The 72,089-nt window shown below is 37.2% G+C and overlaps 2 protein-coding genes across 3 annotated transcripts; one reads left to right on the forward strand and one right to left on the reverse strand.

The window, feature by feature from the left end:
• Positions 1–24,439: 24,439 nt before the first annotated feature.
• LOC143551099 (putative microtubule-binding protein TANGLED) lies at positions 24,440–26,310 on the forward strand. Its single transcript, XM_077041611.1, has 4 exons — positions 24,440–24,783; positions 24,852–24,958; positions 25,036–25,085; positions 25,362–26,310. The coding sequence occupies exons 1-4, from the start codon at positions 24,700–24,702 to the stop codon at positions 26,207–26,209; spliced, it is 1,089 nt and encodes a 362-aa protein (XP_076897726.1). The 5' UTR covers positions 24,440–24,699; the 3' UTR covers positions 26,210–26,310.
• A 2,013-nt stretch (positions 26,311–28,323) lies between these two features.
• LOC143551100 (cullin-1-like) lies at positions 28,324–32,155 on the reverse strand. 2 transcript variants are annotated; one of them, XM_077041613.1, is made up of 7 exons: positions 31,920–32,153; positions 30,510–30,609; positions 30,075–30,266; positions 29,932–29,979; positions 28,922–29,122; positions 28,765–28,842; positions 28,324–28,659 (listed from the first exon to the last, which is right to left on the reverse strand). In XM_077041613.1, the coding sequence occupies exons 1-7, from the start codon at positions 32,048–32,050 to the stop codon at positions 28,534–28,536; spliced, it is 876 nt and encodes a 291-aa protein (XP_076897728.1). In that variant the 5' UTR covers positions 32,051–32,153; the 3' UTR covers positions 28,324–28,533. The 2 variants fall into 2 exon arrangements, with proteins under 2 accessions (XP_076897728.1, XP_076897727.1); XM_077041612.1 differs by having other exon boundaries at positions 28,324–28,842; positions 31,920–32,155.
• Positions 32,156–72,089: the final 39,934 nt, after the last annotated feature.

Raw genomic sequence — 72,089 nt, forward strand, 5'->3', positions numbered from 1 at the left:
CAGGTCCGAAAGGTTCGACTGGACTATCATCCCTAGCGCTTTCACTCGCAATGGCTTAACCCGATCTTTCCTACTCAAGGCATCGGCTACGACTTTAGCCTTGCCGGGATGATAACGGATGTCACAGTCATAATCGTTTAACAACTCGACCCATCTTCATTGCCTCATATTCAGTTCTTTCTGATCGAATATGTGCTGCAAACTTTTATGATCGGCGAAGATGGTGCTCTTCGTACCGTAGAGATAATGTCTCCAGATTTTAAGTGCGAAGATAACCGCTCCCAGTTCTAAGTCATGAGTAGTGTAATTTTTCTCGTGTACTTTTAACTGTCGGGAAGCATAGGCTATAACCTTATTATTCTGCATCAACACGCATCCTAACCCTCTACGCAATGCGTCACAATACGCGACAAAACCATCGTCTCCGTCGGGGAGACTTAAAATCGACGCTTGGCACAATTTTAATGGTTTCCATCTTATTTGGATCTATGTGAAATCCTTGTTGCTTTACAACATGAACAAGGGATTATGCCTTCTTTATTCAAAATCACATTTCGAAAACTTCGCATACAACTCCTCTTGCTTTAACACTTCCACAATTTTCCTTACACGTCGTTCGTGCTCTTCTTTACGTTGCAAATATATCAAAATATCATCAATGAATGCTATGACAAATTTGTCAAAATAAAGTTTACAGACTCGGTTCATGAGTTCCATGAATGCTGCCGGCGCATTTGTTAGCCCGAAAGGCATAACTAAGAATTCATAATGGCCGTAGCGAGTCCGAAACGCTGTTGTTGCAACGTCCTCTTCTTGGATTTTTCATTTGGTGATAACTATATCTAAGATCAATTTTCTAAAAATAAATCGCCCTTTGCAGTTGGTTAAACAGATCATTTACTTCGAAGAAGTGAATACCTATTCTTGATCGTCACTTTATTCAATTCTCCCTAATCAATACATATCCTAACACTTCCGTCCTTCATTTCCCAAATAACACTGGTGCACCCCATGGTGACTAACTAGGTCGTATAAGACCTTCTCCAATAACTCTTGCATTTCAGTTGGTGCAAGTCGGCAAGATGCTTTAGCAACAGGACCAACTTGAGGCATTAAATCGATTCTGAATTCGACCTGTCCGGTTGGCGGTAATCCAGGAAGTTCTTCTGGGAAAACTTGTGGAAATTCGCGTACCATCGGGATATCTTCTATATGTTTTCTTTCGAATACTTTGGCAATCGCGTTTGTTAAATACACCACGTCTTCTTGTCGTAAATATTATAACATCTCAAGATGAGATTAGAGTGGTAACATAACACCGTACACTTTTCTCTGTATCTAATCGCTTCATCGTCCGAAGGAGAGCTTCTAATCATCTTCTTTTCATATTTGATTTCAGCTTCATGTTGAGTTAGCCAATCCATGTTAACTATTACGTCAAAACTTCTTAACTTTACTGGTCGTAGGTCAATAAGGAAAGGTTAATCGTTCAGAATAATAGGACAATTCCGAACAATTTAGTTAACCATTAGGGGTTTACCGTTAGTGATTCTACAGTATAGGGTTCTATAGTTTCACTAATCGGTATCTTTCCAAATGATAGGAGGTTAACAGGAACTAACTTCTATCGACGACCGTAAAAATATCACTGAAGTCTATTGATTTAAAACTACAACGTACTTAATACCGCCTTTGGATCATGACGTGCTTTATTCGAATTACTCACAGAAGCACGGCTCCTTGCTTAATCAGAGGTTGGTGCTTGTCTTGAGGTTCGTCTTCTAACGACACCTTGGTTCAACTTTGGGCAATTTCTCTTGAAACGTTCTGTATTGCCACATTCGTAGCAAGTACAACTGTTTGGCGTAATTTGATTTCTTTGGATGGATTGTTATTGGAGCTGTTGGGTTCAGAGTGGTTGTACACGAATGGGTTGGGGTTGCCGGTTCACATGGCTATAATTGGTTCTACAATTAGGGCATTACGTCCAGCTTTACCACACCTGTGGCCTACTATCACTCGACATTCTTCTTCCTGCCGATAACCATATTTTCCACATTTAGGGAAGGACCCTTCATGCAATTCATGTTTCACACCAGAATAGTCTCAGTATAATTCTGGGTTGTAAGACATACCTACTTATTCAAAAGCCTATCTTGCACTATTCCTTTATCATTTCTCTTCTTTAACACTTGACGTCTCACCTAACGTCCTTCCATTCCGCTTCCCATAGAGTCAAATATATCAATGCTGGCTTGCGACACAACCCTTCCAAAGGTTGTATATTTTACAGGATTGACTATACTCCTTATCGATGGAGTTAGTCCCCAATATAGCGCTCACTTCGCTTAGTTTCAGGAGTAATTAGCCATGTTACCAGACATGACCATTCCTTCAAACGATTAGCGTGTTCTAAGTGATCAGCACACAACATTTCTATCTTCCTTAGCTCAGTTTCCAATCTCTGAACTTAATTACTCGAATAAAAGTGCTCTAGCACAAGAATTTTAAATTCCAACCATATCGTCTGAGTAAAAATTTTCTAACTATAATTTTGTAGCATCGTGTTCCATCACGATACAACATAATCTACCAACATATCTGTAGCATATTTCACTACAAAATGTTCTAGACTCTTACCAACATCCTTAACCATTTCGATCTTTTCTATCCACTTGCCAATCTATTCCTCCCTTTACCATCAGTAAACTATTAATAGTTTCCTTAACATAACCAACAAACATATCCTTATACCGGATCTAATTCATTACGACTACTATTCATGTTTAGTTTATAACTAATACTTGTAGTCATAATAGTATTTGGTGGGACATTATCACTCTTAGTAATAACACTAAGAATTAAAATATTCATAATCATGTGATTGCTCGATCTATAATTCTGTGATCACATTTGCATCAACACTAGCAGTGATCTGTGATACGACACTCGGTATCATCATCTGCTATCTTTGAGCAATCAACTGAATCATATCAATCTCCATCATTGGAGTTACTCTTTTTATGTCATTCTGCCGTACTCATCCCGTACGCAGTAATCAATACTAATCTCACCGTATAACTCGTTACCAGCTCAATCATAACAGCAGGTACACATACACACCAAATATTATCATACATATTACACATACCAGTATCTAGTATATATGTCCCACAAATATAATATCATAAGGACTTAACCTGACGTCGGTTAACGTTTAAATATGTTTCATAACCCTTGTCACCAACTGACATATAGATCTTTCTCAACACAGATTAATGTTTACTATGCTTGATTTCAATATCCTTCTGCATGTCAGCATAACCGATACATGCTCACCGTGAGCACCAAACGATTACGTACCACGGAGTTATAATATCCGTGTCTATTTGTACATCTGGCATACACAGTATACCACCTACGAACGAACAGCCAACTATGCTATAATGATTCCAACACCTCTTTGTGTATGGGTAATCATTCTATTCGAGTATACATGGGTATGGGCATCTAACGGATGTAAGGATAACATAGGGAGTTGCAAGGTTCAAGGTGATCTCGCAACATGGGTTGCCTTCAAATATTATCAATTACTATTATGGGAAACTCTATCACTTGCTCAGTCAATGTCTTCAGGCGTTCTAGGTTCGCTAAAATCGGTAATTCTCGATCTGGAGTTGGTCTGTCTCATATGTTTGTGAGTGAGAAATCCACATATATACTTCTATATATTATTTTTATCTGCTCATTTATTATCAAATTTATTGTTATCACTATTATTTTATTTTATTCTATTTATTTATTTATTTATTTATTTATTTACCTTAATGGAATAGGAATGGGTTCAGGTACAGATCCGTCCGTACGTGAGGGTCGACGGTTCGGGTGAACATAGGGGGTTATTAGGATATACAGTACCGGTGTTGGTAGGGTAAGGGATTTATCAATTTTGGTTGGGAGTGACGGTTACTCGATATTTCTGGTTAACGTCAAACGGGAGATCTAACTTGGTACTATCATAACTATTGCCCGATAAGTCTGGCTTATCATCAACCGATGCTCTAGGAATCTCAGCATCCTCGGTACTTTTATTATTTCATCCCCCGGTTCCTTATCCGGGTCCTATTTCTCAATACATGTACCCACAAGATATGTACATATATATATACACATTAGCACGCATAAATAATATTATATACTTTACACATATGTTGCCCTTTTTACCTATTAATGTACCCCGTGACTTCCCCTGAATTCCCTCGTGCGGACAAGTCTGTTATTATGTTCCGGACCATAATAACTCACTTGTCCATCCAAGTTCATCCAGATCTCGTCACTATAAATTATTAGTTGATATTCAAATCCTATAATACTTGAGCTACTGGTTATATTTTAGGTATCTTTTAAAGACATCCTAATTCTTTTATAACCAATGGCTCTGATACCAAGTTCTGTAACACCCCGAAACCGCAGCGGAAACGTAAACGGGATGCAACAGACACATTTGATATCAACCACATTGTTTATAAAGAAAACTGAATACATTAATATACTTCAAATTACATTAACTCGTATTTCATTACCATCTAGGTGATACACACATCATCGATACGATACATAATTCTATTTATTATAATGTATCCTAACATCCCGGATCATTAGTACTATCCACACTCTACCGGCTTTCAGTTAATCACTCGTGTTCCGGGGCCTTAGAATGTTAGCAACTCAGACAATTACCATCTTAGTACATTTCCGTACGATTCCCGTACAATAAAATATATATAAATCCACGCAAATCCATGCGTTCAGTATGTACTTAAACATTTCAGTAGTAACATGCTTCCGCCCCGAGAAAATATTCGAAAACAGTTCAGAAAAAGGGGCTCGTGAAACTCACCTTAGCACATGCAAGCAGGTAACAACAATCATTATCAGTTAACACGTCCAATCTGTAATATGATCCTTACGATTGTTACTATACACTCATTATTAATATAACTTTAACCAAGTTAACCGGTACATCTGGGGACACTGTTAACCCAGCACTGTACCCGTTCTGGGGGCAAGGTTAACCCAGAAACACTTCTCCGGACTCAGATTGTGATATCGTTTAGAGTTCCATGGTCACAATTACTATTAGTCGATTTTCTCGTTTTGCGTGCCTAGCACGGTTATCCGTTTTTACGTTTCAAAAAGGAGTTTGGTCACACACGACCCGAAAGTAGTGGTTGACTGATAATTTAATTAAAGATGTGAAATTATAGCTCGGTTTAGACGCCCCGATTGGCCGCGGGACTCGTTTCCGTCTTTAGCGTACCGGAAACTGTTAAATCAGACAAAAATTACTCAAATCATCCGAATTATTTTCGGATGATTTATTTTTACTTGTTTAACTCATTTATATGAAAATAGTCCATTTTTAGGGTTTTTATACACCAGTCAGCTCGCTTAGGCGAAGTTTACCGGTTTACGCATTTTAAGCTTTAAAAGTTTGTTTTTACACAAATAATTATCCGTTTAATCTCGGATCTTGAAATTTTGCACAAATCACTTTTTGACAGTGGGGAATTTTATAAAAATATTTCCAGAATTAATTTCTATATTTAAAATTTATTTATCTATTTTTAAACACCATTCAAACACTAAATATGTCGTAAATACCAAACGATCTTAGAAAAATCCCAAATTTTTCCTGGATGTCCCCTGCCATCCACATAGTTCCCCTGTAATTTTTCCAGAACCAAAATCTTCTTTTACATGCCATTTTAACTAAAACCGAGCTAGAAAACCCTAGAACTCGTTTAACCGAAAAGCCTACTTAGACTTCTCCAACTGACCTAAAATATTTTTTGTGACTTATACATGTTATAAAAAGCTTATCTAAAATTTTCCAGAATTTTTCATGATATTTAACTATTTTTCACCATTTTTAGCCAAAACCGAGCATTAAATTCACCAAATATTCATCCTTTATCCAAAAATTACCAAACATTCACAGAACTCATATTTTCATATATTTAACACCTCTGTAAAATTTCATAACCTAACTCTAAACACATCACAATCTGTCCAAATCTCCAAAACCGAACATAAACCGAATATACCTTTCGTTTTCCGCCACTACAAGCTACAAACTCGTCTTTCCGCCTTATCTACCACTAAATACAGAACCTACAACCAACATACCACAATACCAAGCAATTTACACTCACGATCAAGCCTCTTACACTATAGTTTCGGTTATTGCTTTAAAAACAAAGATTTAACCGTAAAAATTCGTTCTCGGTTCGTTTAACTCCTTTCTTGGACCAAGATCCCTTGTATAACCCGTATACATCACTTGATCATGCAAGAATCTGTTTTCATCTTTGAAACCTCATTTTCTTGCAAACAACCTCAAGAAACATTGATGAACACGTAAATAACTCGGTTTTTACCTCGGTTTTCTTGCTAAAAACTCGGGTTTTTAGATGATCTTGTGGAGAGTATTGTGTGATCTTGAATTTGTTGTTTAAAAAAAAGAAATGAAAGGGGTTATACCCCCCTTGAAGTCCGATCGGTCCATGTGGGGGGGTGGGGTGGGACCCACCTCTCCATTCCCATCCACACATTTGGATTCTCGTAATCCGGATAATGTTTTGGATAATCTGGTTCAGTTCGTTTTTCTGTTAAATGTTTAATTCGGCTTAAAACGAGGCTAAAACGGTCGTTTTTTCGGCTTAAAAATGAAATTTATATAAAACCGATTTAAAAACTTTAAAAACTTAACCCATGACTTTTATTACTTAAAACATCATATTATTAATTATCGCGCATCTTTTTCGGCTTGATCGATCATCTCTTGCTCGGTTTGGTATTGAAGGTTTCGTTTAATGTACCGACGTATCATTAAATCGAAATTCTTTTTATGTGCCGTACTTTACTTATCCCGAAGCATTAATGCTTCGTAAAATCACTAACTATCATAGATATCGTCTATAATTGAACCCTCGATTCGTTCAATAACTATCGATCGATTAATCGCATATTCAATACGATGAATTATATATTCACGTACAATCAATACAGTGAACCATGTATTCTCGTATAATTACTATGGTAATTCATGTCCCCGACATTAAATATGACGTAACTATTGACTACCGGTTAGGGTATACCGGGTTTCGCCGGAATCGTTACATCGAGTCTAGTTTCTAAAGAATCTGAGTTTGTAATTTTTGAACGTGTGGAAGTTAGGTTTTATTAATTTACAAATCTGTTGCGCAAGTCTGATTCGGGAAGCCTTCTTGTAGGCTGTTTTGTAATTAGTATATCTCACAAACGACAAAACAATTGAGTTGATTCCACTTCTGGAAGTTAATAATTAGAGTGTAGAATTTAACCTAGTTGTTCTTCATTAATTAGATTAACCATGATAATGACTGTTTTGGATAATCTGGTTCAGTTCGTTTTTCGGTTAAATGTTTAATTCGGCTTAAAACGAGGCTAAAACGGTCGTTTTTCGGCTTAAAAATGAAATTTATATAAAACCGATTTAAAAACTTTAAAAACTTAACCCATGACTTTTATTACTTAAAACATCATATTATTAATTATCGCGCATCTTTTTCGGCTTGATCGATCATCTCTTGCTCGGTTTGGTATTGAAGGTTTCGTTTAATGTACCGACGTATCATTAAATCGAAATTCTTTTTATGTGCCGTACTTTACTTATCCCGAAGCATTAATGCTTCGTAAAATCACTAACTATCATAGATATCGTCTATAATTGAACCCTCGATTCGTTCAATAACTATCGATCGATTAATCGCATATTCAATACGATGAATTATATATTCACGTACAATCAATACAGTGAACCATGTATTCTCGTATAATTACTATGGTAATTCATGTCCCCGACATTAAATATGACGTAACTATTGACTATCGGTTAGGGTATACCGGGTTTCGTCGGAATCGTTACATCGAGTCTAGTTTCTAAAGAGTCTGAGTTTGTAATTTTTGAACGTGTGGAAGTTAGGTTTTATTAATTTACAAATCTGTTGCGCAAGTCTGATTCGGGAAGCCTTCTTGTAGGCTGTTTTGTAATTAGTATATCTCACAAACGACAAAACAATTGAGTTGATTCCACTTCTGGAAGTTAATAATTAGAGTGTAGAATTTAACCTAGTTGTTCTTCATTAATTAGATTAACCATGTAACGGTAATAATAAATAACGTTTTGTTGCGCATGATAATGACTGTTGTGTGATTACTGTGTTGTTTTGATCCTTGTGAGAAAACCGTATGTAATAAAAATATAATAAAAATACTTTTAGAAACCTAACTTAGTTGTGCTTCTGCATTTAATTTTTGCTGATTTATCTACATTTATGGTTAGTGAAATAGAGTAATCCTGACGTGTTAAAATCTGTCTCGGTAACTTAGCTGTTGAATTCTTTGATTTAACATGAAAAGTGATTATTTGACCGATTTTTGCTATGTGTTTGACATGTTTGCCCTTGTGGTAGATATATTACTGATGATGTACCATAGTAACACTTAACACTATACTTGTTCACACATGTAACTTATCACCAACGTGTTTGTCGAGTCGCACTTGTTTCACAAATGAACAATCTCATGCATAACTTTTATGTTTCGAGTCTAGAGACTCACTCGCAGTTCAAACACTTAGAAATCTCATTTTTTGTTTTTAGAGAACTAGTGAGGATTTCTGTGACGCACGCTTTTCTCGGATTTTTGATAACTTCGCAAACAGTGAGTTACACGGCCCCTTTTACTCTTTAACGCTTTTATTAGGGGGAGATAACATACTCTAACGCTTTAGATTTTGTTACTCTTTATATATCACTTTTAAGGCTAAGTGGCAACAAACCAACTAAGTCCTTCTGAACAATCAAACCGGTTAATATTGGATAATAGCGAGTCAGTGTTGAGTAGTACTACTGGGTTTGACAAACCCCACCCAACTCTAAACTCGACTGTAGGTCGAGTGGGTGTAATTTTGGCTAACAGATTACCATGGTCGTGGTTGACATGGTGGCAAGGCAATCGTATAAACAATCAGCTTCGGTGTTGAACACTTAGTAATACATTCTTGATAGGTTAGCTACCTACTGATATATAATTGACATAACACTATCTGGTAACGCTAAAACAAAACGCTAAGTTTACTTAAACCTGTGAACTAATCAACCCTGTGTTGGCATTTTTAGTATGTTTATCTCAGGTAGCCGAGGTGGGCGAGCGGTATAGGATATGCATTCACTGAACTCTATTGTTTTAAACTTTCTTTAAATTTTGTCATGATAACCGTTGCTTTAAGTCGTCCTGTGTGGCGCAACTATTTGCTTTACAGTTTACGCTTCCGCATTTTTACTTAAGACTTGATGTCTTGGTTGTTTTTAAAACTTTAACTGTGGTGTTTGATATAACTAATGATTCCGATCATGTTAGTTCACACCTTCTGACGGAAAAACTCCGTTAGTGGATTTTGAGGGTGTGACACTTCTACCATTGCTCAAATTCATTTCTATGTTGGGAAACATATACCAAATAAGGATACCATTAATGAAATGGTTAAATCTTTTGAAATTAAGTAAACAAGGCAACTTTATATACAAAAAAAAATTGAAACTTGTAGGTATAAAGTTGTGTGTTTGGGTAAGAGCCCGAATTCAGTATTAGGATGTGGTTCCCATGGAAAACAAATGAAGAGGGAAAATTGCAATGGAACAAATGGTAAGGGTCCAAATAATGCAGGTAAAGGAAAGTCTTAAGGCCCAAAGCAAAACCTAACAAATCCATTAAACCCACTTTCCCTTTTGCAATTCAGATCTCAAGACAATGTTACCATCATGAATGGTGTGTGAAGACCATAAATAAAACTCATGACTGTGTACAAACAAGAGACTTTGTATGATGACTATGAGTACTCTAGTCAGGGAGATTGAGCCGATTTTTCAAGGCCATCCAAATATAGACATGCTTTATCTACAAACCTTAATTAAAAAAAACTCCAGGAACATGATTCAATCCACAAAATCCGTAGAAAGGAAGGTGGCTACAAAGAAGAAGGAATGAGATTTTATAGATCAGTATGATAGGTTGAGAGACTATTGTTATGAACTATTGAGAACTAATCCTGGTAGCACTATAAAAATAGATGTGGAGCATGGTCCCCTTGAAAGTAGTACGAGGCAATTCAGAAGAATATACATTTTATTTGCCTTAATGAAAAAAGGGTTTAAGATGTATGGAAGAGAAACAGTCGGGTTAGATGGTTGTTTTATGAAATGGCATTTCCTGATCAGATCTTGATGGCTGTTGATGTGGATGGTAACAATGGTACATTTCCATTTACATATGCAATTGTGGAATCTGAATGTTACAAATCCTGGTCATGATTTTTAGATATCCTTAGAGATGATCTCGAGTTAATAAAGGAATCTACTTTTACTTTAATCAGTGATAGACAAAAGGTACATTGACATTAATTCATTCATTTATTAGTTTTATCAGCAAGGTTTTTATTGTACTAATTTGTTGATTTTGTTTGGTCCGTTTATGTAGGGACTTATACCAGCTTTAACCAAGTTGTTCCCTAGAGCTGAACAAGGGATGACATGGATGGCAGCTCGTGTTATTAGCATGCCATATTTCAACAGTGTTATAAAAGACATAAAGAAAAAAGATCATGCTTTAGCATTAGGCTTCTAGAAATTCCACCAACCAACTAGTCAAAAGCTCATTTTAGTGGTAGGGCCAAGTGTGACATACTATTGAACAACATATGTGAAGTGTTTAACAAACAGATAATGGGTGCTAAAGAAAAACCTATGATCATTTGTTTGAAATACATAAGACAATACATGATCAAAAGGATGGTTAATGTGAGGAGAATTCAGGCAAAGGTTGATGATCCATTAACACCAGTAGTTCAGTCACTTTTTGAACACATTAAGACAAAAGAAACCCAAATGAATGTTTTAGTTGTGGATTCTACAAAATATCAAGTACCAATGTAGCTAATACACTTTTTGCAATCTTTACAACGTATACATATTTGCATTTTTGAATTGTTAAGTAAGTGGCCCAAGATCCCAATGTGTGGTCAATGTCCAACAGAGAACTTGTGCTTGCAGGAAATAGGATTTAATATGCATGCCTTGTAAACATGTTGCGGCAACAATCTTAAACATGACAAACAATGATATTGCAGCCAGTGAACCTGAAAAATGGGTAGATCCATGTTACTATCTAAGCACAAAAATGTAATTATAACCAATCAATGGGCCATGTTTCAGGCTCGCAATAGTGCTCCATTTAAACTTACTCCTCCTAAGCATCATAAGCAGGTAACAAACCCATATTTTGTTTTGTATACACTTTTGATGCTTATTCAAAATTTATTGCAAATTGTTCATTAATTGAATAGATTGGAAGGCCGGAAAAAAAGAGGCGGATGTTATTATATCAGTTAGAATATGAATTTCATAAGGGAGGTAAAATGACAAGGAAGGGGAGCAAAATCACTTGTGGGAAATATGGGAATAAGGGACACAACTCTACAGCAAGCAAAGGTCAAGGTGGGGAAGGATCATCTAATGCAGCCACAATGCAACAAGAAACACAACCATCAACACAAGGTGCACCAATGGAAAGTCAAGATGTGTGGTTTGAGAAAACGTTCTTGTCATGTTTGGCATTTTTATTTTAAGACAATGTTTGTTTGTTGAATGTGTGAGTGTAGACAATGTTTTATTTCTTATGATGGAGACAATAGTTGTCTCTAGTTCCTTTATGTTGAAGACAATGTTTGACTTGTTATGTTTATCTCAAGACATTGTATGTTTGTGTCAATTTCCTACATAACTTATAATACATATCAAATCATTGTTGAATACGTCAAAAGCTGGAAATACATAATTGTTAAGGCCAAATACTAAACCCAACCATTACAATTATAAACACTTCTACTGCAATCTTATTTCCAAGGGCAGTCATCATTTGACCATTCTGAGTCAGCTTCATTCTCACATTCATACGGATCATAGTACCAGTCCAATTGGTCTATTTCAAGAGAATCATAATCCCAAGCCCTTTTCAGCACCTCGGGGTCGTAATCTTTGCATGGATCACCGTACAAATCTTTTAGATCCATAGTTGCATCCTCTTGGGTTTCCTGTGCTTGTTGTGTATCTTCCACAATTTGTTGTATTTCTTCAATGATTTCTTATGTTACATCCAAATCTTCTTTATCTTCCTTTTTATCAACATTAATTTGTTTATGAACCTCATAAGATTCAGTGTACTTACAAGATGTCTATCAAAATGACAATATTTGCATACACAAGAGAATTAATAAATTCAAACCATATTTTTAACATTAGGTTCATACAAGAAACATAATACGGACAACACTATTGCTTAGAAGTTGATGACATAAACAACAAACAACAACCAACTAATTCCTATATATCTTCCATTTACCGGCTTCATTAGCTTTTTTTGGGCAAATTCTTCTTTCTTGTTGATTGTCCAAGTCTAAGCATGAATTACCTTTTTCACATTGTGGGCAATTTGAGATATCAGCACACCTAATCTAACCATAACTCCCATTTGTAATCAAATATGAAGTATGAATAACTGAATCGGTTTACAGAACATACTAACCACATTAAACAAAGACTAAAACAAATCAACCTAATTGACCACAATAACTATATCGAGCTAACATAATCGTACAAAATTGCAACCTTAATAGTCATTATTCCCCAATTTTTGTTTCTTGTAACACTTACACAACACAAGAACTGACGAGCTGGGTTAGCTTCAGTCTTTGAAAATCGATAGCATGTACTAGCACCACATGAGCATATTACATCTGACATGTCATACCTGGAGTTCGATTTGGACGACGAAGAAGACGACTGATACATCTGTAACATCCTACTTTTGGTTATAATAATAAAATAAATTTCGTCTATTTTATAGTGGGTCGTTATCGGTTTAGATAAATAGAATATGAGTTGGGCTAGTGTTGGGTGAATGGATATGGGATATGGACTTGGGTCATAAGGGAAAGAAGGAAAGACCATGGGCTTAAGACCATGATTTATAATTATATAAGCCTTAATTACCCATTTAATCATTCATTTTTCACATATTCCATACACCACCAAAACACACACTTAAGATCTCTCTCTAGTCTCTTCTTGCCTAAGCCGAAATCAAGAAGGAAACCGAACACCGATCCGAGGTAATAATAGTATGATGTTTATAAACTAAAAACCGTTAGATTTAGTCACGAAACGACGAGCCGACACCGTTAAACCGTTAAGTTATGAGATCCGGGTATTGTCGGGTATAAACCGAACCTAAGGTGAGTTTAGGGGTCACCCTAGCTCAAATCTGAATCAAACGAGACGAAAAACGGTGAAAACGGTGCTAAAACACATTTCCGGCCACCGACCGGTTTTCCGGCACAGCGGTGCCGGAAAGACGGCGCCGGGAAAGGCGGCTGGGTATTTAAGGATGTCAGAGAATGTTTCTGACATTCTCTGACAAACCCTAACCTAATTCGTTAACGAAGTAAGGGTGATTCGCCAAGTAATTCGTTAAAGAAAGCGTAGCGAACTAGTTCCAGTTCATGTTCAATTCGTTAAGGGAAAAGATAATGAATCACCCTTGATTCGTTATAGTCATTCGTTAAAGGAGATGACGAATTGGAAGGTCCAATTCGTTACATGGACTGATTCGCTACATGAACTGATTCGTCAAATGACCAGTTCGTTATAAGGTCCGGTTCGCTTAATAACCAGTTCGTTAAAGGGTTCAATTCGCTACATGGATCCGTTCGTTATGATAACCCGATTCGTTAAGACCAAAGTAACGAATTAGAAGTTTAATGAAATGACATAGCAGTCCATGGACTTAAAAGAATAATTTAATTACAAAGAAGCCCTTGAAATGACATAGCTCGACCCCAGCCAGGGCTCTGCCCCTTGGACCCTGCTAGGGGTTGCCGCCCCTAGACCCCGCTGCCAGGGGCGCTGCCCCCGGACCCCCGTTCGTTGTGGGTTATGAACAAACTAGAAACGTGATATAGATAGTGATAGTTAATTGATATGTGTAATTGTTATACAGTTAGTCGTGCACAACTCAAGAGAGGAATAACTATAAACGGTGAACGTAACCGCATTCAGGTGAGTTTCTAGCCCCATTCCTTGTTATGTTTTCGGGGCTGTGTGCATACTCGATGTGATTAGTTAATACACTTATCCTAAGTGATAAGTGTATGTCATATATGTATTATGTGAAATGTATGAATGGTTTCTTGTTGGTACATGAACGATCTTCGGAATTGCATGTACTGCCAGGAAATGGTTGATGTTATATGTATGTTGTAAGATGAAGAATGAATGATGTATGTATGTGCGAAACTTATGATTATGTATATACAAAGTATGTTAAGGAGGTATAGAAGAAGGGGTACCGGACCCTAATAATATCCGAGGATGGAGGGTACCGGACCCCTACTAATATCCGAGGATGAAGGGTGACCGGACCCTAATAATATCCGAAGATGAAGGGTGACCGGACCCTAATAATATCCGAGGATGGAGGGCACCGGACCCTAATAGTATCCGAGGTATGTAGGGCGAATGCTCTTTATAACGTAAGGTTAGTTATGTACGTGTATGAAAGATTGATGGACAGGTTAAGTATGTGATGCGTACCTTTGAGCACGCGTATATGTATGTAAAGTAAGTTATGTGATTAACTAGAACTCACTCAGCGTAGCTGACTTTTAGTATGCACGTAGGCAAATAGGTTGAGGCAGCTCGCGTGATTAAAGACACATGGCATGGAATCGAAGATACTAACATCTCGAAGAAGTGTTGTGATGTTTTAAAGACTATGTTTTGTTTTAAATGACTATGAATGTTTTATAAGACAAGATTTGGAGGTTATGTAAGATATTATGGTCGAAGTTTTATATTTCGCGTAAAGTTTTTAATTAACTCTGATTTGTAGAACTGTGTTTATGAGTAAATCCAACACCAAAGTAGGGCTACCGATAACGGGGCCTTACAACATCGCTGGTGATGAAGATCGCAACCTCAACGACTAACGAATGACGGGGGTTACCTTTTAAGACTTTAATTTCATCGACCCAGGGGTAAAAGAGTAATTGCATAGTTTTTTAAACGTCTTCACTTGGCGAGGGATTTATTGCAAAAAAAGTACCACCACGAGGATCTAATATGCGAAGAAACTACCACGGTGTTGCATCCTGCGTTTTGGGTCTCACCAGAGGGACCAAAACTGTAATTAAGTCTTTGAAAAATAAAAGGATATTTTCAAGTAAATGTATTATTTGAAAGAAAACATGTGGACCCATAAAGCCACCACGGACCTGCATCTCGAGAACCCTAAAATTCATGAGCCGCTAAACTTTCAGAAATCAGTCATGAACCCGAGAGAACCGCCAGGGACCCAAATCGCCCAAACGTTAGGCCCAGGGCCATACCTGAGTTGGCTTGGTTAACGAGTGGTATACCACTCCCTTCATGGGTTAAATGACGTTAAATGCAATGTGGGTTAAAATGTTAAACGGGTTTTAAAATCCTCTACACACACAATAATTTAAGAAATCAATTTTACATTAAATAAAGAGAGATAAATGAGGGTTTAACAATTTCCTTAGAGTGAGATAGAGTGAAATAGGGTGAAATAGGGGATGTGATCAGCATGAATGTATACCCTATAGGTTATGACCTGACCCTTATTAAGTGTTTTCACCCAATAAAATCAATAAATCCCAAAACCAGCCCACTCCCTAATTTTAAGACAATTTTTTTTATGGTACAACCGATTGGAGTGTGTGCATGATGGAATTTTGATGGTCGGTAGTCGCATATACACAAGTGGAATGAAATTGCGAGCAGGTCTTCATATTACAAACAGTGGCCTACTAAGGGGAAAACAAAAAATCTCTAATAATTTTCTAACAAAATTTAAGCCCATAATCTGGGGGCCATGGCCCACCCTATTCCCAATGATGTTTCGCTGATGCTTATTAATTAATTAACATTCGGTTTTACCAATTTCACTTTCGAGTCGTTTAATGGGTTGGAACTAGGAGTGTTTAAAGTCGGATATTCGGACTTTTGCATATCCGAAGTTCGAATATCTGGACCTTTGGGGTTGTGGATTTCACTATTCGAATCCGAAATTTTGAATATCCGATCAAATAGTGAACCTGATATCTGAAATATTTGAAAAAAATAAGAATTATAAACCATTTAAAAAATTAATTTTAAATTTATTTCAAAATTATCCAAAAATTGTCCGAAATATCCAAAAATTATCCAAAGTACCCGAAATATCCAAAAATTATCATAAATATGCGATATATCCGAAAATTAGCCAAAATATCCGAAATAACAAAAAACTATCTGAAATTTATAAATAATATTTATTATTTAATAATTAAAAAAATATTTTGGATACTTCGGATATCCGAACTATACGAAAATTTTCAAAATCACTATCAGAATCTGAAAATACGGATATTCGAGTTTTCTAATTTGGATTCAAATTTTTTGATATTTTGAATACGGATTCAAATTTTTTTGAACACCCCTAGTTGAAATCGATACTCACTGTCTAACTCTAATTATAAACTAGGTAGCCTCCCGGCGCGTTGCGCCGGGCTAGTGGGATTAGCATTCATATAACTTGTGACAAAAAAAATCATTTAAAATGAAATACACTCGGTTGCTAAAATACGCACACTACGGCTAAAAGTCGACATTAATTAGATTGGTATCGGATCAAGGCTGCGTAGCAAAAATACTAAAACTAAATTTGTCTACCGTCAAATGCAAAAATTTAACTTGTTAAAATACAACAAACTAACGTGTTTAATTTGTTATGTTTTAGATATTATTTTTTTGTTATTTGTTTTTGTATTAAAACATTTTTTAGTCAGGGTATTTTGGTTTTTTAGTGCCGACAACGTCGATTCAGATTTTTTCCCGTCCATTTTAAACATGTTACTTTGTTGTATTTATGTGTTGAACAAAATTATTATTTGGCTTACTATCGGTATTGTAAGGTGATAACAAAAGAATTCGCGTCGGTTGACCATCGCAACACGCATAGTTTTTCATTAAGTGCTGACACTATCGACCCCAACAAAATTTGCGCCAGTTCGCAACTACAACATGCATATATATATATATATATATATACAACAAAATTTGAACAAAATTATATATAAGAAAAGGAGTGAAATTAGGGATTAATGGAGTTACACCTTCATTTTTCGCACTTCTCGCTGTAAAAAAACTTCTGAAATGATTCAAGACCTATTATATATATATAGGATGAGTAAACAGAACTCTTAAATTATTTAAGAACTTAAAGGAACTCTTAATAACTAACGTTTTTATAAATGTTTTTGTATGTTAATGTTATTTGAGTTTAATTTTATCACTTTTTATATTTATATTGACGATTATAATTATAAAAATCAGTTTTTACAAATATCTAAATTTTTTTGCATATATGTAAATTTGTTTTCACATAAATTTTACACATATGTAAACTTGTGATTTATATTTGTAATAAAAAATTAATATATAAACTATGGTAAAGTTAGTCTTAAACAATGTTAATACATGCTAAAAGTTAAAAAAAAATGTTTTGTTGTTATGAGTTCCTAGAAGTTCTTAACTTTTTTGGAGTTCTGAAATGATACCAACCTTATATATATATATATATATAGGGGAAGTATAATCCGATAACCTTTTGAGTAGTAAGAACTTTAAGAACCAAATATAGAGCACGTGTTTAATTAAATATTTAAGGACTTGTGGTTGTTAGTTAAACCATAATAAAAAATTGAGTAAAAATAGAGAAACAACAATATTAAATGGTAAATGGGTATCTAAGTAAAAATATAAACAAAAAAGACAAAATATCAGTCATTTCAATAAAATGATATTTCAATAAAATTTGATTTTTTTTCTATAAGAGTATTCTCATCTCATTCCCCATCCTTATCTCTATAATTACACGAAAAAATACTACATTTCTCCCTCCTGTTCAATTAAATAATATTTTTTATACTTTTATCATTACAGTTTTCTCTCTTCTTTACTCACAACCAATCCAACAAATATTAAAAAATAAATAGGGACAAACAATGTTCCTCAAATGTTTCCCCAAATTTACAAAAAATCACTACATTTTTCTCTCCACCCTATAATTTACACTCACAACCACTCAAAACATTACCCTATAATTTACATACTCTCCTCACATAAATTTAGGGGATGGGATGTGAATGCTCTAACAAACTAATTTTATAAAAACTGAACCTTTAAAATAAGCCAAAAGTATCCACGTGTAAATTCTAATATAACATCTTGCTTAAATCACCACTTTTTCAATATTTTGATAAATCAAGTCTATAAAAATTAACAATTCATTTTAATAGAAAATTACATAGACAAACACATAACTTACCAAAGCTACTCAAATTAACCAAGTGCACAAATTAAAAAAAAATACAAATTACATAAATTACCTCAAATACACAAACTAGGCGATACAAAAGATAAGATAAGTTACAGAAATTACATCTACACTAATTACACAAATTACCCAAAATTACATTAATTACTCAACCATGAAATACACAAAATTACATAAATTACCAATTACATATATTACACAAGGTATGTAAATTACACGACGTGAAATACACATATTACATAAAATACAAAAATTACACACATTACATAAAAGTTACTTACTGAATAAGTTTAATGTTATTTATGTGAAACTAACAACCATACAAAAATCTAAAAATAATATGCCAAAAGTGCGATGGCCATATTAAACACGTTCTACTTACCAACTCTTTCTTTTTTTGTTTTTTTAACCATGCGAGTATGAGAGTCTAGTTAACACTATGAGAAATTCAAAATTTTCAACTTTAACCATGTTAAGTCTGTTTAACTTTCTTTTATAATTATGACTAAATTAAAAAATATTAATGAAAAAAAATTATAATAGAATAATAGAAAGAAATATATGAACTTTTATTTATAAATATAGGAATGTTAAGAATAATAATGAAGAAAGAGAGTGTGTTTGATTTAATTAAGAGAGAGAGAGTATGATATGTAAATGACTTTAGTGCCTTTTTATTATTTTAATGAAAGTATGATGTGTCTAATTCTAGTCTGCAAGATTGGTTCTCAAGTTATTAAAACTAAAATGGTTCGCAAATGAAAATCATCCATATATATATATATATATGTATATATATGGGTGAGTTATTATACAATAATGACTTATCATACATTACGTGTGCGACCTTTCAGAGCTTTGGATTACGAAACACGCGTTGGAAATTTCGTAAATAACCCAAACTAGTTCATGATCAAATTCATCGATTACAAATTCATTCTAATCCAAATTCTGAACTCCCCGCACTATCTCATTCAAATTCTAAACCCTAATCAGAGCTTAAAGTATGAAATCTCTAAAGTAAAAAACCAAAATCAAAACAGAACGTCGTTGAACATCAAGAATCTTCAAAATTGATCAAAAATGATGATTTAATCAATCGAATTGATGTGTAGAAGAATTTAAATTCATCAATCGGTTATAAAATTACATAAATAATACACTTAATTGAGCTCTGATTAGGGTTCAAAATATTACGTTTAAACTTTCTAAACAAAACTAAAGACATTGTGTATATTTAAACGTTCTACCCGAAATGAACACCCTTAAAGAAGTTCAGGCTTAAAACTTATACATTCAAGGTTAAACTAAAAAGTACACGCTTAGAACCTAAAACGTTCAAGCTTAATCTTAATACATTCAAGGTTAAAGCCCACCACTCAACTCAAAACTGAACGATTGAAGCTTCAAACTGATGATTAATTGGAACGTGTTGACCAAAACGTACACCTTTAAATGTTTAAGTTTAGAAGTTCAAAATAAAAATTTAGAAGTTCATAACAAAAAGTTTATAAGTTCAGGCTTAAATATTATACATTCAAGGTTAAACTAAAAGGTACAAGCTTAGAACCTAAAACGTTCAAGCTTAATCTTAATACATTCAAGGTTAAAACCTACCACTCAAAACTCAAAATTGAACGATTGAAACTTCAAATTGATGATTAATTGGAACGTTCTGACCAAAATGAACACCTTTAAATGTTCAAGTTAGAAGTTCAGAATAAAAAGTTTAGAAGTTCATACCAAAAAGTTTAGAAGTTCAGAGCAAAAAGTTTAGAAGTTCAGCCTTAAATCTTTTACATTCAAGGTTAAACTATAACGTAAAGGCTTAGAACCTAAAACATTCAAGCTTAATCTTTATACATTCAAGGTTAAAACCCACCACTCATAACTTAAAATTGAACGATTGAAGCTTCAAATTGATGATTAATTGAAACGTTCTGACCAAAACGAACACCTTTAAATATTCAAGTTTAGATGTTCAGAATAAAAAGTTTAGAAGTTTAGAACTAAAAGCTTAGAAGTTTAGAACAAAAAATTTAGAAGTTCAAGCTTAAATTGTATACATTCAAGGTTAAACAATTATATACAGGCTTAGAACCTAAAGCATTCAAGCTTAATCTTAATATATTCAAGGTTAAAACTTACCACTCAAAACTAAAAACTGAACGATTGAAGCTTCAAATTGATGATTAATTGAACGTTCTAACCAAAATGAACACCTTTAAACGAACAGTTTAGAAGTTTAGAATAAAAAGTTTAGAAGTTCAGAACAAAAAGTTTGTAAGCTTAGACTTAAATTGTATACATTCAAGATTAAAGTATAACGTATAGGCTTAGAACCTAAAACGTTCAAGATTAATCTTAATATATTCAAGGTTAAAGCCCACCACTAAACACTCAAAATTGAACGATTGAAGCTTCAAATTGATGATTAATTGGAACGTTCTAAGCAAAACGAACACCTTTAAACGTTCAAGTTTAGAAGTTCAAAATAAAAATATTTAAAAGTTCAGAAAAAAAAAGCTTAGAAGTTCAGGCTGAAATTTTATAAATTTAAGGTTAAACTAAAACGTACAGGCTTAGAACCTAAAACTTTCAAGCTCAGAACAAAAAGTTTAGAAGTTCATGCTTAAATTATATACATTCAAGATTAAACTATAACGTACAGGATTTGAACATAAAACGTTCAAGTTTAATATTAATACATTCAATGTTAAACCCCACCACTCAAAACTCAAAATTGAACGATTGAAGCTTCAAATTGATGATTAATTGGAACGTTTTGACCAAAACGAACACCTTTAAACGTTCAAGTTTATAAGTTCAAAATAAAAAGTGAAGAAGTTCAGAACAAAATGTTTAGAAGTTTAGGCTTAAATTATATACATGCAAGGTTAAATTATAACGTACAGGCTTAGAACCTAAAACGTTCAAGCTTAATCTTAATGCATTCAATGTTAAAACCCACCACCCAAAACTCAAAATTGAACGATTGAAGCTTCAAATTGATTATTAATTAATTTCAAGGTTAATTGATCAATAAGGTTCATCTATTTCAATTTCAATTTTAATTTTATCAAAAGATAAACAAACCTGTGAACAACAATAGACGACGATGTATGATGATTGTGGATGGTGGTTTCGACGGTGGATGAAATCATTGTATGATCATGGATTGCTGAATGGTGAGGGTGAAGGTGGACGGAATCGATGGGAGCAGTGGATCTGAGTTGATGACATTAACAGTATTGTCACCGCGTGTTTTTTGAAATCGACTGTATAGGAACTTGCGTACGTAATGTACGATTATTGGATTATTGTATTAGATCTTTTATCTATATCTATATATATATGTATAATATAACTAACTATTAGAAAAACTATTTTAAGTTCTATGTTAAATCAAATGCTAAACTTTATTAATTACTTTATCTTATAATTATTTTTGACAAAATGGCAAAAGACGTCCTTTATGTTTAATCTGTTTTTCAGTGGACGTCCATTATTGAAACAAATAGCAGAAAACATCATTTACGTTTCAAAACCATATCACGTTATGTCATTTGGCCCCAACTCTGTTAAATTTTCTCGTTAACTATGGTTATGTGCAAGGCACATGAAGGTATTTTGGTCATTCTACTATTAAAAATAAAATAATATCAAGCGTGGGGGGGGGGGGGGTATATACATATAGGGAGAGGATCATAAGAGAACTCCATTTTATAGAGAGAACTAAAAAACTAATAATGAAGTATTTTTAATTTAATTAAAAAAAATATTTTGAAAATTTTTTTCTTTCATCATTCTTATATGTTGTTATATTATCTACAAAAATTAAAAAAAATCGATATAGTTCATATGTGCATTAGTGTTGTATTACATATATGCGATAATGTGTTTTGCATACAATTATTAGTGTCGTATTTGCATATATATTCAATAGTGTGTATTTAGATAATGTATTTGTGTTGTATTATATGCAATAAAACACTATTTTATATATAGAATACACATTAATGCATATACGCATTATATCGACGGTTTTTTTTTTTGAACAATATCATCTTATTAGAATGAGGAATGAAACAAAAATCACAAAATAATTTTTTTTAAATAGTTAAAAATAATTCTTTACTAGTTCTATAGTTCTCTCTATAAGAGGAGTTCTCTCTAGATCCCATATATATATATATATACACACTCTCCCCCCTCTCTCTTTCTCATCATCTTCTTCTTCATCATCACTCTCTCCTCTCTCTCTTTCTCTCTCTCTCTCCCTCTCTCCAATCACCCAACTTTATTATCCATCCCCAATTCGATTACTCAACGCAATTGATCGAATTGAATCAATCAGCAATGACCAGACGATGATCTCATTGCAGCAACAATGGTCACAATTCAAGAACTTGTCCTAATCGAGGGTTAAAGATATTTGAGGTCCGGATTACTGATGGGTCGATCCGAAAGAGTAAGAGTATGGGTAACTTGATCCACTACACCGGATCCGGAAGCAGCAGTAATAACTTATTCAATGGCGGTGGTGAGTCGCCGGGAGATACGTCGGATCTTAACGCCGCCGCTGACGGGTACGGGTCGGAAGATTTTGGTGACGGGCCGTCTTCAACCCGTGACAGGAAAAAAGATAATTTTTTATTAATTTAATTTATTTTGTTTTAGTAATCAATTTTGCAAATTTAATGTTAATTAGTACTATCGGTGTTTGAGGACCTATGGTAGTGGTGGTTCGATGGTGCGATGGTGGTCATTTGACGATGCGGTGATGATGGTGCGATGGTTAATTTGTTAGTTCGTTGTTAATCAAAGGTTGTGGTGGTGAATGGTTTGAGTTAATATTATTTAATTTGCAAGAGTAAAATGACCAAAATACCCTCATGTGTCTTCCATATGACTGTTATGAACCGTTTGGACAACTATAGGCCCAACCTTGTGGCCCATCCAAGAAGCCCAACAACATTATGGATCACTTTGAAAGTTAAACGAAACCTAGTCTGATATAACATGGTAGCTTGGAGAGTGAAAGGAATTAGGAAAAATGTTAAGAAATTGGTTTTCTGTTCTTCTCATCTCTCTTTCTTAGAATCTGTTTCCCATCTCCTTCTTCTATGTTATTGTTTTGATTTCTCTTTTTAATCTTTCTATTGAATCAATCGAATCACTCGGTGTTAGTCCATATGACCCATATTTAACGAGATAAATTAACGAGGTTAGGGCCAAAGGACATAACGTGATAGGGTTTTGGATGGTAAAGGATGTTTTTCGCTATTTGTTTCGATAAAGAACGTCCAGTGAAAAACCGATTAAACATAAAGGACATCTTTTGTCATTTTGTATTATTTTTCTAGATAAAGTAATTAAAAGCTCTTTTAGAATTACAAATTTTATCATGTGTATAGGTTGATCATGTTTATAACTGTGTCTTGAGAGGGTTTTTTTTAAATCAAATCATTTAAAACTCAGTCAGTCAGGCTTTTAGATTAGTAACAAAGAGTAGTGGTTAAGACTTAGAATCTTAATGTCTTGTGTTTGAAACCTAACTCAAGAGGGTTCTACAGTAATGTGTTTCATCTTTGATGTTGTTTTTGGATGAGTCATGCATGCAACGTCAAAATCAGTATAAACGTTTGACATTTTATCTTAGAAAGACTCACCCGAATATTGAGAATAGTTTCAAAAGATGTGCAAATAAAATTTAAAACTCAGAAAGTCGCATTCGAAAACAGATTCTGAATACAAGCCGGTCTTTAATTCACACCCTAAAACCAAACCAAATTTAAATTCGATCCAGTTTAAACTTCAATTTAAAATTTGATTTTTCAACCCCCTAATGGAAGGCATTATTATTTAATTAGCCATTAATTTATTACCTGTAAAAACGGAAAAGTCAATCAATGACTAAACATATAAAATAAAATAGTAATATTTAAATTGTTAATAGAATGAAAAAGTAGCCGTTTTATTCTTCGTATCCGTTTTCACTTTACTGAAAACAAATCAGACCGTTGGGGCCTCCCTCACACAATACTTGAAGTCAACATCTTCCTTCTTCCTTAACCTTCAAACACAAACACCTGTTTCAAACACACACATATTATTATTATTATTATATTAACAATAACAATGGTCGCAAGATCACCACCGAAGCCCAGGAAGAAGATGGTGGCACCACTCGACCCGAATCAGCTCCGAGAAACCCTCAATAAGGTAGTACCCATTTATTTCTAAACCCATCTGTTTATTATTTATTTGAATTTGAAACTGTGGGTTTGTAGGTAGAGAAGTGTTTGAATCGGTTGCAAGAACTCGAGTATGTTACGAAGGTGAGATCGGGTGTGAATGCCAGCCCGCGCGGTGGTAGAGGGTATTTAAGAACTATCAGGTGAATTTTATGTGAAATTATTTTGAGTTAATTTAATCAAATGGGTGCTAATTTTCTATCTCTAATTTTGGAAACAGAAATGGGAATAATCAGAAATCACCACCTGGAAAATTGCCTACACAAATTGGTAAGTTTCGGTTAGGGTGTGAATGCTCGGTTTTGGGTAACTTCAAACTTGGTATTTATGAATAAGTTTGGTATTGTTCGGTTTGGTTTTGGTACGATGAACCAGGCACAACCAAGTTCGAACAGTAATTTTCGGTTTAAATAAAAAAATAAAAAAAAACAACGATAGTTAATAGTTTGGGACGGTTATTTTGGTTTCGGTTTGGTTATTTTCTAGCCCCCTACAAGTTTTGGGTTCTTTGATTTTGATTGTTCTTATATTTGTGGTATTATTTAGGAGAGTGGAAGAAAATGTCATTGCCAGCAATGATTTTAGGAGAAACAATGGGGGAAATCCTCCAAGCAACCCGATTCGCACGAGAAATCGTGTCGGCCACGACCACCACCGCTACCGACCCGAAAACTCCCGTAACCGCTTCACGTCAAAAGTCAAGAATAAATCCGGAAGCCACCAACCTTCGGGCCCGCCGAAAGAGAGAGAAACAAATAATCCGACCCGAACCACATTCCCCTTTACTTCAAAGAACCAAATCCCGCATTAATTTCAAAGTATCGGGGTCTCCCCCTAAACCAGAGGCCGAAAAAGAAAACCGCAGGCTTTCTTTTTCAGCCAACCGGGTGTCCCCAAAGAACCGCCCTTGGGCCCGGAAAACAGTTATTTTCCCGAACCCAATGTTCCAATCAACATCTAACTCACATACCCAAAAATTTAGCAAAAACGAGTCCCCAGTGAGAGCAACAAACCGCCCGGTAACACCACATAAATTCTTGATCAAGACACCACCTGGAAAGGCTGCAAAGGGTGCTGCAGCGTCCTCTACGGCCTCGGTTGTAAAGTTTCAAGTGAAAATTAGTAGTCCAACAGTTTCGGTATCTCCTACCCGAATTGCTGCCAAGAAGAAGGCGGTGTCGCCACCTAAGAAAGTGTCAACGGCTGCCAAGTTAAGGAGGTCGTTTTCGCCTTCGAGGCTGGCGAGTAGGCTGGTTTCGCCTTTGAAGAACAGAAGGTTATCTGTGCAAGGGTGTGTGGATGGAAGTGATGGGATGAATATGATGAATATGAATATGAACATGATGAGTGGATTGAAACAAAGGCCAACGTCAACAACAACTAGGAGGGTTTAAGGTTTCATTCTTTCAAATGATATTTCCTTAATGTCATATGTTTGTTGTCCTTAAGGTGAATAACATTTGTGTGTATTCATAAAACATGAATGACAGTTGAGCTGTGTTCATCACTTGATATTTGTTTTGAAAATTTAGAAACAAAATAAAAAAAAAACTCTTTGATATTATATAAAAGTGTCATATTCACTGAAATTTAGGAGTTAAGATTCATCATTTATTCTGATTATTATTCATAGAACCTGTGATAAGTTTTACCTTATGGTACAAAAGTTTTGAAGTTTATTTTTTTTACAACGAAAGCATGTTAGATACTAGTATCATAAGAATTAATCGTGCAGGATTTTTTTGATTTGTTCGGTTTAACCAAATTAATTGTTTTATTAAATATTTTATGTATGAGCTCAATCTTTACCAAAATAGCACATGTTTGTCTAGTCCAGTTTGGATGTTTAAGACTATTATCCGGTTTGGATGTTTTATCACGGTGTACTATGTTTAAGCGTTTAAGACTATTCTCCTGTTAGGATGTTTTATTATGGTTGTAAACTTTTGGTTTTAGGATACTTTGTGTTTGTTTGAATATTTATTGTACACGGAACCAAATCGGTTGTCTGGAAAAAAGTAATCTTGGCAAAATTGTTGTTTGGTTGAATTCGATTAATACAGTTTATTTTGGTTTGTTGGATTTCAAAATGGAAACCGATCATTGAAATTGGATGAGTTCGGATCGATTAGCCCATTTCAGAATTCGGTTTTCAACTAGGGGATAACAAAAACTCAAATCATTAACCAATCTGATGAAGCCCCTACCCGCTTGCAGGGCTCATGAATGCAATTAAAACTCTGGTATTTTACTTAGGGGTGAGAAAAAAACAGACCAATCAAACCGAATCCGGATTACATGAAAAAACCTAACTGGAATAACCGACCCGAACTGAACTAAAATTCGGCTATTAAGATCTTGTTTTTATTTTATTCTTTTTTTCAAACCGGAAATTAATGTTCAGTTTCGGTTATAACTTGTTCTAGATCCAAACCGCACCAAAACCAAACCAGACATGGAAACTGAATTGCACCAAACCTGTTTGAGCTTTTGTTGTTGAATTTATGGCCTAAATTCAATAACTTACGCCAAATATTTCAAGCCAAAATTCATTAGAATAGTAAGTGGTTTAAAAAAAACTGATACACTCATAATCGAACTGAACCCATGCATAAAACCAAACATCAAAAAACTGAAACCCACCATTTTCTTGAAACAAAAGACCGTTAAATTTCGGTTTCTGTTTGGTATGAGTACAAAACCGGGCCATATACATCTGCATCTATTTTTAGTGAATTTAAAGATGACAAGACAAAGTTAAAATGGTCAGTATATCCGCTGCATCTATACTCATTTAATGAAAGTTACCAAAATAACCTTGTATCATGACTAAATCACACATGTGAACTCCCTTCACCGAGATTCAACCCCGCACATCCTGACAGCATCTCCTGCATTACATCCCAAATTCAAACATTAAACTGCAGCCAACGAAAAAAATAATTGCAAGTTCAAATTAACATATGGCAACAAGATTACAAATAATTAACAATTTTACTTACTGGCTCGACGAAAAGTCAACGTTTGACTTCTAGTGTCAAATGAGTTGTGTCTATATCGCTTCGAGAAAACGAATACTACATTTGGGTATGATCATAAAACTTTCCTAATTTAAGTTGTGTGACATCTAAGTTTATGATCAATGTTCATGGCTCATGTTTGAACTAGCAGTCTTAGGGGTGTAAACATACCCAGCTACCCATGAGCTACCCAAGAATGGCTCACTAAAATCTCGAACCAAGCCGATCTTAAACGAGCTTGAGCCTAAAATATAAGCTTGCTTAATAAACAAGCCTGATCCCAAGCCTCATAAACCAAGCTACCTATTATTTATGCAAATATAATAATTTTTCTTTAATATGATAAATATATAATACATGACAAATATAATTATAAATTATATAAAGTTGCAATTCTATATATATAAAACAATTATACATATATATAAATTATAAACAAACTGAGCTTGAAAATTTTCTCATGAGCCAAGCTCGGCTAGCTTACAGCCCTAGCTAGCAGATTGATGTTAACTCCGGTATTCCATATTCAAAAACAAAAACCGCAGTGTTTTCCTTTTATGGGAATTTTGAATTTTTTTTTACTCATTTCTGCATTATCGTTACAAATAAATTGATGTTATGCGTTGGGTCTATGTTTCTATCAATTTAAGATATTACACCCTAACAATAAAACCTGAATAGACCAGCAAGAGTGGTTCTCAAGTTAACTGAATAACAAAGCATGCCTGGTATTGAATTGAGCAATCGCCATACTCATTCTTCTGTCTTTCGTACAGTTTAGCTTGATCCAGTGCGGTTTGACCCAATAACTGCTCATGCACAACCTGAAGAATATCAACACGTGTTACAAAAATATTTAGAGAGAAGGGTAAAATGTAGATTCTGTTAACTCTAAAGCAAAACATATAAACTGCCAAGTGATGACGTACTTGTAGTAACTTCTCAACGGAGGTTTCATGCAAGAATTGACTCGCTCTTTCTTTTTCTTGGTTCAAACAATTTTGAGCCTACAAAAGATAACCATGAATACATTGTAAGCAGATAGATATAATGACCTGAATAAACCTTCATAAAAAAGGAAATAACCATCATAAAAATGTCAATAGGTGAGTAGTGCAGAAGCCACTGTGGAAGTAAGTGATTATAGTAATTTGCAGTACTCGTTAGGATTGCAGTCTCAAAATTTTCATAACAATGCATCTTTCCACTTCCAGTTTCAACAAACAAGGTGGAAACATCCTTCAGCATATCCCGGTCAACAGAGTTACCCTCACGGTCCTGATTGACCTGTATGCAAAAAGAAAATCAACCAAATTACTTATTCATGGGTTGTATTTTATCTCTAATGGGTCAAATAAAAATGTGGCTAAAATGGGAAGTTATCTAATAAAATAAAGGGGTCAACTGGTCAAACAGGTTGAAAGTCCCACAAAGTCTAATGTGCAGCACCTCTTAAATAGCTGTATTTAAATATTCAAATTATTATTGTAATAATATTGTTTATGTCATCATGAATAACACTTAAATATATATAGAAATTCTTTTAAAGAATGGATTGTGTGTCAACCCGTAGTAAAGAAAGACCTGCTTTGAACATCCACCCATACTACCACTAAGAGTGTAAACAAGCCACAAACCGCTCGTGAACTACTCGAGTTCGGCTCACTAAAAGCTCGAATAGAGCCGAGCTTAAACGAGCACAAGCCCAAGCCTAAAAATAAGCTTATTTAATAAACGAGCGTGTGCTTCACTTATAAAGCTCTAGCCAGCTCACGCCTCACAAGCCTATTATTAATCTAACTTTTATTTTATGGTAAATATATATTTATATATATTGATTAATATACATAAAATTACGATAAAATAACTACATAATATATATTATCTTATGCATAAAAATTGTAATTAAAATATGTATAAAAAATTAATTATAAATGTAAAAAAACTGATTAATAAATAACAAACGAGCCAAGCTCTTTAGAAATAGAGCTCGAACCAACCCGAGCTCTCGTAAGTTAAATGAGCTCGAGCTCAGATCAGCTCGATTACACCCCTACTTACCACCTTTACTATTTGTCATGGTTTTGAGAACATACTAGAGAAATTGCAGCTTCCATAATCTTGGGATACAATTCACTAGCCACCTGACACAGTTCAATGAAAGGAAATTTATTATTAAAAGAAACATAAGATTGTATGGTAAAAAAAAACACAAATCTACAATTAAAGCATTGTTTACCATGTCCCGGAAACAACAAACCGAGAGTTCATTAAGAGAAGCAGTATTCTTATTCTTATCCTCAGTAACTTGTCGATCAAGATACAAAAAGAAACCTACAAGAAATTTAGCCATAACCTTGTATTTTGTCCACATGTTCCAAACTTCATATAACAGAAAGTTTTGTGTTTTATCCTTAATAACTGGTATGACCTGACATCATTGTGTTTGAGAAATATTAATAAAAATTGAGTAAAAAGATGACATAATTTAGGGCGAAATAAGGGCATTAACGAATACAAAATGCCTTTAGAAGCGTGTTTCCACTTTTAATATGGAGTCTTATTGCAAAGCATTAAATGTGAAATAAATACTTCGTGACGTTTGATGCGTCGTTATGCATAATAATACAGAGATTAATCAGCTATATAAGATAAATAAACATTTATGACTCACCCTTGAAGTAATGCTCTCTTCCAAAGCTTTCTTGAATATTTCATAGAGTTCTGCAGAATACTCGAAAGGAGGTTGTTGAACACACATTTGATACACACAGCTCCCAAGAGTAAAGGACATATATATGGCCAAAATTGCATACGGTAATAATGTTTATAATATATTCTTTTAAACTTAAAAGTAACCTTTCTAGTATCTCCAAATAATCTTTTTTTATCTGTGGAATGACAGAATTACTCATGAAATACTAACTGCATTAAAATAACACAGTATTAAACTACTATTGATTATAATTCTATATGATCTAACCCAGATTATGTTTACATATATAAGCCAATCGCTTATGTTTTTGCTTAATCCTTGGTTGATTAGTTTAAGTCAGGGCGCAATAAGCATGATATCAAAGAAGAGCAACATGGCATTAACTACTTATCACCAATACAAATAGCTATAGCTATATAATAATACAAAAAAAGGTAATGTTATACATACACCAACCTCAAAATCTACACACCAGCATGCGTGTCATATCATATGCGACTAGGGATGGCAATGGGTCGGGTTTAGGTATTCCCAAACCCATACCTGGTTATGAAAGTCCATCCCAAATCCATCCCAAACCCGTCTGGTTTTAATCGGGTAATTACCCGTTGGGTTTCGGGTTTTCCCATCGGGTTTCGGGTTTCTTATCGGGTTTTGATAAAAAAAATCGTCGGATATACACGACTCAAAACCCCTTAGGTTTTTACCGGGGTTTGACAAAATATAACTAATCGATTACAAAGATGGTTACCATAAAGATAAAATGTCACAAATAATTGACATAAACAAGTTTCAACATATAATATATTTGAAATATAGTATATAATAATATAATACGCTATATCGGGTATATCGGGTATATAATTGGGTAAATGGGTTTATGTTATCGGGTAATCGGGTCGGGTAATCGGGTATATTAGAAATCCCAAACCCTAACGGGTCGGGTATTACCCGTCCCATTTATGTCGGGTTTCGGGTTTTCGCATCGGGTTCGGGTTTCATTGTCATCCCTATATGCGACGTATCATGTTATACGACCCTTATGACTTTTGCAAATCACAGACCTGTCACATCATGCGTGTCGTATGAAGCAAACTTTTACATCATACGGCACAAATGACTTCTGAGACAAGACACCACTGTCACATCATTCGGTTTCAGACTTTTAGTAAAGTTATACAAGACCATATAACACGTTATACAAGCCCATACAAACATTTCTTCATATTATACGGCCCTAAACTTAACTAGCGTATGTATAGTAAGTTAGTGATGTGTGTATAGCTCTACCCTAAAAAGAATATTATCAGCTTGCTAGTTGCTACGCTTAAGAAATGAGTGAACAACCGTACCATATCAAAAGGATACTCATACATTTTCATGTACTCTTCGCAAGTAAACAAAGAACTTGTTGGATATCCATCCAGTATCATCATCGCCTTGGAAATGCCTCCTCTCAATATATCCATCCCTTCCTCCAGAGTCATCTTTCTAGTCATCTTGTTTCCAGTTCCACCAACACCTCCTCAAACTTTTAAACCGTATAACAAATAAGCTCATTCACATACAGATCAACAAAAAATACAATCCACAAAAACACCTTCACTAAATTCAGTATTCCAAATCAAAATCCTGTTATAATGGCATACAGCAGGGGTGCAAACGAGCTGTATCAGCTCGTGAACAAGCTCAATTGAGCAGAGCTTAAACGAGCTTCACTTATTGAGCTCGAGCCGGCTTGCAAGAGTCTATCATTTATATTATATAATTTATATGCTCCCGTAAACTAAACCTACCAGACTATGAGTTGGCTAAAATGAAGTAATTTATTTATAGGGTTTTAGGGTAAGTCTACATCAACATTCACATTCGGAAAGAAACTTTGTATTGCGGATGATGATTAGCAACTTAATATAGCGAATCAGTGATGATAGAATAGAAGAGAAGAGTATTTAGGGTTCGAAGTGCTTACGATTCGATTGATGAGAAGATCGACGAGAGTGTAGACAGTGTGGGAGCGAAATGAGGATGTCGACCACCACTACTTATGCCTTTTTATTATGCTTCCAAATATCAATCCAAACACTTCCTTTTCTTTTCTTCTCTTTTGTTTCATGCTCCCTCCAAAACATATATTATTATATAATAATAATTTATAATATTCCGTGGAGCTTTGTTTACATCTGAATGTAACCATTCATATGTAAATATCTGATTCATTCAAACTAACTAAAAACTGTTTGGTTTCAAACAGAAAAATATCTTAATAGTTAAAATTAGGTCTGAATCATTCAGACTTGTTGTAGTTGCTGAATGGGACAGAGGCTCATTCAAATCTGACTCATTCAGATCTGAATGAACCAAACAGCCCCTTAGTTTGATCATAAATAATAAATAACTAGAATTTTGCCCATCGCGCTTTGCAGCAAGAGCGTGTATTGTTAAGAACGAATACGTCAACTTTAACCGGGTATATCAATGGTCTATAACCGAACAAAGGACACTACACTCTCCACAAAGGACGGTTACTGATAACATACATAAGATATGTAGCTATTTGTGACTATTTTTTTTATACAAAAACTTTCTTAAGCAAGGCTGCTGCACCATGTCTTACCCAATTGCAAATATGCATAGTTGGCAAACAACCTCACTGCTAGCCTAAGCCGTTCCAGCCAATTAGATTCCCATTGCCAAGTAACTACATATATATTGTAAAGTAGTTTATGATCCTTCATAAGTTATCGTTATGTATTAAGTTGAAAAGAGAACTTTATTATTATGCAGACAATTAAAAACTCGATGAAATGTGGATCCATCCTAAACACGTGCTAGTTTTCCTAAAATCGGCAATCACCATCAAAAAGCATTCCTTATAAAGGAAGTAAAAGAAAAAACTGCCAAACCTTGTTTGTCCATAGAAGTCAATGTCAAAACTGTTTCGATTTAAGTTCATGTTTTTTGTGGCTTATTAAATAGAACTATTTTCAGTAATCTTACTTAAATACTTCAGCCTGAATTTGATGCATTACAAAGAAAATGCAACCTGCAATATAACATGTAGTTATAACCGACTCATTACCAACAAATTACAACTTGCAAGCTGACCCATTACCGTACTATATGCCATCTGGCCTGTTAACAACCTGAAACGCTAACAAAAAAAAGTTAAATCGCATTATCAGTTGCAGCCCGTCCATGCAGTTGCCTGTGGATTCATCAAACTCTATAGTAATATTAGTCACACGGGATGAAGACAATGACGAAGGCAGTGACTGAAGAAGATGAAACACTGAAGTTGTGGATACCAAATATTTTTATATCTCAACATCAATAATTGAGTGAGTAGGTGAGAACCAAAGGCATGTGTTAACCCCACATGTCCAAGTTATCATGTGTTAACCCCACAGTTTAGTTAGCAAGTGATATGAATGAAAGAGAAATAGATGAGAGGGTATTTCATGTATAGTTTTCTAGACGAGTGTGAATGAGATATGTGAGTGAAGAGTTAGTTAAAAGGGAGAGAGAGGGTCTTTCAAAAAAAAGATAGAGAGAGGAAAGAGAAAAGTAGAGAGATGAGAGAGAAATTGATGATTGAGTCATCAATTAATTTTAGCATTGTGAATTCTCTAAGGGTGAGGGGGTGGTTTATTGTGATGGTACTTCCATCACTTTAACCACTCAATGATGATGTGTGATATCACCCCAATCAAAATCTATCACTAGTGATAGAATTTAATAAGGTGGTGGTAGTGTGATTGTTTGTTCACCTCACCCAATGATGATGTGTCACTTCAAGAATCCCAATGATGATGTGGAATTAGTCAACTTCTATCACACGTGATCACCACCACGCAGGGCCGACTTCGAGAAAGGGAAAAAAAATTTGGGCCAAAGGCGAAATTTTTTGGGGCCTTAACTGAAAGGAACATTTTATTGGGTTTAAACAATTTAATTTTAAATATGCTTACTTAGTTATGATTTGGGTTGTTTAAAAAATTTTTGTATAAAAATAAACTTAAAAATGTCTCAAATAAGACTAGAACTCACAACCTCTTTGTTAGTCATACCTCTTTGCTACTAGACCAAGCTAGAGGTCATGTAATTGTGTTGAAACATTGATTATACATATTTTTTTCATAAAAATATATTTATTTAAAAAAAAATTCGGGCCTATGGCTGTCGACTACCCCGCCTCCCCTCATGGTGGCTCTGCCACCACGCTCTTTCCCCCATCATGCGTGATGGGGGACCGGCGGCGGCGTTCCACGCTATGTAAAGCGTGGTGGGAGCCCATCACGCACTATCCCCACCCCTAATGAATGAAATTGAACACTGGTTTTCTTTGAAATTAAAATTGTTACTAACATAATTTTTAATATAGAGAATAGTAAGTTTTTAGTCTTTTATTAAAACACTTTAGTTTAGTATTTGATTTATTTTTTATTTATATTAATTACGTTAGACCATCATCGAAGTCAGTCATCCGTAAAGTAAGGGAATCTTATGGACAGAAAAGAGTGCATTTGTTGGGAGAGAAAGAACGCGAGGGAAGTGGATGAGAGAAGATGATTCGTGAGCACTCCCCATATTGATGCCCATAGGTAAGTTACAAATAACATTATCTAGTTTTGTACTCTAGTTTAACTAGTGAATTGTTTGGATGACCGTTTTTTTCTAAAACAATGTATATTACAAAAATGCGGTTAACTTATGTAATTATATTATAACTTTATATAACTTGTGTGATTAAAACGAAATATGATATATGATGGTTACTTTCATCTTGTTTACATCAATCTTCTATGTATCTTGTGCAAGTGAGAAATTGTTGGAATCGATCTGCCAAAGACACATATTTGAGTTGATATGGCTAGTACGTTATGATCCAAGTCGGGTCATACCCAAAAACAAACTAGACAAACGCCACGATATTTATTATTAGATGTGATCTAAGTAATAAATATCAACACTTATATATTTGGAAATTGGTTTTCTAAATATTTACATTCGTGTTTAAATAAATTATTTGGATAATTTATATTTGAGGGAATATGTTATTTATTTGGATAAATAACAAATATGATAAATAAATATGAGTTTGAGTTTTGGGGGGAAAACCCACCCAAGGTGTGACATTCGTCAATTTCGGATCTCGATTCGTATTTGTTTGTAAACTTTAGTGATGTAAATCGACCCGTTTTGTAAACCGAAACCTTTGATATAATAAAAATGATGGATTTTATGTTACAATATTGTTTTACACTTGTTGGGTCTTGAAAACATTCATTTCGGTCTTTAAAAAGATTAAAAATCACTTAAAACGAACTTCGGGGCCAAAACTGCCGTTTTCGAAAATATTGAAAATCTGGAAAATTCCCCCGTCGCGGGGCGCGACGGGGGACCCCTATTCTGGTCGCGGGGCGCGAGGGGGGACCCCTATTCTGGTCGCAGGGCGCGACGGACACCCAGATCAGTAGCTCGTTTTTGCTTTGTTTTATGCATACATGTGACCAAAACCAACCCATTTTCATGCAAGACCCTTTATGCTTGACCATTTCAACTTATCCTATATATACACCACCATTTCCACCCATTAATCCCTGCTACAACTCCAAATTCTCTCTCAAATTCAAAGATCTTAAGGTTATTTTCATTGTGTTCTTGAAGGTTTAACTTCTAAAAGTCAAACTGAGTTATTTCTTTCTTTCTAATTAGCTTATCTAACATTACTAACTCTTGAATACGGTGGTACAACATATATATAATACACACCCCTTGTTACCTTTGTTAGTTACCTCACCGTCTCCGGTTGGTTAAGTTCCGAACGTCATAAGGCAAGGCTTCATGGAGGACTTCGTGTTCTTGATATATACACACACACATAACTTGTTTATACATATTATTTATGCCTAACTTCTGTTTATTTTAGTTTGTTAGTCACATTTACAAGTCTTGGGTATGTGGAGACCATATATGAACTCATCGTGAGATGGAAACCGAACCAAACCGAACTTTTGTTAAAAAGACTTGTTGTTGACCTTTTTAGTTGTAGAACTTAAATATTTTCATTTATACATTTTTATACAAGATCTATGATATATGGGTATGTAGAATCCATCTATGAACTTGTTATGAGATGGAAACCGAACCATTACGACTTTTACTCGCTTAAGACACACAAGTGTGTCTTTAGCTATCAAAACTTGTATATTTCTTTAAAAATAGTTTACAAACTGATTTTAATTATTATCTTAAGTACTTGGAATTGTTGATCCAACTTGAGCTCATAACATAGTTTGGATCGACAAAACCGAACACTCGCTTAACGTGCGTTGTTAGTTCTAAAACAATAGATCTACATACTTGGTTAAGTGTTATTATATTTTAATGAGTTATCTCATGACAATTAATATTTTGGAAAGTTGACTTTGGGTTTGACCATTTGTCAAGACCCGAACACTCGTTAAAAACCCATTTTAGTATTTTTGTCCCAAAGGAACTTGCATTTAGCATTTTTCTCACCTTATTACTTAACTTGGGTTAAGTAAATATTGAGGTTATATATTTTAACCCGGTTTCGAGCAAACTTACATTTTTAAAGGGTTATTATTATAAATTCTTAAATAGTAACATTCTAAACCTTGAACTTTAAATTATTTACTTTTTGCAACAATTATTTTATTTAAAGATCTTCAAGGAAACCTTTCTAAATCCAAGACTTCTTTTATTTTAGGCTTCATACGTTAACTCTTCTTTCCAGCAAAATCTCCAAATAATCAATCTTTCAAGTTATTACTTGAACGTGAGTAACTTTATACCCCGTTTTCTATCTTTTGTTTTGGGGGTGACATTTCATCTTATCTAAAATAAATGTTTTATACTTGGGTCTTAAACCACAAACGTTGTTGTACACTTTACTTAAATACTTGCTCGATTTGGTGTTCTATGCTTATATGCCTATGTGTTTATCGCTTTCGGTTGGTTGAATCTATAAATCCTAGACTACTTGGCATCCCCTTGTAGCAAGGTGTCGTTAACGTAATGCAATTAACAATAATCTATTAAATCCTAGACTATTTGGCATCCCCTTATGGTTAGGTGTCGCTAACGTAATTCTATTAGCGATTTTATCCAAATTATGGCTTTTATTTATTGTTTCGTATACTAGTTTGTGGATCTTTCTTACTATATACTATTGTTACTCAAACTTATGAATTGCTCACCAACCTTTGTGTTGACAAACTTTATTTTATGAAATGTTATAGGTTTGCATATTGGTTGATTTGATGCTTGTGGAGAAAACGAATGTCAAGACCTTTAAGTTATTAGCAAAAATGAACAATATTTGATTTGCTATATTTTGTGATATTTTGTTGTATTTGACTTATGAATATTTGGTTATGTGACATTTTCGATGTTGTGAAATGAAATGAGTTTGTTAAATATTGTTGCTTTAAATAGTGTTATGCGCTTATGGGCAATCGTTTCACCCTGGCATGTTCCGTCGCCTTTGGTCGGGGTGTGACAGATTGGTATCAGAGCCATGACAATTAAGATAGGTGGTTAGACGTAACGACCTAGAATTGTTATGCTTAGGGTCCTATACGTGTGTTCATACGTGTTTACTCTATTTAATTGTTCATATCGCATGTTTATTTATAAACTTGTTTAAAATTCACCAATATCATAAATGTTCACATACACACACTTTCATAGTATTTCCAAGGTATCCTTACCTTAAAACGCAAAAAGTAGATTTTCATTTTGTTTTATGGATTACAAGATTAACTTGGATCCCGTTGTTTCAAATCCCTTAAAGGTTGCGTTTATATCGGGTTTGTAGCCATCATATAAAACGAGACACTATAAAATGACCAATTGACAAAAAAATTCCAAGGATCGAAGGTGATTTACTTACCTGGGATGGTTGAGTTATAGTGCTCGTTTTCTAGGCCATAAGCCGTGTTATAAATGTCAATTCTTTAAGTAGTTGAATGCGAGCGTTCCAGTCGCCATCCTAATTTTTGGTGTTAAAACAATAGGAATACGGTGATTTCGTGGACTAGTGTTTTGGCATGACGTTGTATCTCTATTTATTGTGTTATCATTGTTATTTGAGTCTAAAACATGAAAAAGTCGAGGTGGTTACGTGCACATGTTTAGACTCCAACGTGGTGTTTTATAAAACCTTTTATTTAGTGTTGGAATATCAAGTCATGGTGATTTCATGCACGATTTTTCCGACTCGATAAATCTCAAAATCTCAAATTTTCAAGTTTTAACTATCTCAAAATCATTTACGTTTTGTTTACGATTTTGTTATTTATAAACAAATTTTTTATATTTATCTAACACTAACATCTTCTCCATACTAACTCTAGGATTCACAAATCAAAAATCGAAATCTTATTTTATTTTATACACCTTTATATTCATTTCCTTTTACCCAAAACTTATCCCATTTCCTTTATAAATTTTAGCATGCCTCCGCTAAGACGCCAACCGCGCAAGAACTCCACCCGACGTATGACCGCCATCATCGCCAAGCAAATGGCCGCTGTGATTCTCGAACTTATGACCCAAATACAAGCAAACCAACCCGCATACGTTGTTGCACCTATTGAACCCAAACCCGCATCCTACCTGCTTAAACAACTTACTAGTGCAACCCGTCCGAATTCTTTGGAACCAACTGTGCGACTACCTTGTTGCAATGGTTCGAATCTGTGGAGAATGTGTTTTTACACAGCGAATGCCCCGAAGCGAAAAAGACAAACTTCGCTTCAAGCATGTTTAGGGGAACCACCCTAACATGGTGGGGTAGTGTTATGCACCTCCAAGGTACGGATGTGGCCATGGCTCTTCCATGGGCCGATCTCAAGGCGCTTATGAAGAATAAATTATGTCCCAAACATGAGCTCCAAAAGCTTGAGGAAGAATTTTGGAACCTAAACAAGAAAGTGGTGATAACGCCGCTTACTCGCTCCGTTTCCACGAGCTAAGCGTTCTTGTACCTCACTTGGTTACCCCAGCCGAACGTCAACTTGACAAATACATTGGGGGTCTACCAATGAAAATCCAGGACTCAGTCATGAGTAGCAAACCCGCGAACCTTGAGGAGGCCGTTACTTTTGCCGGTGCGCTATCGGAAAATCATGTGAAGGAGGGTATCCTAACCCTCAAGAAAACAACCGAGAAAGCCAAAACCGAGCCCGGTCCCCAAGCCAAGGTTGAACCCGCACCACAAGCTATAAACTACTCCAACTCCTCCCGACACAACAACAACAACAACAAGAAACCCAAGACTAATTACCAAAACTTTGCCATCACCCAACCTCAACCTCAACAACAAACCCAAGCTCCCCAAAACCGAAGACCCTATACCGGTCCTTACCTGCTATGTAACACTTGCCAACTTCACCACCCAACAAACTCGCCTTGTCGCCAAGGTACCATTTGTAACCGACTTGACCATCTCAACACCACTTGCCGATCCGCCCAACGAACCCAACCCAACCAACCTAACCAACCAAATCAACCGAGAAACTTTCCCCAAAATGCCCAAAACCGCTATGCACCATACCCACCAAACAACCCCAACAACCCCGAGCTTGCTTTAATTGTGGTGATCCCAACCATTTCCGCCACAATTGCCCACGTTTAGCTTTTGCCAACCAAGCTCAAACCGTAAGCATACCTTATTACTAAACCCAAGCCAACCAAGTTCAAACTTACCAACCTCAAATTCCCCAACTCAATGCACCACTCATCCAACCCATCCAAGCAATCCAAGCACCACCTCCACCTCCCCAACAAGCACCACAAGTCAACCATGGCGAGCTTTTATGATGAATGCAAATCAAGCTCAAGTGGCAAACGATGTTGTGAACGGTATGTTTTTGGTGAACTATCTTTTGGCTTCTATTTTATTTGATACCGGTGCCGATAGAAGTTTATTTCTTTGAAATTTGAGTCGAAACTTGCGATGTGCATTGATTATCGTGAAATTAACAAGCTTACTATTAAAAACCGTTACCCATTGCCACGTATCGACGACTTATTCGACTAACTTCAAGGCGCAACTTGTTTCTCCAAAATTGATTTTCGATCGGGTTATCATCAATTGCGTGTTCGCGAAGAAGACATTCCTAAAACCGCTTTCCGTACTCGATATGGACATTTCAAATTTTTGGTTATGCCCTTCGGGTTAACAAATGCACCTGTGGTATTTATGGACCTCATGAACCGTGTTTGCAAACCATTCCTTGGTAAATTCGTTATTGTCTTTATTGATGACATCCTTATCTTCTCTAAATCCATAGCCGAACATGAACATCATTTGCATTCCATTCTCGAGCTCCTTAGAAACGAATGACTCTATGCCAAATTCTCCAAATGTGAATTTTGGCTTGTGGAAGTTCAATTTTTGGCACATATCGTAAACGGCAAAGGTATTCATGTTGATCCCGCTAAAATTGAGGCCGTTAAGGATTGAAAAACTCCAACGACTCCCACGGAAATTCGATCCTTCCTCGGTTTGGCCGGATATTATCGACGTTTCATTCGGAATTTTTTCAAGGTCTCTTTGCCTCTTACCTCTCTCACCCATAAGGGAGAACCCTTCGATTGGGGTTCGAAGCAAGAGGAAGCCTTTTGTACTCTCAAGGACATGCTTTGCAATGCTCCCGTTCTAACCCTTCCCGATGGAAACGACGATTTTGTTGTATTTTGCGATGCCTCCCATCAAGGCCTTGGTTGTGTTCTCATGCAACGAGGTCAAGTCATCGCATACGCATCAAGGCAACTTAAGGTCAACAAGAAGAACTATACGACTCACGATCTCGAACTTGGTGCCGTCTTTTTCGCTCTCAAAATCTGGAGACATTACCTTTATGGAACAAAATGTGTGGTTTTTACCGATCATAAAAGCCTTCAACACATTTTTAACCAAAAAGATCTCAATATGAGACAACGACGATGGGCCGAATACTTAGTGATTACGACTGCGAGATTCGCTACCACCTCGATAAAGCGAATGTTGTCGCCGAAGCCCTAAGTCGAAAGGTTAATGTTAAATCCATTCTGCTTCTAAGCGTCATTGTTCAAACCGATCTTCAAATTCGTATCTTTCAAGCTCAACGTACCTCCGTCGAAGAAGGTAATATGTACGACGAAATGTCATGTGGAGCCGAACTTCAACTCGAAACCAAACCCGATGGTCTTTTGTACTTTCTCAATTGTTTGTGGATTCCCGATCGTGATGACCTTCGTACTTGTATTCTCGACGAAGCTCATAATTCGCATTATTCCGTTCATCCCGGTGCAGATAAGATGTATTTCGATCTTCGTGCTACCTTTTGGTGGCCGGGTATGAAAAAGGACGTAGCGTTGTTTGTATCTAAATGTCTTACTTGTTCGAAAGTTAAAGCCGAACATCAAAGACCTTTTGGTCTACTCGAGCAACCACCGATTCCCGTTTGGAAATGGAAAGACATTGCTATGGACTTTATCACCAAATTACCCAAAACCCAAAAACGCAACGATAGCATTTGGGTGATCATCGATCGATTAACCGAATCCGCTCATTTCATTTCGATCCGCGAGAAGCACTCTGTCGAGCAGCTTGCTCAAATCTATGTTCGGGAAATCGTGTGCCGACTCGGTTTGCCATTGTCTATCATCTCCGATCGCGATGCCCGCTTTACCTCTCATTTTTGGCGTTCACTTCAAGAAGCTTTGGGAACACGTCTCGATCTTGGCACCTCTTATCATCCTCAAACGGACGATCAATCCGAACGTACAATCCAAACACTCTAGGATATGCTAGGAGCGTGTGTTCTTGATTTCGGTGGGAATTGAGATTCTCATCTCCCGTTCATCGAGTTCTCCTACAACAATAGCTACCACTCTAGCATTGATGTGGCTCCTTTTCAAGCTCTTTACGGTTGTAAATGTCGTTCCCCGATTTGTTGGAACCAAATCGGTGAAGCTCAAATCACGGGACCCGAAATGGTCCAAGAAGCTACCAATGTCATTAATCAAATGCGTAAAAATCTCCTAGCCGCTAGAAATCGTCAAAAGAGTTACGCCGACAAACGGCGAAAACCGATCGAATTTAATGTTGACTATCTTGTCCTTCTAAAAGTATCCCCTTGGAAGGGGGTAGTCCGTTTTGGAAAGAAGGGTAAACTAGCTCCTCGTTTCGTTGGTCCTTTTAAAATTCTTGAACGTGTTGGGAAAGTAGCGTATCGACTCGAACTACAGCAAGAACTTGCTGGTGTTCATCCAACATTTCATGTTTCGAATCTCAAAAAGTGCCTAGCCGAGGGTAATCTCCATATGCCTCTTGATGAAGTTCATGTTGATGAGTCTATGATTATGGTTGAACGAAACGTTGAGATTATGGATCGCAACGAGAAGAAAACCAAGCGTAGTCGAATTCGGTTAGTAAAAGTTCGTTGGGAATCACGGCGTGGTGCGGAGTTTACTTGGGAACGAGAAGACGCAATGAAAGAGAAGTATCAACATTTTTTTGCATCGTCGTCTTCATCTTAATTTTGGGATGAAATTTCCTAAAGTAGGGGATACTGTGACATTCGTCAATTTCGGGTCTCGATTCGTATTTGTTTTGTAAATTTATTGATGTAAACCGACCCGTTTTGTAAACCGAAACCTTTGATATAATAAAAATGATGGATTTTATGTTACAATATTGTTTTACACTTGTTGGGTCTTGAAAACATTCATTTCGGTCTTTAAAACGCTTAAAAATCACTTAAAACGAACTTCGGGGGCCAAAACTGCCCTTTTTGAAAATATTGAAAATCTGGAAAATAACCCCGTCGCGGGGCGCGACGGGGGACCCCTATTCTGGTCGCGGGGCGCGACGGACACCCAGATCAGCAGCTCGTTTTTACTTTGTTTTATGCATACATGTGACCAAACCAACCCATTTTCATGCAAGACCCTTTATGCTTGACCATTTAAACTTACCCTATATATACACCACCATTTCCACCCATCAATCCATGCTACAACTACAAATTCTCTCTCAAATTCAAAGATCTTAAGGTTATTTTCATTGTGTTCTTGAAGGTTTGACTTCTAAAAGTCAAACTGAGTTATTTCTTTCTTTCTAATTAGCTTATCTAACATTACTAACTCTTGAATATGGTGGTACAACATATATATAATACACACCCCTTGTTACCTTTGTTAGTTACGTCACCGACTCCGGTTGATTAAGTTCCGAACGACATAAGGCAAGGTTTCATGAAGGACTTCGTGTTATTGATATATATATGCACACACATAACTTGTTTATACATATTATTTATGCCTAACTTCTGCTTATTTTAGTTTGTTAGTCACATTTACAAGTCTTGGGTATGTGGAGACCATCTATGAACTCATTGTGCGATGAAAACCGAACCAAACCAAACTTTTGTTAAAAAGACTTGTTGACCTTTTTAGTTGTAGAACTTAAATATTTTCATTTATACATTTTTATACAAGATCTATGATATATGGGTATGTAGAATCCATCTATGAACTTGTTATGAGATGGAAACCGAACCAATACGACTTTTACTTGCTTAAGACACACAAGTGTGTCTTTAGCTATCAAGACTTGTGTATTTCTTTAAAAATAGTTTACAAACTGATTTTAATTATTATCTTAAGTACTTGGAATTGTTGATCCAACTTGAGCTCATAACATAGTTTGGATCGACAAAACCGAACACTCGCTTAACGTGCGTTGTTAGTTCTAAAACAATAGATCTACATACTTGGTTAAGTGTTATTATATTTTAATGAGTTATCTCATGACAATTAATATTTTGGAAACTTGACTTTGGGTTTGACCATTAATCAAGACCCGAACCGACAACCCGAACACTCGTTAAAAACCCGTTTTAGTATCTTTGTCCCAAAGGAACTTGCATTTAGCATTTTTCTCACCTTATTACTTAACTTGGATTAAGTAAATATTGAGGTTATATATTTTAACCCGGTTTCGAGCAAACTTACATTTTTAAAGGGTTATTATTATAAATTCTTAAATAGTTACATTTTAAACCTTGAACTTTAAATTATTTACTTTTTGCAACAATTATTTTATTTAAAGATCTTCAAGGCAACCTTTCTAAATCCAAGACTTCTTTTATTTTAGGCTTCATACGTTAACTCTTCTTTCCAGCAAAATCTCCAAATAATCAATCTTTCAAGTTATTATTTGAACGTGAGTAACTTCCTACCCCGTTTTCTATCTTTTATTTTGGGGGTGACATTTCATCTTATCTAAACTAAATGTTTTATACTTGGGTCTTAAACCACAAACGTTGTTGTATACTTTACTTAAATACTTGCTTGATTTGATGTTCTATGCTTATATGCCTATGTGTGTATCGCTTTCGGTTGGTTGAATCTATAAATCCTAGACTACTTGGCATCCCCTTGTAGCAAGGTGTCGTTAACGTAATGCAATTAACGATAATCTATTAAATCCTAGACTATTTGGCATCCCCTTATGGTTTGGTGTCGCTAACGTAATTCTATTAGCGATTTTATCAAAATTATGGCTTTTATTTTTTGTTTCGTATACTAGTTTGTGGATCTTTCTTACTATATACTATTGTTACTCAAACTTATGAATTGCTCACCATCCTTTGTGTTGACAAACTTTATTTTATGAAATGTTACAAGTTTGCTTATTGGTTGATTTGATGCTTGTGGAGAAAACGAATGTCAAGACCTTTAAGTTTGCTTATTGGTCGGGGTGTGACACAAGGTGGGCCAGCCCCCCCCCCCTCTCTCTCTCTCTCTCTCTTCCTTTTGTTATTTTCCATACATGCATGGATTTCGATTGGGAGATCACTTCTTCTTGGATGTATCATTTTACACCTTCTCTTACACGCACAATACTCTCTCATTTTCTCTCCACTGAAGCCGAGAACAAGTAGAAGAGAAAGAACAAAAGAGGTTTTGTTCTTGCAAGTGTTAAGGACCCTAGCAACCTCGGTGTTTGTTGAGCTCGTTGGGTATACAAGTTTGAGGTTTCCTTCATTGGAAGCTCGTCATTCAACTCATTCATCCCTTTCATTTTCGGACTTTAAGGTATGTATGTAAACACCCTATGGTTGTTGTTATTGATAGTGTGTAAATCGTATATGGATCCTGGATTGGGTTTTACATAAACGGGTTTATGTGTAATGGTAAAACAAGATTTAAAACTTTATTTCCGTTGCGTTTTTCTTAATAAATGGTTTATTTTGGACTTTGATAATCTTGCTAAAACCCAACAATGACATCAAGAGCCGCTTATACGATTACATGCTTCAAAATGGGTTCTAAATGTGCTCGGGTTTGATGGTATTCTTTAACATTTTGGCCAAGAACTTTAGGCCTTTTGGTTGCCCCTTGGTTTTTCAAGTTTGTACCGTACATGCATGTGGTAAAACTGAAAAAAATTGGTTATTTGGTTGCCATATTTTGTTTAGGCTGAAACTGTGTTCTTCAGCTCTGGCCGAGAACTCAATGGTTGGAAACCATGGTTCTCGATCTGGCCGAAGACACCCGAAGCCCTGTTTTCGGTTGGCCGAGAACTCATGGTTGGGAACCATGAGATTTCGGTTGACCGAAAACACGTTCTCGGTTGAGCCGAGAACTCATGGTTGTGAACCATAGTTCTCGGTGTTAGCTGAAAACTAGTTCTCGGTGTTGACCAAGAACAATAGGTTCTCGGTGAACCAAAGCTTTCAGGCCGAAAACTCTGAAGCTTTGGTCTTCTGGCCGAGAACTATGTGTTCTCTGTTTTAGGCCGAGAACTAAAGGAAAATGGGAACCATTCTGGTCAAAGGTTGGCCTGTTTGGTCAAAGGTTGACCTGCTTGTGTGGATGTTCATAACCTAGCCATGACCTTGTGTATATTGAAGAGACTTGTTGTGATTTATGCATTTGTTTGTAATATTCTTTATTCGGGTTTGTAATCTATTTATTCTTTCAAATAGTTTGTAATAATAAGTAGAATAGTTGTATTTCTTTTACTAAAAAAATGTATTAGGATATATTTTGTAAAAGAAGATGCAACTACAACACCATTTTGCTTGGAGCCCGAATGCAAGCCCAAATAAGGAGTAAGGATCACAATAAGAAGTGAACGCTTGTAGCATAAAGATGCGGAGTTAAGTGGGAGTTCACCATCCCATACCTTGTGTCATGCTCGTCCCTTAAGAGAGACCTTATGACACACTTGTTTCGGTCAACAAGTGTTGTCAAATTTTAGGTGGCTAAGGTTATGGACATTTGATTGTATTTTATGCTTGTGTGGTTGATTTATGTTTATTGTTTTATCATGTTTGGATGTTAACAATTAAAATCGACAACTAGCATAAAATTGATTCCTTTGAAATTATTAAAGTTATAAAATTGGTTTTATTAACTATTAATGATTTTATAATAAAATGGGTTTTATTAAATGGAATTTGAAAATTGTTTTTCAAAGGGTACCATACATTTGAATGCATGCAACTGGAAGGTACATAATATAGCTTTCCAATCTAGAATTTTGAAAACTTAAAATCCCTTTTAAAACAAGTTGAACACCATCCTTTTATAAGACACTTAAGTCACTTGTATACTTGATGTGGGATAAAGGTCACCTAACCACATTTAAGAAAACTTGTGATCTTGAGGTGGTTTTACAATACTTGTGGGATAAGGGTCACCTAAGCAGTTGTGTGTGTAAACTCACACGTGTGTATAAGTAGGACGACTTGATTTGGAAACCATGTGAATAGGATCACCGAAGCATGGCGTACAAAAGGTGTTGATGGGATTAAACTTGCCAACTAAACATATGATGTTTAACCGATCCCATAAAACTAGAAGTTGCAAAGGGCTGGAATTGTCAAACGTTGACTACCTTGTCAATTTGAATAGTAGGATAAAGGTCACCTAACTGCTATTTGGATGAAACGAAGGGTTCTAGATTTTAATCATTGATTGTCTTGGAGACATTAAAGGGTATTAACGATTAAAATTTTATTGATATCAAAAATACTAAAATTGAGCATTGTTAAATTCTTTTATAGATGGTCGCAAACAATCCACCGAATGCAATTATCCCTCATGTGCATAATCTATCATTGAGATCCATTCTGGACAAGGATCGTCTAAATTTTAACAACTTCATGGACTGGTATCGAAACTTGAGAATTGTTCTCAAGCAAGAAAATAAGTCCTACATTTTAGACGATCCTATTCCCGATGAACCTGATGTCAACAACTTGGATGCCTATGCGGATTGGTTAAATTACACCGAGGATTCGGTGCAAGTTTCTTGCCTCATATTGGAAACAATGAATCCCGAGATCCGAAAGGATTTCGAAAATCATGGGGCGTATGACATGATCACCCAGATTAAGGAAATGTTCCTTACTCAAGCTAGGGTGGAGCGCTTCGAAACGGTTCGAGCACTTCATGCATGTCATATGGAAGAACCCCAATCTGTCTCATCTTATGTGCTTAAGATGAAAAGCCACATTGATCGGCTTGAACGGCTTAACTGTCCCGTCTCAAAAGAGTTAGCCACGGATTTGATTCTAAATGGCTTAACTAAAAGATTTGAGACATTCGTTATGAATTACAACATGAACAGATGGGACAAAAGCATTGGTGAGCTTCACATAATGCTTAAGACATCTGAAGCCGGCATGGGTAAAAATGTTTACCCGTTCTTGAGATCAATGAGGGTAGCTTAAAGAAGAGGCATCACCCGGAACCAAAGGAAAAGGTTGCCGTTGTTAAGGGTCAAGTCAAGAAGGGTTCAAGGGAAAGGCAAAGGCGGAACCCAAACCCAAGAAACTAAAGGTTAGATCGTAGGATCTGTGCTTTGGTTGTGAAGAGATAGGTCACTGGATGAGAAATTGTCCGACTTATCTCAAGGAGTTGAAAGCTAAGAGGGATGCGGGGCAAACCTCAGGTACAACTTTCATGATCCATATTGATCTTAATATTATTTCTTCTAACACATGGGTATTGGATACCGGATGTGGAACTCATATCTGCAATTCATTGCAGGGGTTCGAAAGAAGAAGTGATTACAAGAAAGGAGATATTAGTCTCTTCATGGGCAATGGAGCAAAGGTTGATGTCCAAGCCCGAGGAGATTATGTTTTGAAGCTTCCAAATGGTTTGGAAGTTCTTTTGAAAAATATTCTGTATTTTCCTAGTTTGACTAGGAATATTATCTATGTTTCTGTATTAAGACATTTTGGTTATGAACTCAAGTTTGTAGACAATGGTTTTTATGTTTTCATGAATGATGTCTTTTATTTTAAAGCAATGCCGTTTAATGGCATTTATGAATTGGTTGATGATAATACATTAATTGATAACTCGTTGTACCAAGCTAACACCAAAAGACTCAAATTGGATTTGAGTAAAACTTTTCTTTGGCACTGTCGCCTTGGTCATATAAACAAGGATCGCATGCATACACTTCAAAAGAATGGTCTTTTGAAATCAAATGATGATTCATTTGATAAGTGTGAATCTTGTTTATTGGGAAAGATGACCAAGGAGCCCTTTAATGGAACTAATAAAAGGGCGAAAGACTTATTAGGTATCATACATCGGATGTATGTGGTCCTTTTAAGACAATGACAAGGAATGGTGAAAGATACTTCATTCCTTTACCGACGATATAGTCGCTATGGGTATGTGTTCTTGTTAAGACACAAAGATGAAGCCTTTGAAATATTCAAAGTCTTCCAAAATGAAGTACAAAATCAACTCAATAAAACAATCAAAGTACTTTGTTCTGATAGAGGAGGAGAGTACCTCAATGATGCATTTCTAGATCATCTAAGGAGCTGTGGGATTGTCTCACAACTTACTCCACCCGGAACACCGCAACATAATGGTGTGTCCGAAAGGAGGAATCGAACTCTATTGGATATGGTTCGGTCCATGATGGCTAGAAGCACATTACCTCTATCATTTTGGGGCTTCGCATTGATCTCCGCAGCCCGTATTCTGAATATGGCACCAACCAAGAAAGTGGAAAGGACACCTTTTGAAATATGGAACGGAAGGGTTCCATCATTATCATATTTAAGGGTATGGGGTTGTGAGGCTTATGTCAAGAACCACACCCGAAACAAACTAGAATGCAGATCCACTATGTGTAATTTTGTAGGATATCCCCGAGATTCGATGGGATATTATTTCTACAATCCAAACGAGCATAAATTGTTTATTGCTCGAAAGGCTGTGTTCTTGGAAAGAAGGTTCCTTATCGGAGAAGCTAATATAACTGTGGAACTCGAAGAGGATCGAGAACCACAAGCCGATACACTCTTATTTGACACTAGCAATCAACAAGGGGTTGTTGATAATGATCAAATGGTTGATCAAGACACATAAAATGTTCACAAATCTGGTAGAATTAGCACCCCACCTGAAAGATATGGATTTTTCATGGATGGATACTACGTGGTAGATTCGGATGAATCCACCACATACCGAGATGCAATGTCACAATCTGATTATGATAAATGGCTGGAAGACATGAACGTAGAGATGCAATCTATGCAAGATAACCAAGTATGGGACTGGTTACACCACCTTTTAATTCCAAACTGGTTTGAAGTAAGTGGGTTTTCAAGAAGAAAACTGATATGCATGGAAACTTGGATACTTATAAAGCTAGACTTGCAGCAAAATGTTTCACTCAAACGCAAGGGGTTGATTATGATGAAACTTTCTCACCGGTGGCGATGCTAAAGTCTATAAGGATATTATTTGTCATAGCCGCATATTATAACTATGAGACGTGGCAAATGAATGTCAAAACTGCTTTTCTAAATGGGCATCTTGAGGAAGATGTCTATATGGTTAGCCTGAAGGTTTTGTCGATCCACAACATCCTAATAAAGTATGCAAGTTGAAGAAATCAATCTATGGATTGAAACAAGCATCTAGAAGTTGGAATCACCGTTTTAACGATGAAGTTATGAAATTTGGATTCATTAAAAATGCTGATGAAGCTTATGTGTATAAGAAAGCTAGTATGGGCATCATTACCTTTCTGGTATTATATGTCGATGACATATTACTATTTGGAAATGACATTCCAACATTGGAAGGTGTAAAAGCCTGGCTTGGAAGCTGTTTTTCCATCAAGGATCTTGGTGAGGCTGCCTATATTCTGGGAATAAGGATCTATATGGATAGATCAAGGCGGTTGATAGGTTTGAATCAAAGTGCATACATTGAAAAAATCTTGAAAAGGTTAAAGATGGAAAACTCTAAGAAAGTTTTGGTACCCATTCAGAGAGGAACAATGTTGAGTATTTCTCAATGTCCAAGCTCAAAGGATGAGCAAGAGAAAATGAATGGAATCCCGTACGCGTCTGCTATAAAATCCATCATGTATGCCATTATATGCACTAGACCGGATGTGTCATGCGCTTTGAGCATGACAAGTAGATACCAACAAAATCCGGGAACTAGCCATTGGATGGCAGTTAAGAGCATATTGAAATACCTTAGGAGGACTATGAACATGTTTCTGATATATGGCTCTGGTGAGGAGGAACTCGTTGTAAAGGGCTACACTGATGCGAGTTTCCAAATTGATCGAGATGATTCTTGATCACAATCGGGATATGTCTTCGTTCTAAATGGTGGTGCTGTTTCCTGGAAAAGCGCAAAACAAGACGTAGTAGCCTTGTCCACCACTGAATCTAAATACATCGCCGCCTCCTTGGCAGCTCAAGAAGCTGCGTGGATTAGAAAGTTCATTGCCGACCTAGGGGTAGTCCGTACCATTCAGGACCCTCTAGAAATCTTTTGTGACAACGAGGGTGCGATTGCTCAAATGAAGGAACCCCGTGCACATCAAAAGACTAGGCACATTGAGCAGAGATTCAACTACATAAGGGATGAAGTTGAAAAGAGAAAGATATGTATTCGCAAAGTTCACACTAATCAAAACATTGCGGATCCACTCACGAAGGTCCTTGAAAGGCCGAAGCATGAGGGTCATACTTGTGCCTTAGGACTTCGATATTCTAGTGATTGGGTTTGATCAAAATTTTTGTATTTGGATATCGGAATAATTTTGTTGGTACATGTGTGTCAGTAGTTCATAGTCTAGCATTTGTAATCGAGTCTGTAATGTAATTATGTTTTGTTTATGATTGTTTTGTAATACGCGAAGTTGTCAACAAGTTCGCTATGGCGAACTTGTTGAATCAGCGAAGTTATGGACAACTTCGCCAATGGCGAAGTTGTCGTGTATAAAACTGTTTCGCTGAAACAGTTTGAGTGTTGGTCGTTTAGGGTTTGTTTCAGTGTGTTTCATATTGGTGTTCGTGTCATAGTCTGTAACAGTGACCGTGAGTCACGTGTTCGGTTATCAATATAACGTGGTTGAGTTATTGCTTGTGTGATTCTATCTCTACACTCGTAACTACCTGCGCAGGGATTCCGCACCTGCGTTGTTAGCGATATCCCGTGTACGATCCGTCCAGGAACCTACAATTGGTATCAGAGCCAATCGGCTCGATTGTGAGGTTCGGGATTTCACGCGGGTGTAGAAAACGTCTCGTTTGACCTATTCGCGGGACGTGTTTTTGTTGGGATTGAGTTTTGCTAGTGCTTGACAGTCTTTTTCAAGCCTTTGCATTGATCGGGAGCTGCTGGATTGACGAAAACAGATCTGAACAAACTTCCCTGTTCATCGGGCGAAGTTACCGTTCATCGGGCGAAGTTACCATTCTTCAGGCGAAGTTGCCGTCGCTGGAATTAGGGTTTTTGGCGAAGATATAAGGATTAGCGAAGTTAACCACAACTTCGCTCACTTCATAAGTTCGCCTTAGCGAAGTTATCCGCAACTTCGCTTCATACCCAAGTTCGCTCAACTCATAAGTTCGCCAGAGCTAAGCGAAGTTATTTTTTAACTTCGCCAAATCTAGCGAATTTAAGAACTCAGCGAAGTTCTCTTTTCAGCGAAGTTAACTTTCAAGCGAAGTTATTCTTAACTTCGCCTACTGAGCTGTTTTAATATTTTTTTGTTTTTTTCAGGTTTTTGCAAGGATGTCGTCGATCAACATCTCCGATTTGGTCAAGATGGAAGTAGAAGCGGGGTCTGCCACTAAGGCCCCGAGGCTGATGAAAGGAACTGACTTCGTGGCATGGAAGGACAGATTCATCCAATATATTAAATATCAGGATGCAAAGATGTGGGTGTGCATCCAGGATGGATATATCCCACCAACCATGGTGTACGAAGGTCGCGATGTGGTTAAGAAGTACAGCAAAATGGAGGACGAAGAGAAGAAAATGTACGAGGCCGAAAGCAAGGCCCATGCTGCGATAACAATGGCACTTCCTCAAGAGGTTCTCCATACGTTCCGAAAGTACACTTCTGCAAGAGAGCTTTGGGATGCTCTTGAAAATAGATTCGAGGGGAATGTGGGTATCCGTGCATCGAAGGTAAAACTTTTGAAGACCCAGTTCTCCGTCTTCAAATTTTTGAAGAACGAATCACTGGATGATATTATCACCAGATACTATCATCTAATGACAGAGCTCAGCAATTATTCAATTGCTTACCGAGAAGAAGAGATCGTTGAAAAGCTTCTCGATGCTCTCCCACCGAAGTGGGAAATGTACACCGTCCTTATGAGGGAAGACAGAGACTTTCCAACCTATGATCTAGAAACAGCAGTAAACAAGCTCAGAACTTATGAGCTAAATATGGTTCGAAAGGAAACACCAACAGATCAGATACAAGACCCTGGTATGTATGGTGCTAAGGTTAACTCAGGCTCAAGTTCAAGGCCTGAATCTGCTGCTTTTTACTCGAAAGGGGAGTCAGGTCCTGACTCACCTCATGAAGGAAATGTTTCTGTTAACATGAATGGTGATGTATGTTTCGTTGCTGGAGGATCTAGTACTTCAAAGCCTCAAGCGTCCTCAAGTGGTTTTTCTGCACATGCCTCAAGCAATAATTATTCCAAGATGCCTATGAGTGTAAAATCTGCTGAAGAGCAGTTTGCAGTCTATGCATCATTTATTGCTTCCTATGAAAACTACATCCAGGGGAAGATTGTGGACCCTGCTGTTCTGGATGAGGACTACGACCAGATCGATGCTGATGATCTGGAGGAGATGGATTTGCAATGGCAAATGGCAATGATTGTGAGGCGTGTTAAACGGTTTATGCACAAAACTGGAAGAAAGTTTGTTGGTGGTAGGCCCGGGTTCGACAAGTCCAAGGTAAGGTGCTATAATTGTCAACAGTACGGGCACTTTGCCAAGGAATGCAGAAATGAGAGGGTTGAACGAGGACAAGGTCGACCTACACAACACTCAGGAGTTAACAGAGAGATAAATGCCATGTTGACCAGAGAGGCAGGAGAGTACAACTGGAATCAACGCTCAAGTGGTTCTGGTGAGCAAGCAAACATGGCTGAGTCTGAAGCTGAAGAATGTGAGAAGGTTGAAGAAATTGAGAAAGCAAATGAAGAAGAAACCGCTTTCATGGCAAATGACAAAGATAATCGCTCCGAGGTAAGTCCTAAAACTATTTGTACTAGTTGTGAGAATTTGTCTGAGCAACTTAAAACAATAACTGATCAGTATGTCCATTTAGATGCTGACTTTAAAACTATTAAAGAAGATCACCATTTTACGAAAGCAAGAGAAACGAGTTATAAAATTAAAATAAAAGCATGTGAAAAAGACGTTCAAAGCTTAAAAATTAAACTTGCTGAGAAAATTGAAATAATTGATCTTAGTTATGAAGTTTTGGAGGAAAAAACTAAAGTGATTGCTGATCGGGATAAACAGATTGCTGACCACCAGGTAAAGGTGGTGGAACTGAACCGCAAACTTGAGCAGTTCAGGAATTCCTCGGCCATCCTTGATCACCTCGTGAGTGATCCAGGTACCTCTGCAAAGAGGGGAGGAATCGGATATCACGAAGTTCCACCACCCTTTAACCACAATTATACATATAATCCGAGTGTTCAAAAATCTGTTGATTTCGAGGTTAATCAGACAACTCCAATTAAGATTTCAAGGGTAGAATCAAGTGTTAGCTGTGGCGAAACGAGTTCGCCTGTTTCTAGTGTAAGTATTTCTGTTACGAGTCCAGTCTCATCGGATTCGGATAAGTTGTCCGAATCTGGTAAGACGAAAGAGAATGTAGTGTTACCCACCGGTGGAGATAAAAATAAATCTTCTAAAAAGTGTACTCCACTCAACCCGTATGTCCCACCTTATGTGAGACGAACGGCTGGTAACACTGCCTCTACATCCAAACCAACATTTGACAAGAAATTGGAGAGTCGGTGTTGCTTTAGGTGTAACAAATTAGGGCATTTAGTTGCAGATTGCCCTCTGGAGCCGAGATTCAGAGGTGTGAAGCCAAATAAAAATGAGAATAAGCGTCATTTTGTTCCTGCTAAAAATGAAAACTTTAAAAAATGTCAAAATGTAACGAATTCAAGTTTTCATAAAAACCAACCTCATTTTTACAACCAAACCTCAAGATATAACACTTTCAATTCTCAAAGGTTTGGAAGGCATTACACCCAATCTGCAAGGAGATTCCCTAACAGGACTTACAGAAATTATCCTGACGCTAACTTGAGAAAGCCAGGGTACGGGACGTATCGATCCAAGACCAATTGGTCTTGGGTCCCAAGATTCTAACTTTTTGTTTTATTGTGCAGGAACAGTTGAACAGGGCTGCAAACAATCTTTGGATTGTAGATAGCGGCTGTTCCAGGCACATGACAGGCAACAAACACTTGTTGCAAGACTTAAAACCTGTTCAGGGAGCTAGAGTTAGTTTTGCTGGTGAAAGCGGTGGAAGGATTACCGGTAGAGGAACTGTGTCGAATGGGAGAATGACACTTGAAAATGTAAACTTTGTGGAGGAATTAAAGCACAATCTGCTGAGTGTGTCGCAGATTTGTGATAAAGAATACACTGTCCATTTCACTAAGAATGAAGCGATTGTATTGAAGCCTGGTTTTCATATACCAGAAGAATGGATAGTAATGAAAGCTCCACGTGAAACGAATACATACGTGATGGATATGAGGTCTACTGAAATGGCCACCGGAGAATCCTGTTTAATGACAAAGGCAAGCGAATCAGAATCAGAATTATGGCACAGGAGAATGGGACATATTCATCTTCGTAAGATGAACTTCATTGTCAAAAATGGGCTTGTGATGGGCGTTCCCTTAAAGAGTTTTAACTTTGAAGATAAATGCATAGCGTGCAAGAAGGGAAAACAACACAAGAAAAGCCATCTCACCAAGACGATCAACTCAATTGCTGGTACTCTAGAACTACTTCATATGGATCTCTTCGGTCCGGTGAATGTACAAAGTCTAGGCGGTACTTCTTACTGCTTGGTGATAACTGATGATTACTCGCGATACTCGTGGGCATATTTTCTGAAAACGAAAGACGAGACGACTCAGATGGTGAAGAATCTAATTACAAAAGTCGAGAACGTCATGAGTAAATCAGTTAAATTCATCAGAAGCGACAATGGGACAGAGTTCAAGAACTTTGAGATGGAAATCTTTTGTCTTCAGAAGGGTATTGAGCATCAATACAGCGCTCCGTATACTCCACAACAGAACGGAGTAGCTGAAAGGAAGAACCAAACGTTGATTGAAGGAGCCAGAACTATGCTGGCAGACTCAAAGCTTCCTGTGATGTTCTGGGCTGAAGCAGTTGCTACAGCCTGCTATGTTCTGAATCGGGTGTTAACCGTTAAGAGACTTGGAAAAACTTGTTACGAGCTTATGCACGGAAGGAAGCCCAACTTGTGCGGTCTTGAACCTTTTGGGTCTCCTTGTTCGATTTTGAAGACTAATTCGAAATTTGGTGAAGTAGCTGATGAGGGAATCCTAGTCGGTTATGTTGTTGGGACTCCCAACAGACGGGTCTTCAATACGACAACTTGCAAGGTGGAGGTGGTTTGTAACACCGACATTACTAGTTACCAACCGCCAAAACCAAGCAATGGACCTGCTGAGCTGTTTGACTATGTTAAACTTTTTAAGTCGTTTAACGTACCTACTTTGGAAATTTCTGAAGAAGACGAAAGAGCAGTGACGAAGATGATATTTGATGAGGAAGAGGAGGTAGTGTAACATCAGATGACAGAAAAATCTCAGCCTTCCACATCAAACCCTATCGATACCCCTGCGGCCTCAACTGAAGATGAGTTTATTAATCCTTTTCACTCTCAGCATGAAACTACCATAGATGAGATCTCTTCAAACTTGGAAGACAATTTGCATGTCGGTGCTGTTCCGACCACGAGAATTCACAAAGATCACCCATTGGAGAATGTTATAGGTGATGTGTCCTCTAGTGTACAAACCAGAAGTAGCTTGAATGAGCACACCTGTGTTTATACAAGCATTAAAGATACAGGTATCATGAACGAATGTTTGTACTCTTGCTTCATAAGCCAAGTTGAACCGAAAAATTATCAAATGGCTTTAAAGGACAGCTCGTGGGTCGAAGCCATGCAAGAAGAGTTGGCTCAGTTCGAAAAAATGGAAGTTTGGACTTTGGTTGAAAAACCAAAGAATGTGCATGCTATAGGCACGAAATGGGTGTTCAAGTGCAAGAGAGATGAAAAGGGGATTATCGTGAGAAATAAGGCGAGGCTGGTTGTTAAAGGTTTTAATCAGCAAGAGGGTATTGACTACAATGAGGTTTTCGCTCCTGTTGCCCGGTTAGAAGCGATTAGATTGTTTTTGGCGTTTGCTGCATCTAAAAAGATGAAGGTGTTTCAGTTGGATGTGAAGAGCGCGTTTCTTAACGGGAAAGTTGATGAGGTTGTGTTTGTTGAGCAACCTCCGGGTTTTCCTGACCCAGACTTTCCGGATCACGTATACAGGTTGAGCAAGGCGTTATATGGGTTACATCAGGCACCTCGTGCCTGGTATTCAACGTTATCAGACTACTTGCTGGAAAATGGTTTTGAAAGAGGAATGATCGACAGTACGCTGTTTGTGAAGAGAGAAGGATGTGACTTCTTACTGGTTCAAGTCTACGTGGATGATATCATTTTTGCTGCATCAAGAGTATCCATGTGTCAGGATTTTGAAGCTGTCATGAAGAAACGATTCGAGATGAGTGCTATGGGTGAACTAACCTTCTTTCTAGGATTGCAGGTTGATCAGAAGAAGGATGGGATGTTCATTCATCAAACAAAGTATGTTCATGATGTGCTGAAGAGATTCAAGATGGAGGACAGTTCTCCATATGACACCCCAATCTGCGTCAATCACAAATTGGGCGCTGAATCAGATGGTGACGCAGATGTGGACCCTACTCTGTATCGGGCGATAATAGGTTCATTAATGTATTTAACTGCTTCTAGGCCCGATATAATGTTTTCTGTTTGTCTTTGTGCTCGTTTTCAGGCAAACCCAAAGGAATCTCACATGAAAGGTGTGAAGAGGATTTTGCGGTATCTTAAGGGCAAGCCGAAACTAGGGTTGTGGTACCCAAAGGGAGGAGACGTTGAACTGGTGGCATATACAGATTCTGATTATGGTGGATGTAATCAGAGTCGGAAGTCAACAACAGGAGGCTGTCAGTTTCTTGGAGGAAATTTATTTTCCTGGCAGTGCAAGAAACAAACATCAGTTGCAATTTCAACATGCGAAGCTGAATACATGGCAGCATCCAACTGCTGCTCTCAGGTTTTGTGGATTCAGCAACAATTGCGCGACTATGGTCTGAATTTCTTACTTACTCCTATTTTAATTGATAACACTGCCGCCATCTCAGTAATTAACAATCCCGTGAAGCACAGTAAAACTAAGCATATTGACATTCGTCATCACTTCATACGGGATTGTGCTGAGAAGAAACTGATAAAGATCGAAAAAGTTGATACACTTGAAAATTTTGCTGACTTGTTTACAAAAGCGTTTGATAAATCCAGATTTCAAAACCTAATTGAGCTAAACGGGATGATCAATCCCGAGTAACCATGTCTTTGTTTTAAAAAAAAAAAAAAAAAAAAAAAAAAAAAAACAAGGGTCATTTTTGCTTAAAATTAGTCGGTTACCTCAGTTTGATGGACATATCCTCGGATATGTTTTGGTCCTCGTTTTTCGACTTAGAAAATAAGGATAGCCATTAACCGGAAGACTGAAAGTAACCGGGGCAGCTATGACGTGTGTTCTTTCAGTTGCTGAAAATTAGTCGGTCATACTTAGTAAGAAGGACACATACTTGTATGTGGTCGGTCCAGTTGATCCATTGGATCTTCAGGATAGCCGTTTACCTGACGACTTTGACGTGATTGGGGCGATTGAAATTAAAGTTTTTTCGGGAAATGAAATTACTTTTCAAGTCTGTTACTTCGTAAGAAGTTCAATGCTGTGTTTAACAGAAAATTGATCCAACCTTGGAAAATGATATATATACTGATTGTGTGTGCTTAACTAGTGAAGTTATTAGGCTTAAAAGGCTTTAGAACAGTCATTGTATGTCATGGTAATTTTTATGGTGCGTAAAAGTGTATGTGATACTAACTTAAATTTACTCGAATTTACGTGGAAACTTCTTAAGAGTTTTGTATGTCTTCATACATATCTTTTCGAAGGATAGGCAGAAAAGCGACTACCCAGTCATACACGAGCCCGTGAGTGTTCTGATTCCCGTGAAGAAAGCATTTCAAGATACTGCAGTGATCCAGATTCGGGACTTGCAGTGGTTTAGTACTCCGAAGTCGATAAAAATGTTGATTTAAAAAAAAAAAAAAAAAAAAAAAAAATGTATATTTTTAGTACTTATGAGACATAGTAACAATCAAGACTTCTCATGTCTGGAGTAAGAAGAGAACGGGATGCAGTCAACGAGTATATACAAATTAATCAGACACTATGGGTCGAAGTCAACTCGGGGTGACTTGGGTATAGCCAAATACGCTTTGAGAATAGATAGAAGACATCATTATCTCTGAGTTGTTGCCACCTTAAAATTTTGAGCTTAACTGAACCTTAATCCGTATCACAGAAACGATGAAAACCATTTACGTTATTTACATGCTTACAACCTGTGTCTCTATGTCATAATACAGCTAAAACACGGATCTAAGTGACAGTCACATCGTTAGTATGATTCCTGTTAGGATCTTTTCTAAAACGTAGTGGTCTCTGACTAGACTGAAATTTGATCCCTTATTTCGTTAAAATTTTTCTAAGTTTTTTAGTTTTTGTAGTTATATTATTTTATTGTTGGTTACTGGGTCTTGATCATATTTGTTTAACTCTTTTTGGAAACTTCTAGTGTTAACTGCAAGATTTTTCAAACTTAAAGGGCTGATTTTGAAAATACGGGCGAAGTTGTTGAATTCGGTGAAGTTGTGCTTAACTTCGCCTAGGCGAAGTTAAACGTAACTTCGCCTGAACAAACTCTGCCCTATATAAGGATTTTGAAACAGTATCAGTAACATAAATTCTTATTTTCCGGCGAACATATTATCAAATACATTATATCCGGCGATCTTGTTTTCATTCCGTTTTCGATCTTGTGTTCCTTGTTTCTACTATACTAGTGGTATGTGTTGTCAATATCATCCTATCTTTCTCTTTATTGTTTTACCCGGTTCGAGACTCTCGGGCCGTCGAACCTTCGAAACCAAGTTTTTCGACCTCACGTTACGTGTTCATGGACGACCTTTTCGTCCTAACACCATTGAAATATGTTGGACTACATTGTTATAATCCTTAAATCGGTCCGAAACGTAGGATAAAACTTGTTTGAATCTGAACAGTCGCCGTTTCAGATTCAGGCGAAGTTAAGGTTTACGCGAAGTTATTCTCAACTTCGCCAGTAGCTTAAGTTCGCCTTCAGCGATGTTATCCACAACTTCGCTTGAAGCTTAATTTCGCCTATGGCGAAGTTATCCATAACTTCGCCTTGAACACAACTTCGCCTATTTCAAATTTTTTTTTATAAGATTTCAGACGAACTTACAGATGAAGCGAAGTTGTTCCCAACTTCGCCTCACCTTTAAATTCGCCTGTTCTGTGTACATCACAACTTCGCACATGGTACACAGCGAACTTGTGAGATGGATATATGGTCTCTAACTTGATTTGTTTTATGCAGATATGGCTGCTGTTGGAGGTGCTGGTGGTGATGATGGTGATGAGCAACGACAATTAATCATCACTTTGGATCCAGACGCACGAGGCGTTGAAGACTATAGGGAGATTATCACATTTCTCCAACGATCACGAGTTTTTCACGCGATCACTAATACACTACCCATATCTCTGCCTAACATTGAAGATTTCTGGCAGACGGTGTATTATGATTGCAGACCTGAGCCTCTGGTGATGCGAGCAACCGTAAATGGTCACAACATACAGTTTTCCTCGGAAGACATACGGTTGGCTCTGCAGTTCGGTGATGAAACGAGAGACGACCCAACGGAGTTCGTAGCTCCTTTCCGTGACGGAGCTTACTTGAGGATGGGTTATTCGGGTCCGCTGGGGGACTCGCAGAGGAGGAAAGGCTTTCTGCTGGATCAATGGCGCTTTCTGATGCATGTGTTAATAGTATGCATGTCCGGCAGAAAGGCAGGAACAGACGGGATGGGTGCGACGATGCAATCGGCCATGATTGCGCTGACTTACAACCGCAGATATTCTTTTAGTCAGCTAATCTTTTACGAGATTGATCGTCAGAGACGGGCGACGGCGCGCGAGCGTTTTACTATGTATCCTCGATTTCTACAAATGATTATAATCATGTCGCTCCGTCTATACCGCAAAGACGCCATATCAGATACGTTGAGTGCGTAACAAAACGTATCTTTGCTCAGTGCAGGACGTCGAGCACTCGTAGCAACCCTGAGCGGCGTCCCAGGCATACTCCACTTTTCGGGTATCTCATCAACCCGGAGTATGTTCCTGCAGGAGGGGACGAGTTCAGGGATCCGCAACCACATCAGGCGGCAAGCACCTCATGTTGTATCAGCTGCGCCTGTTGTATCTTCTGCTGCTGTGCCAGCTACTATATCTCAGGCTGTGTCCACTGCTGAACACGTTGATCTAGATGCTGCTTTTAGTGGACATGGTTTGTTTGATATGGATATCTCGGGTCCTCAGTTGGTTGATGTTACTAGAAGAGCTACTTCGGTAGCTGACTCGATTTAGACGAAACGTTTGCTGAGGCAAGAAGACTTATGGTGTCTCGGGAACGGACTACGGGAAAGAGGCCGAGAACGGAAAACGAGGATGAGGATGAAGTGGATGAAGAGGAGGCAGTGCAGATTGTACTTAGACGTTCAAGAAGAGAACAGAGAGGTATAGGTTCGGGAGCTGGAGAATCTTCAAGACTAGTACGTTTTGCTCCACCTGCCTTGTCTGGTATGTCTCTTATTACTACTACAGCACAGGTTACAGCGGTCGAGACGTCGGCCCCAGCAATTGTGTCCCTACCATCCCAACCGCTTAATCCACCGGTGGTAGTTGCACGATTTGTGGAGTCGACAATCACTTCTACTGCAGTGTTACCAAGTGTACCACCTGCGGTCACTTCAGCTACTGATGTTCCACCAACTCCATTGCCTACTTCAGATACCGAGAGGATTCTTTCGCTAGAGCGGATTGTTACTGAACAGTCAAAGACTATTGACCGCCTAGTGGAATCCAATCGACTACAAGCTGCCCTCCTGGTTGAACATGGAAGAATAATAGATGCCTTCAAGGATTACTTGGCATCTCAGGGGGAGAATACTTGTAGGGGCGATGAGTTGAGAACGAAAAGACGAGAAGATCATGACGATGATCCCAATGCACCTTCCGGTGCAGGTGATGAGCTGCCAAGAACCTCTCAGGCTCTTGGGGCTTCCACAACTGAGGGGGAGTCTACAAATGCAGCTGGTGATGATGTTGTAGTTGTGGATGACGACGCTGATGTTGAAGACGTTATCGATGCTTTGAAGGAGTTGGATGAGGAGGAGGACGATGAGTTGATGGATGATGACGACGTGTTGCCTATGGATGAGATTGAGAGGATTGGAGAACAGATTAATGTGGAAGATGTATTAGAAGAAGGTGAGATTGTGGATGATTCAGTGGAACATGAGATTCCAGCTGTTGAGAGATCAGAATTGGGGGATGAGAGTGTGATAGAAGATACAGTATGGGAGGAGCAGCCGAACTGGAAAGAAGGCTGTGCTCAGTGGTTTGTTAAAACCAAGAAGCCTGCAGTGCCAACGATGTTCAGAAAGACTTATAATATAAAGGGCTATGCAGAGTCAAAGAAGGGAATCATATGCTGGTTGTACGACAAAGAGCTGAAACTATTTGTGATCAAACGGTACGACGGCATTCAGTACTTTAAGCGATTGTTGAGATCTCTGAATTCCTTACCAGAATGTGAGGTGAAAGATTTAGCGAGATTGGGGCTGATCAATAGAAGCAATGATGATATGGCAAGAATCATTGAGAAGATTGTATGGAAAGAAGCCATTAAAGACAAAAAGTTTGAACTGCTAAAGCCTCAAAAAGGAAAGTTGATAGAAGACAAAGATCGTGGAATGAGGGCTGACGGCAAACCATGGATGGTTATGAAGTATAAACCAGTCCGTCATTTGAAAGAAGTACCGATGAAAGTTATGCCCAAGAACGTCCTAAAAGATTTAAAATGGTGGTACGTAGATTGTGAGACAGCTGAGGCAGTAATGGAAGATGAGGATGAACAAGAAGTACTTCGGGTTTACGACCCGATGCATCTTGTTAATCTGTCGCAGGCTGATTTGAAAGTGCTCAACGAGAAGAAGATCTTCTACATTCCTGCTTGGAAGGATCAAGCTAGGAAATATCAAGGGGTAGTGTCGGTATGTGTGAGAGAAGGGGCGCACGCGTAGAGGTGAAGATTACAAGACTCAAGATTTGAAGATCAAGATATGAAGCTACTGCCAAGGGGGAGTCTGTTGGTACATGTGTGTCAGTAGTTCATAGTCTAGCATTTGTAATCGAGTCTGTAATGTAATTATGTTTTGTTTATGATTGTTTTGTAATACGCGAAGTTGTCAACAAGTTCGCTATGGCGAACTTGTTGAATCAGCGAAGTTATGGACAACTTCGCCAATGGCGAAGTTGTCGTGTATAAAACTGTTTCGCTGAAACAGTTTGAGTGTTGGTCGTTTAGGGTTTGTTTCAGTGTGTTTCATATTGGTGTTCGTGTCATAGTCTGTAACAGTGACCGTGAGTCACGTGTTCGGTTATCAATATAACGTGGTTGAGTTATTGCTTGTGTGATTCTATCTCTACACTCGTAACTACCTGCGCAGGGATTCCGCACCTGCGTTGTTAGCGATATCCCGTGTACGATCCGTCCAGGAACCTACAAATTTTATTTTAACTCAATCATATGGTTTTAGTTATGGTCATGTTCTTGAGTTATATTCCATTTTAGCATGTTTAAAGCCGTGAACAATTTGATTATTCTAAACGTCCATAGTCGATCATAGTTGTGGGAACAAATATGAAAGTAAGACTATTATGAACTTGGATTGGTAGATATTCATAAGGTATGAATATAGCAAGGGTTACTGCCAAGGTTCATAGATATTTATGGGATAAATATTGGACTGACCCGCCCTCAATTTTACTACATGGAATCCTTGTGATTTGTGGTCATAAGTAAATTTGAGTAAAGGCGAACATCATAGTATCCTCAGACCGGAGATACATATTGGGTCTTGATATTCACCGACTATTATACTTTGACTTAGTTCTTCGCTGCTTTGAAATATGTCAGTACATAAGGCTAAGCTCAAGTGTAGTACAAGATGATCGTGAGAGACGTATGTAGTAAATAGGAGATTTGTCCCTCTTATTCGTTGAGAGTTAAATGTCTAAGGCCTGATTAGTTAAATCAACAGAGAATGATCACTCTGTGTCTCTGGATTTAACATGACATTTGTGGCAAAAGGATAAATGATAGTTTCACCTAAAATTATTTTCAAGTATGGGACTTGAAGGGGATGATGTTATTGAAAGGTACTTCGTCATGCGTATTAGGGGTAGTAAATCATTGTTAGGCGGTATTTGCTATTTGCATCAATCTTCTATGTATCTTGTGCAAGTGGGAGATTGTTGAAATCGATTTGCCCAAGACACATATTTGAGTTGATGTTGCTAGTGCATTATGATCCAATTCGGGTTATACCCAATAACAAGCTAGACAAACGCCATGATATTTATTATTAGATATGATCTGAGTAATATATATCAACACTTATATATTTGGAAATTGGGTTTTCTAAATATTTGTATTAGTGTGTTAAATAAATTATATGGATAATTTATATTTGAGGGAATATGTTATTTATTTGGATAAATAACAAATATGTATAATGGAAAATAAATAAATATGAGTTTGAGTTTTGGGGAGAAAACCCACCCAAGGTGGGTCGGCCCCATCTCTCTCTCTCTCTCTTCCTTTTGTTATTTTCCATACAAGCATGGATTTCGATTGGGAGATCGCTTCTTCTTGGATGTATCATTTTACACCTTGTCTTACACACAATACTCTCTCATTTTCTCTCCATTGAAGCCGAGAACAAGAAGAAGAAAAAGAACAAAAGAGGTTTTGTTCTTGCAAGTGTTAAGGACCCTAGCAACCTAGGTGTTTGTTGGAGCTCGTTGGGTATACAAGCTTGAGGTTTCCTCCATTGGAAGCTCGTCATTCAACTCATTCATCCCTTTCATTTTCGGACTTGAAGGTATGCATGTAAACACCTATGGTTGTTGTTATTGATAGTGTGTAAATCGTATATGGATCCTAGATTGGGTTTAAAATAAACGGGTTTATGTGTAATGGTAAAACAAAAATTTAAAACTTTATTTCCGCTGCGTTTTCCTTAATAAATGGTTTATTTTGGACTTTGATAATCTTGCTAAAACCCAACAATAGTGAGCGGTTAAGCTACAAACATGTTTCGGTAGTGTTGTAGATACAAACCCCGGCGGTTGGAACATATTAACCGTTTCTTGCAAATGGGCGTGTATAAATGCATTTTTAACATCCATTTGATGAATTGGCCATGATTTTGACACTGCTAAACTGAGAACCGTTCGGATTGTTGTTGGTTTTACCACAGGACTAAACGTGTCATCACAGTCAACCCCCACTGTTTGACTTTTACCATTAACAACAAGTCTCGCCTTGTATCGTTCCAACGAACCATCGGCGTTAAATTTATGCTTATATAGCCACATGTACCGAATAACCAGTGCATTCATAGGTCTCGGTACTAGATCCCACGTATTGTTTTCCAATAGAGCGTTATATTCGTTAGACATGGCATTTTTCCAATTTAGACCGTTGAGGGCGATGAGATGGGATTTAGGTAGAGGCGAAAGTGAAGGAGTGGTTACGTTGTTTAAAGAAAGAGGGACACGAGGTTTGACAATGCCGGATCGGGATCGGGTTTGCATGGGGGTGGGAAGAGGTGTTGTCGGTAGTGGGAACCAAATGTGGCGGTGAATTATGGATAAGGGGTGCTGGCTTATTTGTGGTATGTGAAGTGGATGGTGAGTGGATCATGGAAGTGGGGTTGGAGTGGGTTTGAGGTTCGGGTGGTGAGTTGGCAGTAGATTCTTGGGTTTCTAGTATGTTTGAGGGAGGTGATGGAGGAGCAGGTTGGTCAGGGGCAGGGATAGAGGTGGTTGGGTGGGTGAATATTATGGGAGATGGGTCCAAAAAATAATGTGTGGGTCATGGGACGTTAGGTTTGTTATATGGAAATTGAGACTCGTCGAAGGTGACGTGTCTTGAGAAGATAGTTTTCCCGGTCGAGATGTCAAAGCATCGGTAACCGCGGTAGTTTGCAAGATACCCGAGAAAGATACAGGGTGTTGAGCGGGCGGGGGGGGGGGGCTAGTTTTTGAGAGCGAGTAGAGGAGAGGTTAGGATAGTATAAGCAACCGAACACACGAAGGTGGTCATATGAGGGAGTACGATGGTAAAGAAGAGACGTGGAGGAGTGGTTGTGGTGTAACTTGGTAGGGAGAATGTTGTGAAGGTGAGAAGCCGTGTGTAAGGCTTCAACCCAAAATGAGGATGGGAGGGAGGCATGAGTGAGTAAGGTGAACATGATTTCGTTTATTCGATGTATCAGACGCTTAGATTTTCCGTTTTGTTGAGACGTGTGGGGAAAGAAAAACGGAGTTGGATGCCATGTTTGATGGCAAAGTTTTTGAAATTCGTGTTGTCAAATTCGCCCCCCCATAGCGCATTGAAATTGTTGTATTTGCATGTGGAATTGTGTTTCAGTATACTTATAAAAGTTGGAAAGTCTGTCAAACATTTCGGATTTTAACCGAAGTCCCATGTGTATTGTGTAAAATTATCCGTTAAGAACATATAATATTGGTAGCCGGCGTGCCTCAAAATGGGTGAAGTCCACAAATCACAATGTAAAATAGCAAATGATAATAAAGTACGATTAACGGAATCAGAAAATGGTAACCATTTATGCTTGGAAATCTGACAAGCATGACAAACAAATGGAGTTTGTAACTTATTGCATGAAATCAAATTATTAGAACGAAGGAACTCCATGATAGGTTGTCCCGGGTGACCAAGACGGTTATGCCAAAAAGTGGAGTCTTTATTATTAGAAGCAAGACAAGCGGTGGCTATTGTGACGACTCAGGATCGTGCCATCCTTGTTTAGATCGGGTTTAAACGAAACATAAAGTTGTAAACTTGATAATAAACCTGAGTGTTATGAACCCGAAAATGGAAACAGCTCGATTAAATGAACCCTTAAGCTAGTGTTACACGTTTTAACTTAGAGGTCCAACCTTTACGCGTTTTCAGGCCGAATCTTATTCAAAAACGGCCATGGGAATGTTCGCGAGATTGATTAACATCATCTCTAAGGGTTACGGGTTGAACATGGATGTTAATGAAGTTAAAATCGAAACCCGCCGCTGCTGTGATAACTCCGCCTATCCATATGTTCGCCTGAGGATAAGTTCGCATGTATGCAAGTTCGCTTGGGGTTAACTTCGTTACATGTAAGTTCGCATGTGGCTAACTTCGCTAGACACAAGTTCGTCTATGGCTAAGTTCGCTAGTTATAAGTTCGTCAAGATGTGAACTTCGCTAGTTATAAGTTCGCCAAGCTGTGAACTTCGTCATATATAAGTTCGCTGAATGATTAACTTCGTTTAAATTAAGTTCACCTAACACGTATGTTCGCTTACATTCAAGGTAATTAATCAGATAGCGAATCAGACTAAACTCGTTTTGAGGAATGAGTTAATAAATTAGAAAATAAATTAAAATCCTAGTGAGAAATGTCTTAAGACAGTTGACTAAGCTCGACCCCAGCCAGGGGCTCTGCCCCTTGGACCCTTCTAGGGGCTGCCGCCCCTAGAAATCCGATGCCAGGGGCGCTGCCCCCGGACCCCCGTGTGTTGTGGGTTAAATAAAGATAGAAATACGATACGAGTAGTAATAGTTAATTGATACGTGTAATTGTTATACAGTTAGTCGTGCTCAGCTCAAGAAAGGGATTACCGTTAACGGTGAATGTAACCGCATTCAGGTTATTGTATGTGAATAATGAATGATGTATGTATGTATGAACTTACGATTATGTATAAAGAGAGTTATAGTATGAAGGTTCGGAAGAAATGGTAACCGGACCTTAACAATATTCGAGGATGGAGGGTACCGGACCCTAATAATATCCGAGGATGACGGGTGACCGGACCCTAATAATATCCGAGGATGGAGGGTACCGGACCCTAATAATATCCGAGGTATGTAGGGCGAATGCACTTTATAACGTAAGGTTAGTTATGAATGTATATAAAAGAACGATGGACAGGTTAAGTATGTAGTGCGTACCTTCGGGCATGTATATGTGTATGTAAAGTAAGTTATGTGATTAACTAGAACTCACTCAGCGTAGCTGACTTTTAGCATGCACACAGGCAAATAGGTTGAAGCAGCTCGCGTGATTGATGACACATGGCATGGAACCGAAGATACTGGAATCTCGAAGAAACGTTGTGATGTTTTAAAGACTATGTTTTGTTTTAAATGACTATGAATGTGTTATAAGACAAAGATTTGAAGGTTATGTAAAATGTTTTATGTTTGAAGTTTTTATTCCGCGTAAAGTTTTAATTAACTCTGATATTTAGAACTGTGTTTATGAGTAAATCCAACGACAAAGTAGGGCTACCGGTAACGGGGCCTTACATGGAGGGGATCAACTTCAGCAAGATGAGCTTGGGCTTGGGCCTGGTGATTACCGGCGTTCTGTTGAGTTGGGGTAGAGTTACCGGGCCGGTTTGAAGTTTGTCGTGGCTGCCAAGGTTGTGCCCATCCCTGTGTTGGGTATGGACATAGGGGCGCCCAATAAGGAGGAGGAGCCCAATAAGGATATGCAGCTGGTGGTGGGTTTTGGACCATGTATTGTTGTGGACGCATTTGACTTGGGTCACGTTGAGGGGTTTTGTTGCTCCTGTAGTTATCACGACGAGGACCGGAGGGACGATGAGGATGCGCGTCGCGGTTCGTTGGGTTATGGGATGTGACAGCGACTGCCACAATAGGGGACGGTGATATTTTTTCTCAGGCAGCAATCCTCCGAGCCTCCGACTGAAGTTGATTGACAGCATCTTCCCATTTGGGAAGTGAATTATTGAGGGTAAATCTGATGGCATCGAACTCGTGTGGTAGACCGCGAACCAAATAGATGATTCGTTTGAGTGTTGTGATTGGACATTCAACAGCCGTCAATTGATCCGAGAGTTCTCGAACACGCTGGCAACACGTGTTGGAGAGCCAATGCCTGTGAACCCTTGTTATTCAAGAACAAATTCTCTACCCGCTTCCAGGCCTCGTAAGCGGTAGATTCATCAACCATGACCTGTTCGAACAATTCGTCCGATATGGTCCCATAAATCCATTGCAATACTATATCGTCAAATTTCTTCCAAGACGAGTACTCGGTGGATGTGGCGGCAGGTGACGGCGAACCGTCGATGTGTTGTAAGACATCAAAACTTGTGGCTGGAGTTTAAAGAGTTTCACCCGCAAATGGTATGAAAGTTTTACGCCATCGAGAGTACGGATTCGTTGTTGGATGTTAGTGATGGTATAAGCAGGATGAAGGGAATGGGATTTAGAGTCTTGTTTGTCGGCCACAAGGGTTGGATACGTAGGGTACATGAAAGGAACAAAAGGAAGGAAAGCAAGGAGAAGGTAATTAAGGTGATACCATGTAAGTAATCAATATTCTTTCTCATTGATCTTCATAATAATGCAACTTATAAATATTACAAGGAAGAGAGATATTACAGGAACTTACTAAGGAAACACAATTAATATTAACAACGTATTAAATACAAATATATATTCCAACTATATTGACACATAATTATTGGTTAACATATATGTTATAAGTTCATTTGTTTTTAGATGGGTTATATATATTTTTTAATACTTTAGCATTTTGATCTTTTAATTTATATTGTTATTTTAAACAATTTTAAATTTCAAACTGAACAATGAATACCAAAATTGTTACATGATTATCATGGTATATGTTCATATACCCGTCGTATCGCAGAGACACCGTCTAATATACGTGGTCTATAACATATGAATAATGTCTTTTCCATTCAATTTTTATCATAACATGTCTACATGTTCCATATTTTTTTATTGTGGGTGAGAAAAGGAAAGGTTAACCAGCTCGGCTCCTAACCAGCTTGGCCCTAGCCCCACCCTTTATTTTATCAGTATGAACTATATATTGAATAATATTTTAATTACTATTTGTTGTATTTTTATGAATTATTCCATAAAGGTCCAACTTTGCACTTGGCGGGTGGCGGGTCCGAACTAAAAGGGTATTTGTTTTTAACGGTACGCGACTAATGGATGACTAACTCCGTTAGTCGGTTGCTGAGTTGGCACGCCTAGTTGTCAAATATTGCATATGTGGCAGCTTATGTGACAATCAAAGTAATATAATATATATATATACACACACACATGTGTTGTCTACTTGTCTTCCTCCTCCCTGTTTAATTCTGTAGCAGCCACCACCATCGCCATCACCTGCAACAATCGCCGGAAAACAAATCACCACTGCATCACGTTTTTCCGGCTCCTCCCTCACACTTCATATACCTACCCGCACCCACGTTTTTCCGGCGAATAAACGAATCACCACCACCACCACTTTGAATCCAAAAAATTAAAAATCGTTTTTCCGGTTTGTTGTTTGAATTACGGCAAGGCTCTTCGGGATATCAATTCGAACACCATTCGAGGTAATAAATATATCATTCAACTCGTTTTTATCAACCAAATAAAAGCCTTAAGATTTTAATTGCAATCTGTAATCAACTAACACGAATTATGGATTCGAATTGGAGCCCGTTTCTAGACTTCTAATGAAAAAACCCACCATTGAAAACCTAGAATTAAAATTGACCTGAATTTTAGTCATTCGTTAGTTGCAGAACCTTTTAGGGTTTTTCTTCCAACGAGATGAAGAAGACGATTGGGAGCTCAATTCCATCAATTTGGTGTTTTAGGGTTCTTCAGTTTGCTCAATTGGGTATTTTAGGGTTATGATTTTGGTCAACTACGTCACCTGATGTTTATAAAGAGATCACAAGCACGTAATCGTTCAACGTCAGATGGTTTTTAACAGCTGGATGGCCAACTCAGCATAATACTAACGGAGTTATGAATCTGTTAGTCGCGGACTGCTAAAAACAAATAGATCTTTAGTTGGGACCATCACCAGCCAAATATAAAGTTGGGCCCGTTATTTACCAACACATGATAGTTGGGAGAGTATTTAAAACCAATTTTCCTTCCATAAAACATAAATACCTTTTTCGTGTTGTACTCTTTATTCATCTGTGAGTCCTTGATAAAAAAGTCGCATAAAATCTTTGTTGTGTGCTATCTAATTTAATTGAATTATATTGTAAAACTGTTAGTTATCAAATATAGACAAGGTGAGCCATTTATAATAACAGAGTATGAAAATAACACATGTATACTTGTATTAGTTCAATTATGTACTTAACACCATCTGATGATTGAAAATGGTATCAATGAATTTGAGGTTACTTCTTCTACTGTTTGTGTTTTTTTTATCGATCTTGTGCTTGATTACCAACTATATCGTACCAGAAACAATATTCATATATGATTTTGATTGGTTTCTAAATTTTAAATTTTTTCACAATATTTATATGAATAATACTTTATTTCCTCCAAACAAAAACAAAGTATTCACAGTAACTAATTTTAAAAAAGTTTCCACATTATAGATAAGTTGAAGTTGGTATCACCAAAACCTCAAAAGGTTTTGGCTTAAAGAAGTTGAATAAGTTTTGTCTTTTTAAGTAGTGGTCAAAAATATATATAATTTAACATTAACACGGGTTCGAA

The sequence above is a fragment of the Bidens hawaiensis genome, unplaced genomic scaffold (genome assembly GCF_021521415.1).
Source record: "Bidens hawaiensis isolate Kalapana, Puna unplaced genomic scaffold, B.hawaiensis_p1.1 tig00016266_1, whole genome shotgun sequence".
Lineage (NCBI taxonomy): Eukaryota > Viridiplantae > Streptophyta > Magnoliopsida > Asterales > Asteraceae > Bidens > Bidens hawaiensis.

Coding starts and splice junctions, on each gene's coding strand:
- LOC143551099 (XM_077041611.1), top strand. CDS start 24,700: ATGGTCGCAAGATCACCACCGAAGCCCAGGAAGAAGATGGTGGCACCA. Junction 24,959..25,035: donor GGGTATTTAAGAACTATCAG/GTGAATTTTATG, acceptor TTTTGGAAACAG/AAATGGGAATAATCAGAAAT. Junction 25,086..25,361: donor AAAATTGCCTACACAAATTG/GTAAGTTTCGGT, acceptor GGTATTATTTAG/GAGAGTGGAAGAAAATGTCA.
- LOC143551100 (XM_077041612.1), bottom strand. CDS start 32,050: ATGACTAGAAAGATGACTCTGGAGGAAGGGATGGATATATTGAGAGGA. Junction 30,610..31,919: donor GAGTACATGAAAATGTATGA/GTATCCTTTTGA, acceptor TACTCTTGGGAG/CTGTGTGTATCAAATGTGTG. Junction 30,267..30,509: donor AAGAGAGCATTACTTCAAGG/GTGAGTCATAAA, acceptor CAATGATGTCAG/GTCATACCAGTTATTAAGGA.